Source organism: Sarcophilus harrisii, chromosome 3 (assembly GCF_902635505.1).
Source record: "Sarcophilus harrisii chromosome 3, mSarHar1.11, whole genome shotgun sequence".
In the NCBI taxonomy this organism is placed as follows: Eukaryota; Metazoa; Chordata; class Mammalia; order Dasyuromorphia; family Dasyuridae; genus Sarcophilus; species Sarcophilus harrisii.
In genome coordinates this window covers 502172749-502233148 of record NC_045428.1, presented here as the reverse complement: position 1 = coordinate 502233148, position 60400 = coordinate 502172749, and the positions used below count along the sequence as shown (strand labels likewise).

The following is a 60400-nucleotide window of genomic DNA, read 5'->3' as shown; positions in this document are numbered from 1 at the left end:
ACAAAATCAACCTTCTTAATTTTATTTATTTTTTTTTGAAAAAGTAACATATTTTGTTTTTACATTATCTACTTCCAAATACATTCCTTTTCTTCCCCTAAGCCATTCTTTGTCAAAAGAAAAGAAACTAAAAAATAAAGAGGGGGGAAAAAAAAAGCAGCATCAAAGCTAATCAAATTATCAACTATGTCTGATTCTGTTCCCTGTTCAATAAGGCTGGCAGGTATTCTCATCTCTTCTTTGGAAATAAATTTGGTCATTATCATTATACAACTTTAACATCATTTTCGTTGTTGCAGTTGTTCTATTGACCTACATTGTTGAAGTCATTATGCATATTGTCCTGTTTCTGATCACTTCATTTTGCACCAGTTCATATAAGTCTTCTCATGCTTCTTTGTCTCTTTCACTTTCATCACTTCTCTTGGAGAAAAAAACCTATCATGTTCACACATCACAATTTGTTTAACTATTCCCCATTTCATGGGAATCTGCTGTGTTTCCAGCTTTTGGCCATGGCAAAAAGTGTTGCTATGAATATTTTGGTGAATATGTGACCTTTCTGTCTTTGCCTACCAGTGGAATCTGTCTAGTTTCTGCAGGTATTTTCTCTGGCTGCCTTTCCTACTTGGAATGCTCTCCCTCCTCAGCTCTGTCTACTGATTTCCCTGGCTTCTTTAAGGCCCAAATATAATTCCATCTTCTAACATTCCATTCCTAACTCCTCTTAATTCCAGTGTCTTCTCTCTGTTTAATTATTCCCTATTTATCCTGTAGATAACTTGTTTGGATATTTTTGTTTGCATGTTGTCTCCCCCATTAAATTGTAAAATCTTTGGCATGTAGTAGGAGCTCAATAACTATTGATTGTTGAAAGTGTAATTCTCCATAATTCCAAATTCCTTTCCAGAATAATTATAATAACTCTTCCAGTTTTTTCATTTTATAGAGGGAGAAAGCAGAAGCCCAGAGAAAGGAAGGGAGTGGATACAACTAGTGCTTACAAATGATTTCTTGAACCGCTTTTGCAGGGCTGATCCTGATCAGTCCCTTAGTCAATCACTAAGCTTGGGAACAAACTGTGGGTTTGGGAAGTCATAAATAGGCAACACCTGTCTTCCAGAGTGACTGCACAAGCATAGATACAGATCGGAACAACCGCTTACACTTAACCAAACAAATAACTACAACCACATACTAGTACCCTACTACACACTTTGTTAACCCAACCCTGGCGTGCATATAAAGGAAAGATTAAAAGGAATAAAAGGAACTCGGCAAGCAGGTTTGATAGAGAGTCCAGGAGTCTTCCTGAGCATAATAAGTAGAAACATTATTCTGTGGGGATGTGATTATGTCTATGACACAGCTCTTAGGGTCTGAGTTTAATTCCTATTTCCAGTCAGGTCCCTAAAGACAAAATAATAATTGTTTCCTGGAGTGAAAATAATGGATTTGGAGTCAGTGTCCAGGCTGTTTGGATTTCTGTCCTGGATTTGCTTCTTCAGTGTGAGAAGTCCTTTTTCCTCAAAGAACTTTGGTTTTCCCATCATAAAAGGGTTTGACCTAAAGGACCTTTGAGGGCTCTTCCAGCTATAAATCACTCTAATGAAGGATAGTGTTTGAGGTGAAAAAGGTTTTGGATTTTTTTTTTTTTTTTTTTTGGCTGGGAAAGCAATGTCACTCAGGGGTCTCATGACTTAGCCTTAGCAGAAGGAGCCCTGGGCTAAAGGCCATGAGACCTGGACTCTAGAGTTGGTTCTGTCCTAATTCAATGTGTTATTGATCAGATTATTAACCATCCTGGGCCTCTGTTCTCTCATATATTAAACAAGGAGGATAATAATATTGACTCCTTCATCTTTTTCTTATTCCTTCAACTCATCTGGGAGGCAACATGGGATGGTGGAAAGAGCCATGGTCCAAGAGTCAGAAGACCTGGATTCTAGTTGCTGCTCTGCCTCTGACTCTTGGAGTAACTATGCAGTCACTATCTTTCTGTTTCCCTCTCTATCAGTAGAGGGAAGCAGGATCATGTTGGATAGTGGTTGGCCTGGATGGTCTCTGGATTCTGGAGATCACCTGGCAGGATAAGGTACCAGACGCTGAGCTCCTTTCTCAATCTAAACTGCCCAGCATTCTCCCTCTACAGCCGAGAGCCAACTCCGTTGAGCTGGCCGCATTGTTGAACGCCAAGTGTATGCTTTCCAAAAGGATTATTTTATGGAGAACTCACCCAAGGCAAGCGCTCACAAGTCAGAAAAAGCCATACAAAATACATCTCTCTTAAGAACTTTAGAATTGATTGTATAATGTGGGAGACATTGGCCCAGGAGTGCCCAGCATGGTGTGCCCTTGTCAGAGAAGGTACTGAGCCCCATGAGCAAAGCAGAAGTGAATTAGCTCGGAAGAAACATGAGATGTGAAAAAATTAGGGAAGCCACCCAAATGTTCCTAGGGCAATTTGCCTCTGACCAGTGGCAGGGCTTCCCAGCTTCTATTGGTCTGGTCAGCCACAGCCGGACACGCTGTAACTCGACTCTAACATAGTGATGTCATTTGGTCCTCTCTGAGAACAAAGGACGACAACCAACCGTTACTTGAAGGGTAAAATACAAAGCCATTGGCCTGGCATTCAAGACCCTCCATGTGCAACAAAAATCTCCCTTCCTAGGGGCAGCTGGGTGGCACAGTGGATAGAGCACTAACCCTGAAGTCAGTAGGACCTGAGTTCAAATATGGCCTCAGACACTTAACTCGTCCTACCTTGTGACCCTGGGCAAGTCACTTAAACCCAATTGCCTCAGCAAAAAAAAAAAAAATCTCCCTTCCTAGTCTTAATTCCCATATTCCCCTTCAGATACCATACTAGGAAGCTCTCTCCTCTATTTTTGTCCTACCCTCTCCCGTGGATCTTTGGATACTGGAATGAAGAGTTCCAATTCTGGAGAAAAAGCCTCTGAGCTGGAATTCCAGCTCTACTGCTTACTCTCTCTGTGACCTCAGGCAAGGCACTTAAGAGTCAGTATTCAGTATTCACCTCTCTGGGCCTTAATTGTATCATCTCTGAAATGGACTTATTTGAGGGCCTTTGAAGTCTTTTTAAGCTTTAAGACTAGGATCCTATAATCTTATGATCCTGCATTCTGTCCACTCCTCCTCCCCACCCCCATACCCTAAAGCCCTCTGTCATCTCTATCAATTGAAGATTTTCCCTACCTGGAAGGACCAGCTGAAGTGCTACTTCCTCCATAAAAACTTCCCTGATTTCCCAACAGAAAAGTGATTATCCCTCCTCAAAGGTCTTACATCATGTAGTGTTCTCTCTTGTTTATCTTTTTTTTAAACTATGTTTTGTCCTTCCTGGACTATGAGCTCTGTGAGGCAAGGTCTAAATTATCTAAATAATGCCTTTCTCCCAGATTTAATTATCTCAATGCTTCATAGTCATTTAACAAGTTTGTTATATTATATTGTATCTGTCTCCAATTGTTCCCAGACTAAGTGCAGCTCCCTGAACTGTGGTGTTAAAGATTGTTTGTTGAATGACAATGTCATTGGAACCCATGTTAGTGGGAGAGGACAGGGTAGAGGATACTTACTGGTCATTTTCCCAGAAGTTTCTGAAAGAAATTCCTCTGTCTCAGTTTTGTGGTTTCAAAGGAGTAACTCAGAAATTTCAGGCAGGGAAGGAGGGAGGGAAGGGGTGGGACCCTTCATGTCCTATGTGGATTGGCTAGCTACTTGCCTTGGGACAAAGCCAGTTCTTCTCATTGTTGACCTAAGCAATTGTTCCAAATATTCTGGTAGAGAGATGAGAGTCCTGAATGGGAATCCAAAATTTTGGGTTCCAATGTGGACAATTGTTCTGTTGATTGTTGCTCTGTTCTTCTCTAGACTTCTAGTTTTTCCAGTATATATTAAGAGAATTAGACTTGATGGTCTCCAGTGATTCATTTAGTTCCAAGGATGTATAAGCTTATTATTTAGGAGATGACAACATTGTGAAAAGGGACCTTCAAGATTATCTAAGCACATGGTGAACTGTGTCACTTCCCAATTCAGTGAACTCCCTTGTTCCTTATTGCCTTTAGAATCAAACATCCAAGCTTATTATGCATTCAGTGCTCTTCTTCATGCACTCTTTGGTCCAGCCAAATGCAAAAAATTGCATTTTTTCCTCTCCATACTTTTGGTCATGTTGTACCATATGGGTGGATGTACTTTTTTTCTTGTCTCCACCTCCTATGGGAGGTCTGTTTGGAGTTTTTTAGTCTAGTTAGTGCCTTTGGTCAAAAAAAAAAATCATCACTCTGTACTCCAATTTAATTCATCATACTGATTTTCATTTATTTCCTTCACCATATTCCTTGAATACAATTCAGGTCACCAAAAAAGGTCACCCTTCCCACTTGGTTCTGGTTTGACCAGTTGCCCATGACCCTAGCTGGAAATCTCTTAGTGATGAAATTCTAATTATGCAAAAGGAACTTGTGACCTTGTAAAGGTCTCAAGACTTAACAAACATACCAGTAGTTCCTTAAAGAACAACACATTTAACCAGAAAAAAAGGTGAGAAAAAAAATGTAAGGATTAGGTAGGTGACAAAGAGAGGAGCTCAAACTGGATAATTTAGGGCAAGATATTCAACAAACATTCATTTATTCATCCAATTAACTAATTAGCATGCATTCATTCAATCAACCAACCAATCAGTTTTCATTCATCCACTCAATAAACCAATGAGGGTTTGTTGATTCATTCATTCAGTCAACTACCATTTGTTCATTAATTCATTTAGTCAACCAACATTAATTTGATTCATTCATCAAAACAAACAAAAAAGCTATTCATTAGAATAACCAAGCATTAGTCACTTGAATGGCATTCATCCATTCCTCCATCCATCATCCATCTATCCATTCATTCAATATTTATGGAATAGCTTAGAGCAGAAAAGGACAAAAGATGATCTTATCAAAACTCAAAAACTATTCAATTCAGTCAACATTGATTAAGTATTGTAATCTCCTAAACAACATTCTTGGTATTCACTTATCCAGCCTCTATTTGAATATATCTAGTGAGAGGGAGTTCATAACCTCATAAAAGATTTGTTTGTTAAATATCTTTAACAGCTTTGCTTGGTTAAAAAGAAAAAAATTCCTTTTAAATTGATCTCCATGTAACTTTTGCCTTTTGATATCTTAGTATTTTAGCATTATGGGTTCTTTTCCTTTTCCCCTAATCATCTTTAGAAGTAGATCAAATAGTGGTATTGCTGGGTCAAAGGGTATATAGATAGTTTAATAGCTCTTTGGGCATAATTCCAGATTGCTCTCCAAAAAGTTCACAATGGCTCCAACTGTTTAGTGTCCCAATTTTTTTTGCATCCCTTCCTATGTTTGCCACTTTCCACTTCTATTATTTTAGCCAATCTGATAGATGTAAAATGATATTTAAATATTATTTTAATTTTCATGTCTCTAATCAATAATGATCCAGAATGTTTTTTTTTTCTCATGACTACAAATTGTTTTTAACTTCTTCACTGGAAAATTGCCTGTTCATATCCTTTGTCCATTTATCTGTTGAGAGAATGATTTATATTCTTATAGATTTGACAAAGTTCTTTATACATTTTAGATCTGAGACCTTAGTAAGAATAATTATCTATTAAAATTGTTTTCCAATTTTTTGCTTTCCTCCTGATCTTGGTTACATTTCTTTTATTTGTACAAAAGCATTTTAATTTAATGTAATCAGGATTATCTATTTTATACCTAATTTTGCTCTCTGCCTTTTGTTTACTTATAAATTGTTTGCCTATCTATAAATCTGATAAGTAATATGTTCTATGTTACATTTTCTTGTAAAATATCTCTTTATTTCTAGGTCATGTATCATTTTGACTTTATCTTGGTAAATGATGTAAGATATTGGTCCATGCCCAATTTCTGCCATACTGTTTTTCAGTTTTCCCCCCAATTTTTTCTTACCAAATAATGAATTCTTATCCCCAAATCTTAATTCTTTATGCTTATCAAATGCTAGGTTATTATGTTTATTTGCTGCTGTATATTGGATGTTGCCTCTTTTCCCATGATCTACTTTTCCATTTCTTAAGCAGTACCATATAACTTTGATAATTACTGCCTAATAATATGGTTTAAGATCTGATACTTTTTACTTTACATTTTTTCCTTTTTCTTTTTCTTTATTTTTTTGCTGAGACAATTGGGGTTAAGTGACTTGCCCAGGGTCACACAGCTAGGAACTGTTAAGTGTCTGAGGTCAGATTTGAACTCAGGTCCTCCTGACTTCAGGACTGGTGCACCATCTAGCTGCCCCATACTTTTTCCTTCATTATTTCCTTGTATTTGGCTCCAATTCTTATGCTTCCTTATCCACCATATCTAACAAGGGTGGTAACATATATAAGGAATTAGACACATGCAAGTCTTACTCTGCTCCTGGACAACCCATGAAATAGTGGAAAACAGCTTTTTTCCCTCCATCCTAAATCTTTCCTATTCCAGTTTAAACACAGTTCTTTCAATTGATCCTCATATGACATCTTTTCTAATCTTCTCTCTCACCATTCTGGTTGCCCACTTTTGAACATCCTCCAGTCTGTCGATATCCTCTATAAAATGGGGCCACTGAACACAGTACTCCAGCTGTTGTCTGGCTCCAGGACAGAGACTAGTGAAACTATCACTTACTTTACTCTAATCCTAAATCCTACCTTCATTGAACAAATATTGATTGAGGCCTTTCCTTCTCTAGGGAACATAATAAAAGAAGTTTTAACTACTTACCTCATGGAATTTACCATCTAGCATGGGAACAAAATCAACACAAGAAAATTAAACACCAGTTAAGGCTATATGTATTCACAGCCCTATCTATAATAATCAGGTCAATAAGGTCAGGGTTTGGAGACGTCAGTAGGAGCTAGGACAATCAGGGGCAACTTTCCAGAGGAGGCAGAACTTGAATTGGTTTCTGAAAAATAAGTAGAGTTGATAAAGTTCCCATATCCACTAGATACATGTGGTAACAATAACTGTCTTCCCCAAGCCCTTCTCCTCTTCCTCCTCCTCTTCTTCCTCTTCCTCCTCCTCCTCCTTCTTTTTGCTTAGTCAGTTGGGGTTAAGTGACTTGCCCAGGGTCACACAGCTAGGAAGTGTTAAATGTCTGAGACCAGATTAGAACTCAGGTCCTCCTGACTTCAGGGCTGGTGCTCTATCCACTGCACCACCTAGCTGCCCCCTTTTTTTTCTTTTCTTTTCTTTTCTTTTTTTTTTTTTTCCTTGCTTTCTGACTTCTTGGAGGTCACATAGGCTTACCTCTATCTATAATGAACTCTATATAAAATATTAAGAGCTTGAAAGATAATCTATTCCAACTCCCTCAGTGAGGGAGAGACAAAGAGAAAAGAGAGACAGAGACAGAGACACACACACACACACAGAGAAAGAGAGACAGAGACAGAGACAGAGAAAGAGAGAGAGACAGAGACAGAGACAGAGAGAGAGACAGAGACAGAGACAGAGAAAGAGAGACAGAGACAGAGACAGAGACAGAGACAGACAGAGAGAGAGAAAGAGAGACAGAGAAAGAGAGGAGAGAAAGAGAGAATATGGATTAAATAGTACTGAGAATCCATACATAAGCCAAACAAACAATCCCTACTGGAGATTATAGCCTTTTTTTTTTTTTTTGAGATTATATTCTAATGGGAGAAGACAACACATAAAGGAGTTAGAATGCAGGGGATGGGGAGGGAAGGATTGATTGGGTAGAAGACTGCTGATACGGAGCCAAGGGTGAAGTCATTGTGTCCTGGGTACCTCATAAAACAGTGACCTGCGCCAGGGGTTTATAAGTCAGGAAGGTAGGCTTCAGAGCGGAGGCAGAATAGGCCAGTAGTGAGAAGGCTACGGCCAGAAGATAAGCAAGTCTAGAGGAGCCAGTCAACTAAAATCCTTGGACAATATGGATATCATTGATTGTTGGGCATGTACATGAAGTGTGTATAAAAATTCAAATGATAATGTTATAATTTGGAGCACGGCATAGTTAGGGAGTTTTAGATCCAAATAATTAAAATGACCAAGGTAAACTAAATAATACAAAAAAACAACAACCAATGAACTTAAGAGTCAGAAGACATGGGTTCAAACAACAACTTGGACTTTTGCTTCATCTTTCCTTGGTTAAATAACTCAATTGCTCTTTTCAGACTTCACTTTCCTCATGTATCAAATAAGGGCTTGGACTAAGAAATCAAATGGAGAAACTAAGGTCCAGGGAAGGGAAGGGACTTGCCTGAGCTGGCAAAACTTGTTAGTACCAGGACCAAAACCCAAGACTTGATTCCTAGAACATGACCATATTAGCTATAACATATATATATATACGGGTTATGCTTGTACACACACACACATACACACACACACATATACACAGATTACATATGTATAGGTTTATATCCAAAAGCATCTGTGTGTGTGTATATATATATATATATATATATATATATATATATATACATGTATATGTGCATGATGATCACAGCGGAAGATCCTAGAGAGACCATATATCAACCTTTGATCCAGGGAAGCTCATAAATTCCCATATTTTACAACATGGAAACCATGAGCCGAGTTGGTTTCCTCTCTTATCTGATACTGGATCATAAAGATTGTCAGTATGTTGACAACATTAATATTGAGGTGACAGAAAGGGCCCCACAGATTACCTCTAAGTGAGATTTTCCTGGATTGAAGGTCAAGAAACCTTGGATCGAATCCTTTCTCTTATTTTACTCTTGATCTTGTGTAAGTTAACTTCCCCTCTCTGAGCCTCAGTTTACCTATATGTAAAATGAGGGATAAGGGTTGCAGAACCTCTAAGGCCCTGGCCCGTTCTGAAATTCTGTGTTCTAAGGGTCCCTACACCCTGAAGTTCTGTCATGGGCTCTGAAGTTCCTCCCAGTTCTGACATTCCATATTCTATGTTCTGAGAGCTCTTAGTAGGCACAAAATTTTTTTTTTGGTCTAGGGGACTGAACAGAAAATTTAATTCAACAACCACAACTATCCTTTGTTCTGTGCTAGATCCTGAAGATGGTTTGAAGATAAAATAAGAGGAGGGAGTCAGAAATACTCATGGAAGGGCGGATTGAAGCAAAGAGGAATCTTGAGGTTGAAGAACAGAAGGCCCAGGGAATATGAGGTTTTATTTGAAGAAATGTCATGTGGAAGGTGGAGTCCTTGAGGATCAAGGTCAAACTTCCTGGTTTGGCATTCAAAACCCTTCACAGCCTGGCTCCAAATTACTTTTGCAAGCTCATAACTATTGCTCCTCTCATGTACTCTGCGCTCCAGGCAAGCTGTCCTCCATGCTGTTCCCCATACAGAATGTTCCCTCTCGCCATGTCTTTGCATTGACTGTACACCATTCTTGGGAGGCTTTTCCTGCTCACCTCACCTTGAAGCTTCCTTCGAGTCTTTGCTTAAGAGATCCATCCTCTGGGAAAGCTTTTTGGCTGCTCTTGTTGCAAACAGAGCCTCCCTCTCTCTCCCAAGCTGGGCGTATAGTGGGTACTCACAGTCTGAACCTACCCCGGATTGGCAGAGGAGCTTCGACGTGTCCCAACCCAAACTGGGCTGGTGGGACTCCTTGGACAGCCTGGTGGCAAACTTCTAGGACCTGACTCCTACATGGAACTTTTTCCCCCTGTGGGCCAGATGCATTTCAGGTTCCGAACAAAACACTTTTGCAATATGATGCCTTCTAATCTGAGTATGACTTGCTACAGAAGGTGTAAACAAATAAAGCTTAAACCAAACACTTGGAGTGGAGCAGACCCTGTATCCTGCTTCAGACACAGTTTATGTGACATTAGTCTCAGTTTCTTTGACTGTAAAATAAAGAGCTTGGACTAGAAGGCCTCCGGGGTCCCTTCCAGCTCTGGATCCATGACTCTCTGGATGTTAATAATGAATCCAAGAGGGCAAGAATGAAGGGAGGAAAAACCTTGGGCTGCATGTCAGGAGTACTGGGTTCTCTTCTGTGGCTTTGTGTAAGTCCCCTCTTTTCTCTGAGCCTTGGTTTCCTTGTTTAGGAATTGCTGTAGTTGCGTCATAATAATAATAAATGTAGCCTTATGTAGGGCTTTGAAGTTTATAAAGAGCTTTATAAATATTATTTTATTTTATCCTTTTACAAGATCCTGGAGGGTAGGGTTTACTATTGTGCCCATTTTACAGGTAAGGAAACTGAGGCAGGCAGTGCTTAAATCACTTATCCCATGTGACATAACTAATAAATGCCCATACCTGAATTAGAACTCAGATGTTCCTGTCTCCTGTCAGTACTTTATGTGTTACTTAGTCGCAGGTCTAGTTTTCTTTGGATTATTATTCCCATTTTACAGAAAAAGGAAGTCAGACCTAGTCTGGGGAAAGTCTCAGAGTAGCAAGACCCTACCCTAATCCTGGGGGTCTTCGGTCTGACATTGACAGCCTTCTTACCTTCCTTTTACTCCCTTCCACATATTCCACATTTTCAGCTTTCTTGCAGAGCTAACCCCAATTCTGTTTCTTGCTGTCCTGCACCAGTGACCTGTTGTTCCCTTTGCTTCCAATGTTCTCTCTTTTCACTTCTACTTTCTGGCTTCCCCAATTTCCTTTAAGACAACTCAAACCCTACCTTTTCCTAGGTTGACTCTTTTTTATTGTAAAATGAGCCAAAGAAGGAAATGGCTCCGGTATCTTTGCCAAGAAAACCCCAAATAAAGTCAAGCAGAGTTCAGTGCGATGACATGACTGAACAACACAGCTGTCTGCGCGCTGTTATTAAGGATGTAATAATGCTCATCGACTGACTGACTGACCCAGTCCAGGGTTCTTTCCACTACATCACGGTGCCCGTGAAATCGGACCATGCTGGCCACAAGGAGGGCCAAGCCATTCCGGAGACAGGCCCCTCCCTGTCCAGACAGCCCCAGGGAGGCCCAGGTAGGCCAGCCCCAGGCCCTGCCTCTAAGCTAAACATTCGGCACAAGAGACCATTGTGGGCTCGGCGTGGCCTGCCCTTCCTGCTCTGGCAAACACCATCCTGAGTCCTGACAGGAACCGGCCTCTCCCTCTGGGAGTGAGTCACTGGCCTGGCTCTGGCCGCCAGTCTGACAGGAGGAGCCCTCTTCTGTCATCCCAGAAAGCTGGTCTGAGAGGGGACCCAAGCTTCTCACTCAATTAACTTATTTTAAAACTTTATTATCCTTTCTTGGTTTGACATCTCATTCATTTCCTGAAATTACTGCCCCCACTCCCACCCCGAAGCCCCCCTTATAGCAACAAAAAACAATTCAGCAAAACCGGCCAGCCCGGCAACAGCTTCTGAGAGTGCTCCCGACCCCTCGAACCTGTCCTCCTCCGCTTCTCTGCCTCGGGAGGGAGGGGGGCTTCATCCTCTTGTTTTTCCCATCTCCCGTTTTACAGGGGTTAAGTGGAGACCAAGAGAGAAGGAATATGCCTAAAGCCATGAGGTTGAGCCAGAATCTGAACTGGGGTCTTAAGTCTTGTCGCTAAACCCCACTGGAGGAGGGTCTTGAGGTTTTTGTCTCCAGGTCCAACAAAGGCGATAGTGCTATGGAAAAAAGGGGGAGCATGTAGGAAATGGGGGTACACATATAGCAATGTAGGTTTTAGCAATATTTCCTCCTTTGGAAAATGCCATCCCAATACAGAGAGAGTACCATGGAGACTGAATGTAAATCAACACATGTAATATATACTTTCTCCAAACCCCTCCCCCCCAGCCTTTTCTTCTTTTTTTCTCTCATTTTCCCCTTTTATTCTGATTTTTCTCTCCCAACATGAAATATATATGTAAAGAAATAGGTAAAAAAAAATAAATGTACATATATAGCCCCCCCCAAAATGTTTCTACTGGGGGATAAAAAGAAAAAATACTTCCTCCTTACCCCCAGATCTTTCCCTACAAATCACGAGAAACTATTTGGCTGGACATAAGGACATCGAGTTTTGAATATCTGCTCTGACGCATACTAGTAGTGTTCAGGATCCCCTCATCCTGATTTGAGTCACTTTTTAGTATCACCCATTTAAAGAATGTCCAAACTGAAAGATGCCTTAGAAACCTTTTAGGCCTGGAGATGTTCATCTTTTTGATATGTTATTTTCACTTTTTTTTTGGTCTGTGTTTTTTGTTTTTGTTTTTTTCTTCCTTATGGTTTTCCCCTTTTGTTCTGATGTTTCTTTTACAACATGACTAATGTGGAAATATGATTAATATGCTTGCACATGTATAGCCTATATCAGGTAGTTTGCTGTCTTGGGGAGAAGGAAAGGAGGGAGAAAAATTTGGAACTCAAAAATCCTACAATAGCGAATGCTGAAAACTATGTGTAATTGGAAGAAAATAAAGTACTATTAAGTAGGAAAAAAATCTTTTTGGTATGTGTCATGGACCTATTTAGAAAATTGGTAACTCCATGGATCTCTTTTCAGAATCATATTTTTTTAAGTTCATAAAGTAAAATACCTAGCATTACAAAGAAAGCCAATTATATTGAAATAAAGTTGTAGTATTTTCCTATTCAAGTTCACAAATATCCCTTGAAATCTATTCATGGATTCTTTGGGCAGTAAGAGTATTTCCCAAATTAGATTCTGATAAATTTATGACCTTGGTCAAATCATGATACTTCTCAGGGTCCTAATTTACTCCATTATAGACCAGAATTATGATGAGGATCGAAATGATTTCCATTTCTGTGGCATTCTTTTCACTTTTGTGAGGCAGGCAGGATCATGTGAGTATCCAGGATCTGAACTGGGTCATCTACTCCAATACCTTCATTTTTTGGCTGATAACTCATATTTGCTGGTATTTTAATGTTTACCAAGCACTTAACAAGTACCTCATTTGACCCTCCCACCGCTGCTAAGCCAGTTTTACAGATGGAAGAAACTGAAGCAGAATGGGGTTAAATGACTGGCCCAAGATCACCCTTCTGGTAAGTGTCCGAGTCCAGATTTCAACTTTGAACCTTCCTGATTCCAGGACCAGGTTCAGCTCTATCCACTAAACCATCTTGTTGTTTCTAGTTAAGGAAACTGAGGCCCAAAGGAATTATGCAATTTGATCAAGGTTTTAGAGGTAACTGTAACCGTTAGTCTTTCAGTGGTATCTTGCAAATATTATCTCCATTTTGCAGATATAGAAGCTAAGGCTTAGCTATGGCTGCGGGAAGAGCTCAGCTCTTCTGTCCTCAAGTCCAAAGTTCTTTCTCTGATGGTCTGTGCATTGCTCCTATACTTGTAAATAAGGCAATAAGAGTACTTAGAACTGGGAGGTAATCATGATAAATACTGTCATTTTTATAGCACTTTAAAGTTTGGAAAGCCCTTGATAAACATGATCTCATTTAAGCAATACTGATATAAGGTCATACTCCTGGTATGACTGTAATTTTGCATCAGAGCAAACCAACACTTAGATGATTGAAATGACTTGGGCGCAGTCACATAACTAATAAGTATTGGGATCAGGATTTGAACTCAAGTCTTCCTAACTCAAAGTCCAACATATTACTCAATAGGCCATACTGCATCACTCCATGAGAGAACGTTATTGCTAAGGAGAACTTCACTGACTGGATATTAATATGAAAGTATGTACATTTGATATTGTCCAACCTGCTTCTTTTTTATATATAAATGGAAAAACAGAGATCAATCTAGGTAAATTATCTTGCCCCAGGTCAAAGAGGCAGTTAACAACTAAGTTGAGATTTGAACCCAGAGCCTCTGGTTCCTTCTCTAAGGCTCTTCCTATTATATCATACTGACTTACTTCTGGAAAAAATTGTTAATATCAAAATATTTAATGTGTGAAGCCATTTTTTTGGCTTTTTTTTAGCATGAAAATAGTGAGCTGCATTCTCTAAAATGTCCTAAATCTTCTCTCATCTTGTGGCATTTCATACTCCCAGGCCTCAGGGACCACAGCATTTATTTATGCATTCCCTCAGTGGACTTCAAGCTCTAATGTGGTTGTAGCTGATCTAGAGATGCTGATCTGGTCCAACTCCTTTATCGTACAAAAAATGAAATTGAATCCTAGAAAATGAAAGTGATTTGGAACCATGGATTTAGAGGTAGAATTGGTCTTATTCCAATAGCCCTATTTTATAAATGACACAATGGAGACAAAGAGAAATAAAGAGACTTGCCCCAGTCACATGAATAGCAAGTGGTGCCTCTATTATTTAAACTCAGTCCCTCAGATACCAAAGCTTATTCTCTCTCTTTTTTAGAGGCAATCAAGGTTAAGTGTCAAATGTCTGAGGTTGGATTTGGACTCAGGTTCTTTTGATTCCAGGGCTCTATCTACAGTGTCACCTACCTGCCCCCAAAGCAAGTTCTTTTTACCATCCTGTCTCAAGGTCATACTACTAGCTATTCTTATTAATCTCAGGGGGTCTTTTGGGCTTTAAAGTTCCACACTATATGTTCTTTCTGGTTTTAAAGTTTTATGCTCTGTAGTGTTTGGGTGCTCTAAGTCATTGATCCTTCTCCCATGAGATTAGTCCTCTGGATCCTTCAAGTTTCACCAGTAGATGGAGCTCAGCATCTTCCAATAGCAGTACCAAGATGGCCCTCCATGACAATTGTGTCCATCTAAATAATTGTATTGGAGAAAGAAAATCCCAAATGGGGTCATGAAGAATTGTACAGGATTGAACAACAACAACAAATAATTAGATTTAGAGTTGTAAAGGCTCTTAGAGATGACCAAACCCAGGACAACTGGTTCTCCCAAAATAGGACATATTTTAAAGTTTAATTGCATGATTAACATTTTCTCTATCATTTTCTTAAGTCTAGACAATTAACAAAATAAAGCAAAAATCAAAGCCCTGATTTGTAGTGTTTGCTGATTTCCAAAGTGTCAATGCTCACACTGAAAATTAAATCAACGCCTACAAAAGTTCACAATCTGGCTCTGAATTTAAGTCCAAATTCATCATTTTGCAGATGAGGAAAATAAGAGCTAGAAAAGTTAAGTCATTTAAGCAAGAGCCATGTCCTCTGACTCTATATTCAGGACTCTTGGATGTTAAAGTTGAAAGAAACCTCAGAAACGAATTGTTCTAAACAGTATCTAAGATCTTAGAATCATAGCACTAAAGTCAGAAGCCATCTCATCCATCTTCTTCATTTAGATAAAAGTTAGTCTGAATTAATAGCATCCTTAGAAAGTGATCATCCAGTCTCTGAACTCTTAAAAGACTGGAAGCTCACTGGGTCCCAAAGCAGCGCATTGCACTTTTGTAAAACTTTCATCATTAGGAAGGTTGCCCAAGGCAGATTACTCCATTATTTCTATTGCAGATACCAGAGACAGAAACATAAATGTGAGAAAGTCCTCCCTTTAAGGAACTTCCATTTTATTGGGGGGAGACAACTTGTACACATATAATGAATGTATACAACATAAACACAAGGTAATTTTGGGCAGAGGCACTAGCAACTGGAAGGGGCATCAGGAATTTCATGCATGTCTGTCAGTCAATAAATACTTGCTATGTACCTACTATGTGCCTAGCACTGTGCTAAGAGCTGGGTATATAAAAAGAGGGAAAAGCCAGTCACTGCCCTCAAGGAGATCACAATCTAACAAGGGAGACAACATATAAACAACTACATACAAACAATCTGTATAGAATATATTGAAAATAATCGATATAGGGAAGACACTAGAATTAAGGGGGATTAGGAAAGAGTCCTATAATGTAATGTTCTGGTTGGTTTTTTGGAGGTCTCTGGACCAGCCTTTATTTCAGTTCGGTAATCACCACGAGAATAGCCAGGGATAAAGTCCAAATTTTTTATTGTCTCCTTACCTGGGGCTGGGCAGCTTATTGGAAAGCCTTTCAGACTAGCCTTGGTCTCTGAGGGAAGTGCTGGAGGCCAGCCATCATAGTGGTGTGAGATGGAGTGAATGAATCTGGCTCTGCCCCTGGCCAAGTTTGTCCCAGCTTATATGCTCTACACTGAGTATAAACCAATCATTATATCACTAGGAAACCATTATTTGTTGTAAGATTAAATCAATCATACTGAACTATTAATCACCATGCTAAACTAAAAAACTTATGCTAAACTTCAAAATCAGCCTATTATCTGAGTAGTCTCATGAAAATCACTTCTAGCTCTGACATCCTGTTTCAGAATCCCTTCTAGCTCTGATATCCTCTATTCTAGAGTTCCCTTCTAGCTCTGACATACTCTATTCTAGTCCTTTCTAGCACTGACATCCTCTGTTCTAGAGTTCCCTTCTAGCTCTGACATCCTGTTCTAGAGTCCTTTCTAGCACTGACATCCTCTGTCCTAGAGTCTCTTTTAACTCTGACATCCTCTGTTCTAGAGTTCCCTTCTAGCTCTGACATTCTGTTCTAGAATTCTTTCTAGCTCTGACATCCTCTGTTCTAGTGTCCCTTCTAGCTCTGATATCCTCTGTTTTAGAGTCCTTTCTAGCTCTGATATTCTCATCCCTAAGGCTACTTCCTCAGAAAAAATCTATGTGGTAAGTTAATTAAAAAGGTGTAAAGGGGTTGCTTGATTGCATGAGGGCTTAGTTGAGATTATATAACAAATTTTCGGTCAACCAAGTCAGCATGGTTTCATGATTTTTCCCCCAGGTTTGCTCAGTAGCAACTGAGTGAAAGTAAAGGCAGCAGATGGTGGAAGTAATCCAAGACTGAGACTTAAAAGGGCAAAATTGACAATAGGATAAGGGAGCAAAGAACTCAAGAGGAGAGCACAAAAATGAACAGGCTTACCAAGGAGTCAAGAAGAGAAAGGGAGGAGAATGTCAAGAATATAAAAGCAATGTCCTGGGGGTGAAAAACCTGAGGGGTAGAAGGATAAGACAAAGATTAAGCTTTGGGGTTACAAAGCAGAGAACAGAGTGGAATGATTGTGATGAAATAAGGGAATGTCACAGCTCATGAATTTGGAATAGAAAGTGCCATTTGTAAAGGTGATGGCAAGATCAAGGCTATGACTATTTCTATGTGTGCTGAAGTGGGGTGGAGAAGTGGTCCTAGGAAATAAGCAAATTGAAGAGGAAGTATGTCCATCAACTGAAGAATGGCTGAACAAGTTGTGGTATGTACATATCATGAAACAGTATTGCGCTATAATAAACATCCAGAAGATGGATTTCAGAAAAACTTGGACATTAATGAACTGATACAAAGTAAAAGGAGCAAAACCAGGAGAACATCATACACAGTAACAGCAACAATGTATGATGATCAATTAGGAATGACTTGGCTATTCTCAGCAGTGATCCAAAACAATCCCCAAGGACTCATGATAAAAAAAAATGCTATTCACATCCAGAGAAAGAATTGATGGAATCTGAATGTAGATTGAAGTATACTATTTTCATTTTATTGTGTGTGTATGTTTATGTGTTTTTATATGTATGTGTGTGCTTTCTTTTGGTCTGTTCTTTCTTTTACAATATGACTAATATGGAAATGTTTTACCTGAATGTTCATATATAACATATGTCAAATTGCTTACCATCTGGAGGGAAAGAGGTAAGGGAAGGAGGAAAAAAAATTGGATCTCAAAATGTGAAAAAAGTAAATGATAAAAATGGTCTTTATATGTAAGTGGAAAAAATAAAATACTAAAAAATCAGGAAGAGGAATCGAGGGATTAGTGTTTGAGAGAACATTAATATCATTTGTATTATACATACATATATATAAGTTCCCTAGTATGAAGTAAGGAGGAGGAGAGGTTAATGAGCTTTGTAGAAGTTTCCTAACAGTTTGAAAGTGACAATGGAGAGCATCTCAGTCAATGAGTTGGGGGAATGAGTGAAAGTGCAATTAGTTCTGAAAAGAGTGGCTAGGGAAGGTAGCTTATCAGGAGAGAAGGAGGTTTCAGGGAGGGCCAAAAGATGGAAGGTGTGAGAAAGAAAAACTTTAAGAGATGAAAGTAAGTTTGTTCCCTGTGGAAACACATTTTAGAGGGCACAATGAAAGGGATGACCAATTGCAATAATCTAGTTAAGAGGACCTGAGCTAGGATGAAGAGGAAGTAAAGTTAAGTGGAGAACAAGGTCAGATTTTAGAGATGTTGTCAAGGTCAAATTGACAAGATTTAACAATTGGATATGTAAGGCAAAGGAGAATGAGAAGACAAAGACAATAATGAGATTGTGAACATGGATGATGAAAAAGATGGTTCCCTTACCTTGCCAGGATAGGGACTTCCCTTTCTCCAATAGAGCCCACATTATTCTTTTATCCACCCTCCAACTCCTAGCCCACAGAATCCCCAGTTTAGTGAGACTGTAGCATCTGTTCATTCCAAAATATACCTGAACATTTTTATCTTCTACATCATCCCCCTCTAGTGGTCATTCAGTCTTTGCTTGAAGTCATGATGACTCGGGAAACCCACACTATGGTACCTATGGCAGCCATTGCCTCTCAAGGTGAAGTTCTTAATTGCTGGGAAGTTTTCCTGACATCAGCCTAGACATTTATCATCCAACAAGTGCTACTCCCCTGGAGGAAGTAGAATAAAGCTGATCCCTTCCTACACCTGACCACCCCTCCAGTTCCTTCCATTTTATTCTTCTTTATCCTAAACATTCCTGATTCTTTCTTTTTTTCTTTCTTTTTAAATTAATTTTTTTCAATGAACAAAAATCAAGTTTCTCTCTCTCCCACTTATCCCCATAATAATAATAAAAAGAATCCAAAAGCCTTGTAACAAACATGTATAGTCACTCTAAATGAATTTCTTTATTGGTCATGTCCAAAAAATTAGGGCTGTTCCTTTTCCTGGATAATTCAATTGATCCTTGTATATCCTGGATTCCAGATCTCTCAGCACCCTCAGTCTTTCCGTGTCCTTATAATTGAACATTCCACTCTATAGGAGTTCCGTTGGTCCCTTTACCTGTCAACAAGCATTCATTAGATATTGGTAGTTATCATGACTGAGTAGTGTAGAGGACAGTAGATTTTATCTCATCTTAGCTCTGACTCTTTTCATGACACCTAAGAGAACATTGACTTGTTTTGTTTGTTAGTATTGACTGTCATGTCACACTGTTGATTCATCTTTGGCTTGAAGCCCACTAAAATACTCAGATCTTTTTTTTCCTACATTGACTAATCCTACCTAAGCATACCTTCTCCCTAAAGCATCTGATTATTACTATTTAATTATTCATTATCAGTCGTTCAATTTAAGGGTCATTAGCCAGAGTTGCTAACATGATCCCCACAACAGCAGGTGCTATTATTATCACTCCCATTTTATAGATGAGGAAAACTGAGACCAAGAACACTTAAAGTGATTTACTTCCCCGGTGCACATAGTTAGGAAATGAATTAGGAAAAGTTCAAACCCAAATCCAAGTAAAACATTCTATATTTATGCCATCCAACTAGAGGCAGCTGGTAGTATAGTGGAGAGAGCACTGGTCCTAAAATCAAGAGCATCTGAGTTCATAATCCAACCTCAGATACTTACTAACTGGGTGATAATGTCACAAATCACGTAGGCTCTGTTTACCTTAGTTTCCTCAATTGTAAAATAGAGGATAACTATCTCACTCACTTCTAACTACAGGATTGTTGCAAGGATCAAACTGTAAAGTGCTTAACTTAGCACAATATCTGGTCCATAGTAGATGCCATACAAATACTTATTCCCTTCCCTCTTCCCTCCCATCATATTACTAATATTCCAATACATCTGTTTACCAATAGCTTATGTAGGTCATCCCCTAGTCGATATAATTCTTAGTTTGTTTCCAGTCTTTATGGCAAAAAGGACTGTTAAAAATATTTTGGTGTTTAAAAAGCTAGTTTAAAATAAATAAAGACATATTTTGGAGTGGATGAAGTCTTTGATCTTGTTATCGATCTCAGGGTATAATGAATATGGACATTTCATGTCATTATTTACTGGTTCACATCACAGTGATGAAGTGACCCTGGGACTTTGGAGATTCTGCTAGGGGAGGCCAAAGTCTGGACGTGGCTTCAAGAACAATTCTGTTTTCAGATTGGGTTTCTCTTATTGGAGGAGCGACCTTACTGAGTTTGTAGACGTTCATTTCCTAAGGTTTGCATAGGGTGGAAATTGACTGTAGTTCAGGAAAACTTTCTGTTGAGGATGGAGATGTGTATCAGTAAATAGATGAAACTTTATAGGAGTGAGTCAAAATTTTTACAAAGAACACTCACTTTGGAGTCAGTAGATTTCAATCTAAGTCATCCCATCTCCAGCACTTGCCAGCTACCTAGATTTCTTTCAATAAATCTTTCCCCTTTTGTAAACCTTAGTTTCATCATCTATAAAGTGAAGGGATTAAACTAGGTAGTCTCTGCTATTTTAAGATTCTATAATTTTATAATCTATTTGAGATCTTGAGACGAGTAAGTTTTCATTAAACCTCAGTTTTCTCTTCTATAATATAGGGATAATAATAATACTTATCTCACAAAGCTGTTATGAGGGAAATACTTTGTAAATTTTAGACCACTATAAAAATGGTTAATGTTATTATGGTAATTACATTGAGAGGCATCTGTCTTCTGTTAAACCAATTATTAAAGAGATCTGCAAAAATATGTCAAAACTGCCTCCACCAATTTGTTTTTTTTGTTTGTTTGTTTGTGGAAAAAAATTTTTTCATATAAACATTATATTAATATATAACATATTTACCATTGTTATTTCAAATTAATACATATTTTTAAAATTACCAGTTTCAATTTCTAATATGCTAAATATGGGCAAACATAAATTATATTAAAAAGATGTTTAGTATACTCAAGAATTTTAAAGAGTGTATAAGGAAGCCTGAGAACTGCCAGCATTAGTGCAATTTCTCAATTTCATCACACGAGGGTGCCCTTCCATAGTCCAAGATCCAGGGGAATAGTCACTGTTCTCTGTTGAAAATGACTGGTTTTCTTCATTTCTTCCCATCTCAGTATCTTTAGTCTTCCTCCACCTCCATCTTCCTCATCCCAGATCCCACCCTGCTAAAGTATCTCTCTCTCTCTCTCTCTCTCTCTCTCTCTCTCTCACACACACACACACACACACACACACACACACACACATTTTGCTGAGGCAATTGGGGTTAAATGACTTGCCCCCAAGGTCACACGGCTAGGAAGTGTTAAGTGTCTGAGGGTAGATTTGAACAGATTCCTGACTTCAGGGCTGTTGCTTTATCCACTGAGCCACCTAGCTGCCCCCAATCATAGATTCCAGATATCAAGCAAGCTCCTGATGTCTTCTAAAGTGATATATTTGCAATGGTGTTCTCAAGAAGAAAGAGAAACTCCATACTCTTTCTGGCATTTGAAACAATGTGACTCTGTCCAGTTTTCCTCTCCAGACTTTTATTCCTCTATAAATACCTTCTTTTTTCCCCTTTCACATCGTGTGTGTGTGTGTGTGTGTGTGTGTGTGTGTGTATTAAAAGGGGAAAACAATCTTTCGTATCAAATAAACAGTTTCAAACAAAATTAATCCATATAGTTATCAAATCCCAAACATACATCTCTTTCTGCACTTTGAGTCCATCACTTCTAGGTCTGGAGACAGGTAGAATGCTTCATCTCAGATCCTTTGGAGGCATTTTTGATCATTTCATTAATTAGAAATTTTAAGTCTTTCAAAGCTGTTTGTGTTTATAATGTGGCTTCCCTTCTGGTTCTGTTCTCTCCTAGTTCTGATCATTGCACTGCACCAGTTGATACTACACAGAATTCTCTGAAGTGGTCTCTTTTGTCATTTCTTACTGCACAACGATATTATGTTTTTATACCACAATTTGATTTCCAATTGTTTGAGAAGCAATCTAAGGCCTTAGATTCTAGTTCTTTGCTTTTCTTCCATGTTCTCCCTATTACAGGATCAAGAAGTTTGTTTTGCTCATGACTCTCCTCTCTTTTTAATTATTATCTGTTTATTCACTCCTCATTCTCCCTCTTGTTTCTCTTTTGAATATGATAAATTTCTATATATGTTTGTGGGAGTGTTGAATCCTCCTTTGTCCATTTCAGGTAAGAAAAAAATTCAGTTGATACAAACTTTCCCCTCTCCTTCCTCTATATTTGTATTTTCAAGCACCCCAATTATGAGAAATAGTAGGTTTCATACCACTTCTTCCTCTTTTTTACACTGGTATATTACCTTTTTTTGTTTCCTCTCTTGAAACCTTCAGAATGGAACCAAATCACTCCCCCAAAACTTTTTTTTTGTAAGTTAACTTCCTCAAGACTCTTTGAAGAGTTTGAAAGTCCTAAAAGGACCTGTTTCTTCGCTTTAAGAACGCTAACACTACATCATTAGTCAGCTCTTTACAGTTGCTTAAATAAATTTATCTTTCTGGATTTCTCTGTTTGTGCTTCAAAATTCCTGCTCAGCCAGCCCTAATCTTTTTTCTTCAGAAATGCTTCAAAGTCCTCTATTCCAGAGGTTCCTATCTATTACATTTTTTTGTGTGCTATATGGACCCCTTTGGCATCTTGGTGAAGCATATGGATCCTTTCTCAGAATATTATGTTTGAATAATTAAAGAAAATGCTTCATTTCAGTAAGAAGTTAGTGAAAATAAACATGTAATTTTTTCCCCACTCTAGTTTAATGGACGCCCTGAAATCTTTCCATAGCTACCTTGAAAGTCCATAGTCCCTGGGTTAAGAATTCCTTTTCTATTCTATTAAAGGCCTACATTTTTTTTTCTCTTCAGAATTATATTTTAGCTTTTCAGAATGAGTTATTCTCAACTGCAAACCTATCTTTTTGTCTTTTGGAATATTGTATTATAAGATATCTCATTTTGAATAAAAACTGTTAGGTCTTATATGATTCTGATTGTAGTTCCTTGACACTTAACCTTTTTATATCTTTTTATGTGAATGCAGAATTTTTTTCTTTGATATGGGAGCTCTGGATTTTGGTATTTCCTTTGGGCATTCCTTGAAGGAGATAATCAATAGCGTCAATCTTTTTTTCCCAGTGTTTGGTCAAAGAAAGACAAAACAAATGGCTTTATTCCTCCTAGGAAAGGGGACATGTATACATGGGAGAACAGTTAGAACTAAGCCCAAGATGGGCATATGCTACAGGAGTTATAAAGACAAAAGTCACAGGGTGAGGGTTATAATCACATAGTGATCTTTATCAAGCTATCTTTGTGCTGGGTTATTTTTCAGAATTGTAAATTGATATGAATCAGTCTAAGTTGGTTAACTGACATAGCAGAGGAAGTCCTGGGTTCAGTACGTCAATACTGCAAAAAACTTCTGATGAGTGATTACTGCAAGAAACTTGCCATATGCCCAGTGAGATATGCTCAGTTTTATCTGATTCCCAAGTCATTCGAGTCTCTTCTGGTTGTTAAGAGATCTTGACAAATCAAGGTGAATAGTAAAGTCATTAACTAATTCATTTTTCACAATGGATTGTTTCTAACTTGACTTTGCCTTCTGATTCTGATTGATTTAGGCAGTGTTCATTTATGATTTCTTGAAATCCTGACATCATTTTTTAATTACACATAGTCCCAAAATGCATGAATTAAGTCTCCTTGGCCTCTTTTCCAAGTAAATTTTTAAAAGAAAATCAGATATCTTACATTTTATTCTATTTTTTTCAATCTTTTGATGTCATTTTTAGGTGTCCTGTATATTTGTTGCTTTGCAGCAGAATACTCAACACAGATCATCATAACTGTCAAATAATCAGTCTGTTATGCAAAATAGTACATATAATAAAAAAAAAAAGGGAAAGACTTGATTTATAGCTCTACAAAAGGGCATTTAAACAAGATGGTCTAAGTCAGGATTTTTGAAACTTTTCTCATTCATGACCCCTTTTCACCTGAAGTACATGACCCTACCTCAAATCTGAGCTGAGTTGTTTTGGGCAGTGTTCATACACACACGGTGCAAAGCGTGCATGTTATGTGTTCAGATGCAAGAATGCAGTGAAGTTGTGCAATGCAACATATGGGCAAGTGTTGCCAGAAACACTTTGGATTCATCACATGTTTGATTTTGAATTAATTTTTGGTCATTGTATGTTCAGAAACCTTGGTTGCCAATTTTTTTGCAAGCCCCACATTCAGTTACACAACCCAACGTGGTATTGTGACCCACAGTTTAAGAAGTTTGGGTCCATGCTGATCTGCTGCCTTGGACTTACAGCAACTCTTTATTTTCTTCCAAAGCAGTACAATCAACGTTCTGAATCATCATCAATTCCATTGTGTGATCACAAAAGGAATCCCTCTTTCTATGAATTTTTCCTCTAACAAACATGCTCTACCCTGCATGAAAAGGTAACAGGAATTTCTGAAAGTCTGTGGTCCAAAATGCGAAGGACAGGTAAGTATTCTATATATTCTATATTCATTTATGCTTAGGATGTATTTAGATTACTTTCTTCAGTTTGTCATACAGGACAAGTTCCAAAGCTGCACTCATGCCTCTAAGAGCATTGGATCAAGTCTTGAAGAAAGCCTTGCCATCCTCATCCTGTACATGATGACAACCCTTTGCACCCTGACTGAATCATCATTTGCTGTCTTACTGTATCTTTTGCTACCATTCTAATGTTTCTTGCTGTCTCATGGAGTCTTAGTATTCAGGGTTCCATTTCTTCTATTAAGTTTGCCTCTTTCTCTTTTAAACTATTTTTTCTTCTAATTCTTTCCTTAAGAGCTTTTATCTAAGTTTTAAAAATCACTTGTTTTATTTTTCTGTGTATTTTTAAAATACACAGTGTTTATACGGTACTTTTGCTAGTGTTTATATGGTACTTTTAGGTTTCCAATGTGCTTTGCCTATAGTATCTCATTTGACCTTTACAATAAACTTGTGAAGTAGACTCTACTCCCAGAAGAGGAACAGGGACTAAAAGACATAAAATAATTTCCCCAGAATCATATAGCTAATGTCTGAGACAGGATTCAAATGAAGCTCCTAACTCTAAGCCTAGCATTCATTACAGAATCTCTCCTTCCTTCTTTGGGGGAATTCTGGATTTGAAATAACTACTTAAACAGTGTTTTCTTTGATTTATTTAATGTCTTTAGCTTTAGTTTCTGAACCGGAGCCTTATATTAGGGTAAGACTCTGATGCACTTTTGGGTGGGGTGGCCAGCCCTTCTTGGTCTAACTGTGGGTTCCCAGGATTCTTGTACTGACTTCATCCTCCCTGAAGTGAGGACCCCCTTTATCTTTAAGGTTCTGGGCTCTCTCTGGCATTGCATGATAGAGTATTAGGGAACTCAGGGAGGGCTCAGACTGAATATTGTTGTACTATTCTAGTCTCTGGTCACTACCCACTACCACTCCTCCCCAGAGCTCCCATGGTCCCCAGTCTAGGGCTTTCTGGCCATTCTGGGGGCTTTCTTTGGGGAACCTTCAGCTCTTGTTGCCTCTAGGTACAAAACCTTGCAGGACAACCTGTCTTAGTCTCACTGGGAAGCTATTCTGTATTCACCTGACTTTCCTAGAAGATCCCTTTTCCTATTGTCCATGGGTTTCTGACTGCCTTTTTTGAGAAGTCCTGAAATAGAAACACTTACTATAGTTTCTCATAGGACATTTTGATCATTATTATATTACTACATTATATTTAATATTAATTATATTAAACACTAACTTTCCTCGTTGTCCATGGGTTTCTAGCTGCCTTTTTTGTGAAGTCCTGAAAGAGAAACCATCATTTTCTATAGTTTCTCAGAGGATTTTTGATCATTATCATATTATTACATTATATATAATATTGATCATATGAAATATTATATTATTTTGATCATTATTAATCACTAAGGAAGGCAGCTAAGCAATGCAGCAGATAGATCACCAGCCCTGGAGTCAGGAGTTCAAAGCTATCCTCACACTCTTGACACTTACTAACTTTGTGACCTTAAACAAACCACTTGAACCTGATTGCCTCATCAAAAAAAAATCCTTAAGGGCTAAAGAAATTACATGGATACATTCAGCTGCCTTAGCATCCCTTAAATGCCTTCCACTCTTCTTCTCTAATCAAACTGGAGGATTTTAAGTCCCAGCAACAAATGTTGACCTTTTTTCTTGCCAATCTCTTCATTTTAATGATCATTCTTTGACTCCTACCAAGGCTTGTCCAAATCCTCCTTAAGGAGAATAGAACTCTTCTTTAAAGCCTAGGTCAAGTTCCACCTTCCCCCAGAGGTCTTTGCTGATTCCCCAGCCCACAGGCTAGAGTTCCCATGGCTTGGCAAGTGTCTCTACCTCCTACCTTGCCTGGTTTTTGTAGTTGCTTAACTCCACATCTCATTTCTCTTCACTCCAGGGAATAGGGATTTCCCCCTCCCCAATGTGTAGCACAGGGTTAGCCATATCCTTCTTTTCTTCTTCCATCTCATAGTATTTTCCCCTTCCATTTCTATTTTCTCTTAGCTCTGTGAGAGAGACTCTACAACAGCTATTATCCCTATATTACAGATGGAGAAACTGAATCTCCAAGAAGCTAAAATGACTTACTCAAGATCACATTGCTAATAAATGGCAGAGTCAGGGTTTAATTCAAATCTTCTAACTTGAAATGCTGGACTGGACATACTGGGTAAGTCTTGTTCATTGAAGGGGACTCATCCAAGGTGCTAGAAGCCTTCCTTGCTTTCTCCCGACATTGCCAGGTTACCAGTAGGGCACTATGACTGTCCCCACTATCCATCTGTCACCTTGAGTCCTTGCCAGTTTGACCAGCCCATTTTGTCTTCCTATGGTACATTTCTTCAATCAGAACTTTTAATCCTTTTCTTTGTGAAGTTTCTCACTGGTTGTATGTTGTAGTATATACATACCTTTTAAACACCCCTCTTTCTGGTAAAATGTTTTTAATTCTTTGGAGAATGTTCTATTTGTCATATAGTAGCACAAATAATCTGCCAGTATTAAAAGTAACCATAGGAAATCTGGGATCATTAAAAGATCATTATACTTTCCCAAAGCTTAATATATATTTGTACAATTCACCGGGCATTTATTAAGTGGCTCCGATATGCAATGTCTTATGATAGATAGGAGAGAGGGGAATGGAGATGGGAAGATGAAAGAAGAAATTGTCTTATCTAGGAGCTCACAGTCTAGTAGGCAGTGAGAAGCAGATGTGTGCATGAATAACTATAAGTCAGGGACTGCAGTAAATCTATACAAGTCAAACTGGAAGGGAGGAGATTCTTGGAGAGAGATTGAGAGATTGGATGATCAGGGCAGGTTTTAGGCAGAAGCCTTGAAGGCAGAGGACTGCAGCAGCTCGAAATGAGACAGAGCAGTCCATTCCTGCTGTGAGGGCCTTCACGAGCAAACATATGGCAGGGGGAGGGATCAGGACAAGAATGGGGAAGAGGAAACCATTGTCTGTTTCTGTACAGAATATAGAATGTATAAAGGGAAGAATTGTGAAATAAGGCTTGATAAGCAGTTAGAATGCAATGGACCTTGAATGTCAGGCTGAGTGGTTTGGAATTTATGTTGTAATCAATGGGGAAGTTACTGAGAGGTTTTGAGCAGGGAAAACATGCTAGAGTTGCATAGCTAGAGTCATCCATTAAAATATTCTTATCTAAAATTGGGTAAAGAATGGTTTGGGGAATAGGGAGGCAGAAGTCTCTCAGGGATCAGAAAAAAGGTTATTATAATAGTCTAGGTGAGAATGAGGGGGAAGTGACCTTGAGAATAGAGAAGGGAACTGATGAGAGCTGTTTTGGAGGTAGAATCAATAGGATTTGGGACCTGATTGGTCATTGAGGATGAGGAGAAGGAGAGAAAATGACACAAAGGTTTTGAATTTCAAGAATAGGGAGGATGCTTAGACATTAACAAAATATGGAAGATGGGAGGAAATAGAAACAACTTGGGGTTCAGGAAGCATTCTGTGAAGATCTCTGTTTTCCCCATGAGTCTTCTGGGGGTGGTGACTGTTGTAGCACTGTGGCAACACTCAGGAGAGTGATTGGGGGATGCTGGTCCTATCCAGTATCCTCCAAATTAAAATAGCTTCCATTTCCCTAGGGGTTCAAATTTCACAAAGTCCTTTTTTTCCATATCAGACTTGTGAGGTTGAAAATGTAAATGTCATATCCATTTTACAAGATGAGACCCTGAGGCTTTGAAAGACAAAGCAGAACACTCACAAATCCAACAGCAAGGGTGGGGTGGGCACTTGCTTCCCTTTTGTACTGGGTCAGCTTTTTGGGGGGCCCTGCTCAATCTGCTGTCATTGCCAGTTTCCTGTACTGCCTACCTCAGGAAAGACTCTGCCCCTAGAGGGTACTGCCCTGGGCCTGGGAAGCTGACACTTCTTCAGCATCATTTGTGAATGAGTCAGAAACATGGAGAAAGATTGCCTAATTCAGCCCCACCTACCCTCTCTGAGGACTGGAGGTGGGCAGAGCCACGGCCTTGGGCTAATGTCTTGGTTTTTTCCTAAAACTCTGTCCCTCTACGGACTTTTTTTGAGGGGAAGAGGAGGATGGAGGGGTCAGACTGAAAATACTGAATCTTTATCAGGCAGGAATGATGCGGTCCCACATAACCAACCAATCACAAACCTTTGAACAGAAACTGTCAGAACTAAAAGGAACCATAGAGATCTTCTCACTCAACCTGGTCATTTTATAGATAGGGAAAATTGAGACTTGGAGAGATTAGTTGCCAAGGCCACGCAGCCATTCAGGGACAGAGAATGAATCAGATCTTCCACATCAAGTCCTGGACCCTTCTTGTGATCACTATATAGTATCAGAGTGTTCTCCTTTTTCAATGAGCCCTTTCTTTGGAACTACTTGTTAAAATACAGATTTTCCTTTGAGAGAAAGGGACCGTACTGACCAAGAACTAGAATAAAGAGATTAGGAAGGTTGCATCCAGGTTCTAGACCATTCATTGTGTCATCATAAGCAGGTCCCTGTCCCTCTTGCTAGCCTGTTTCCTCTTCTGTAAAAAAAAAAAAAAAGGGGGGGGGGTAATAATCTTTGACCTGCTCCCCTCATGGAGCTATGAAAATGAAATAAGAGAAGGGGTGGGAGAGTACTACACACACATGAATTTGCACATGTACCAAATAACCTTCCTAAAGTACAACTATGATCATGATTCTCCCTTGCTCCTGGATCCTCAGAGGCTCCCTAATGCTTCTTGGATAATAAAGGAATTCCTTAACTTAACATTCAGATGACTTCATAACTTTTCTCTCAGCCACTTTTCCAGTTTTATTTCACACAGCTCCCTTTGTATACTCCACATTTCAGCTAAACTGACCTATTTCCTGTTCCTTACATTCAATATTTCATATACCACCTCTGGGCCTTTGCTGTCTACTGTATCTGGAAAGTGTTCTTTCTCATTTGTACCTGCCTTACCTGCCTCCTGGACCCCCTAGCTGAGATCCTTCTCTACCACCTCCTTCCTAGTCCTTGTCTTCTCTCTTCCCACCTCGAAAATTACTTAGTTCAAATTCAGTTGTCTGTGTACCTGTTGAATCAATGTACTAAAATACTACATACTTTTTTGAAGGCAACGAAGACAGATTGTGTTTCATTTATCCTTGTATCCTCAGAACTTAGTGTGATGCCTGATAAGCAGTTCAATTCAGTCATTTTTAAGTTTTATCCCACTTTTTGGGACCTCATTAGGGATTTTCTTGGCAAAGATTCGGGAGGGATTTGCCATTTCCCCATCTTTTACAGAAACCTAGGGTCACACATTTAGCCAGTTTTGAACTCCGGAAGATGAATCTTCCAGACTCCAGGCTCAATGGTGGCATCCAGTGAATGCTTGTTGGATTTAAGAGAATGAACATAGTACAGACTTGGATGTATTATTTTATCATACGCACACAAATTTAAGAAGAAACTATTAGCTCGTAAGTGTTTTTATGTGCATGGGCTCACACACATATGAGCACTTATACGCACCCCCACCTATACAAGGACATTCAGGGCAGTCAGCAAGTCTGTCCTCAGTCCCTCGTGTGTGGGACTACTAATCTTTTTGGAGAGGAGGGGAAAATCTGCCCTTGGTGAACTATGGCCTGGGTAGGACTAATGCCTCCCACCAGGGGCCTATCAGACAACAGAAAAGCAGAGGATAGAATTTAGTGTGAATTTGAAGGACTCCAAAGACTGGGGAGGCTCCTGGAAAAAATTCCCTGCAGGCTGGACCAATCAGGGAGGATTTCTTGGAGGAGTAAGGTTTTGCCCTGTGGCCAGCCCTTGTTTTCCTGATTCTCAGGAGGGGCTAATTTTAGGGCTGCTCTCTGGCTGTCTTTGACAGCTGTCTCAGCCCCTGCTTGGGGCCCTTCCCAGACTACTCAAGCTCTGGGGACAGCCCAGGTCACTGGGCAGTGGGCCCCAGGCCAGTCTTCCACTCCAGGGGTGTAAATAACAAGACAGAAATACCCTCTTCATGGGCCCCAGGACTGGAAAGCAACGCCCTTCGCTATCCAGGCCTTTATTATACTCCTCAGTCACACCTTGGAGATAAACAGAGACCCAAAGACTTAAGGAGGCAGCTTGAAATGTCCTTTTGTCCGTATGATCCATACTGGCCATGTGTTTACCAAACAGCCCTGATGTGAGGAGCAAGGGAAGACTGGAGGTGCGAGAAAGAGCTGAAAATTTGGTATCAGAAGCCCTGGATTCAAATTCCAGCCCTGCTGTCCACCCAATTATGGACAAATCACTTACTATTTAGATATGCACTGGTTGAGTAAGGGTGTGGGACTAAATGGTCTCTCAAGTTTCTTGCAACAGTAATTCTAAATCCTATTAGAAGAGGAATGGAGCCTCCTTAAAGTGAGAAGCTAAACTAAAAATAACAAGACTCAGTTACTTAGGTAATATTTTTGAGTAGCTCAAAATAACTTACATTGAACCGCCGAATCTGTGGCTAATTGGCTAAATAGTTTGAATACATTTCTTTTTTTTTTTTTCTTTTTTTCTTTCTTATTTAATAGCCTTTTATTTACAGGTTATATGTATGGGTAACGTTACAGCATTGACAATTGCCAAACCTCTTGTTCCAATTTTTCCCCTCTTCCCCCCCCCCGAGATGGCAAGATGACCAGTAGATGTTAAATATATTAAAATATAAATTAGATACACAATAAGTATATATGACCAAACCGTTATTTTGCTGTACAAAAAGAATCAGACTCTGAAATATTGTACAATTAGCTTGTGAAGGAAATCAAAAATGCAGGTGGGCAAAAATATGGGGATTGGGAATTCAATGTAATGGTTTTTAGTCATCTCCCAGAGTTCTTTCTCTGGGCATAGCTGGCTCAGTTCATTACTGCTCCATTGGAAATGATTTGGTTGCTCTCATTGCTGAGGATGGCCAGGTCCATCAGAACTGGTCATATAGTATTGTTGTTGAAGTATATAATGATCTCCTGGTCCTGCTCATTTCAGTCAGCATCAGTTCATGTAAGTCTCTCCAGGCCTTTCTGAAATCATCCTGTTGGTCATTTTTTACAGAACAGTAATATTCCATAATATTCATGTACCACAATTTATTCAGCCATTCTCCAACTAATGGGCATCCACTCATTTTCCAGTTTCTAGCCACTACAAAGAGGGCTGCCACAAACATTCGTGCACATACAGGTCCCTTTCCCTTCTTTATGATCTCTTTGGGATATAAGCCCAGTAGTAACACTGCTGGATCAAAGGGTATGCACAGTTTGATAACTTTTTGAGCATAGTTCCAAACTGCTCTCCAGAATGGTTGGATTCGTTCACAACTCCAACAACAATGCATCAATGTCCCAGTTTTCCCACATCCCCTCCAACATTCCGCATTATTTTTTCCTGTCATCTTAGACAATCTGACAGGTGTGTAGTGGTATCTTAGAGTTGTCTTAATTTGCATTTCTCTGATTAATAATGACTTGGAGCATCTTTTCATGTGACTAGAAATAGTTTCATTTTCTTCATCTGAGAATTGTCTGTTCATATCCTTTGACCATTTATCAATTGGAGAATGGCTTGATTTTTTATAAATTAGAGTTAATTTTCTATATATTTTGGAAATGAAGACTTTATCAGAACCTTTGACTGTAAAAATATTTTCCCAGTTTATTGCTTCCCTTCTAATCTTGTCTGCATTAAGTTTGTTTGTACAAAAACTTTTCAGTTTGATATAGTCAAAATTTTCTATTTTGTGATCAGTAATGATCTCTAGTTCTTCTTTGGTCATAAATTCCTTCCTCTTCCACAGGTCTGAGAGGTAAACTATCCTGTGTTCCTCTAATTTATTAATAATTTCATTCTTTATGCCTAGGTCATGAACCCATTTTGACCTTATCTTGGTGTACGGTGTTAGGTGTGGGTCAATGCCTAGTTTCTGCCATATTAGTTTCCAATTTTCCCAGCAATTTTTGTCAAACAGTAAGTTCTTATCCCAAAAGCTGGGGTCTTTGGGTTTGTCAAAGACTAGGTTGCTATAGTTGTTGATTGTTTTGTCCCTTGAACCTAACCTATTCCACTGATCAACTAATCTATTCCTTAGCCATGAATACATTTCTTTTTTTTTTTTTTTTAAATTTAATAGCCTTTTATTTACAGGTTATATGCATGGATAACTTTACAGCGTTAACAATTGCCAAACCTCTTGTTCCAATTTTTCACCTCTTACCCCCACCCCTCCCCTAGATGGCAGGATGACCAGTAGATGTTAAATACATTAAAATATAAATTAGATACACAATAAGTATACATGACCAAAACATTATTTTTTATAAAAAGAATCGAACTCTGGAAATATTGTACAATTAGCTTGTGAAGGAAATCAAAAATGCAGGTGGGCATAAATATAGGGATTGGGAATTCAATGTAATAGTTTAGTCATCTCCCAGAGTTCTTTCTCTGGGCGTAGCTGGCTCAGTTCATTACTGCTCCATTGGAAATTCTTTGGTTGATCTCATTGCTGAGGATGGCCAGGTCCATCAGAACTGGTCATCATATAGTATTGTTGTTGAAGTATATAATGATCTCCTGGTCCTGCTCATTTCACTCAGCATCAGTTATGTAATTCTCAGCCTTTCTGAAATCATCCTGTTGTATTTTTTACAGAACAATATTCCATAATATTCATGTACCACAATTTATTCAGCCATTCTCCAACTAATGGGCATCCCACTATTTTCCAGTTTCTAGCCACTACAAAGAGGGCTCCACAAACATTCGTGCAATACCAGGTCCTTTTCCTTCTTTATGATCTCTTTGGGATATAAGCCCAGTAGTAACACTGCTGGATCAAAGGGTATGACAGTTTGATAACTTTTGAGCATAGTTCCAAACTGCTCTCAGAATGGTTGGATTAGTTCACAACTCCAACAACAATGCATCAATGTCCCAGTTTTCCCACATCCCCTCCAACATTCCGATTTTTCCTGTCATCTTAGACAATTGACAGGTGTGTAGTAGTATCTTAGAGTTGTCTTAATTTGCATTTCTCTGATTAATAATGACTTGGAGCATCTTTCATGTGACTAAAAAGTTTCAATTTCTTCATCTGAAATTTCTGTTCATATCCTTTGACCATTTATCAATTGGAGAATGGCGATTTTTATAAATTAGAGTTAATTTTCTATATATTTTGGAAATGAAGACTTTATCAGAACCTTTGACTGTAAAAATATTTTCCCAGTTTATTGCTTCCCTTCTAATCTTGTCTGCATTAAGTTTGTTTGTACAAAAACTTTTCAGTTTGGTATAATCGAAATTTTCTATTTTGTGATCAGTAATGATCTCTAGTTCTGCTTTGGTCATAAAGTCCTTCCCCTTCCACAGGTCTGAGAGGTAAACCATCCTGTGTTCCTCTAATTTATTAATAATTTCATTCTTTATGCCTAGGTCATGAACCCATTTTGACCTTATCTTGGTGTACGGTGTTAGGTGTGGGTCAATGCCTAGTTTCTGCCATATTAATTTCCAATTTTCACAGCAATTTTGTCAAACAGTAAGTTCTTATCCCAAAAGCTGGGGTCTTTGGGTTTGTCAAAGACTAGGTTGCTATAGTTGTTGATTGTTTTGTCCCTTGAACCTAACCTATTCCACTGATCAACTAATCTATTCCTTAGCCATGAATACATTTTCTTAATAGAACATTATTTGTATTAAGTGCAAACCTCCTAACCACAGAATCATTCCCCTTTTCTCTAACCCATCAGTCTTCTTGCCAACTTTGATGATTAGATGGATAGATGGATGGATGGATGAAGAACTGTATGAAAAAGCAACTATTTAAAACTAACTATATCCCAAGTACTGTGCTAAGTATTAGAGTTACAAAAGCAAAATACAGATGGTCTTTGCCTTCAAGGAGCTTATATCTAATATGAGGAGCATATGAAAGAGTGATGACCTAAGAGGAATATTTTGGTTTGGAATGTCATAGGGACATAGCATTGGCAGTATTTATTTGATTATGGCTTGTTGCTCAGTCATGTCTGACTCTTTGTAACCCCATTTGGAATTTTCTTGGCAAAGATACTATAGTGGTTTGCTATTTTCTACTCTGGCTCATTTGACAGATGAGGAAACTGAGGCAAACAGGATGAAGTGACTTGACCAGGATTCCACAGCTAGTAAGGTTCTAAAGCCAAACTTGAACTCCGGAAGATGAATCTTCTTGACTTCAGACATGAGTTCTATCCATTATGGAGTCACTTAGCTACTCTTCTTGATTGTGGTTACAAGTCAGCTAAATGGTGCAGTGAATAACAGCACTAGCCCTGGAGTTAGGAGGATTTGAATTCAAATTTGGTTTCAGACACTTAGCACTTCCAGCTGTGTGGCTCTGGGCAAGTCACTTAATCCCAATTGCTTTACACACACAGATTATGACTACAGAACAGGAAAGGGGTGGAGAAAAAGGGTTGTGAGGTGTGTGGAAGGTAGAAGATGGCCAGAAAGTAAGTAAAAACATATCTGGAACCACAAATATATATAACCACATGTAGCAGTCAGCAGAATTTTATATATAACATATATTTATACATAAAACCATATGTAGTACTCACATGGATTTTAATATATTTACATGACCACATTTGGCATTCACCAGGATTAAATATATAGATATAGATATAGATGACCCTCCAGGATTAAATCAGAGAATGCAGCAGATGGGTGGCTAGAGAGAAGATATGGATCCTAAAGGTGAATCTGGGGAAAGATTGTAGATAGCTCTGACCAGCCTATCTCTGATTAGGTACGTTGCTTTCCCAGTTGCATCAAGTTTCCAATCCTTTTTCTATCTTACATGTTTTCTATGTTCCAGATAGGTTTGGCTCTTCTCCTTCTCCCTCCCATGTTAGACTCATTTCATTCTCTGCACTTTTGCTCAATCTATTCCTAAACCGATAATATTTTCCTACTCCTCTCCTCTGCAAATATTTCCCAGTTCTTCAAGACACCTCCTCCAGACAGCCTTCCCTGACCACCCAAATCCAACCTCATCTTTCCCCTTATGGGAATTTTCTGTTACTTTTTTCCTAGCATTTCATTCAGTCTAATTCTGTCTTGCTCTCTGATTATTTCCAATTTCAGCTTTGTCTCCCTAACCAGGCTATGAATTTGGTAAAGGCTGATCCTGTAAGTCCTCTTCCTTCAGAGTTGAGAATTACCCAGCATCATTCCAGGTAACTCAGGACAGACTGGTTAGTTTTGAGTTCTAGTGGAAGATCCCTAGAATTAAGGACAGGAGAACTGGGTTCTAGCCTGGCCTTTACTACTGAGTCATCACCTGACTTTAGGAAATCCCCTTCCCTCTTCCAGATCTTGGTTTTCTCATTTGTACATTAAGAATGGTAATGTCTATACTACAGGTATGTTGTGAGCATTCAATAAGAAAATAAATGGAAAGACAATTATAGATGAGAAGGGATGGAGGTTATGATTAAGTCAGGTAGGACCAGGGACTAAAGAAAGGGACAAATACTTTCTTGCATGCGAATTAGTGGCTTTACTCCCCCTTCCTCTTTCTGCTTTCTGTTTTTAGATTTCAGTAGCATAAAATTATCTATTTTTCCCTCAAGTCATTTCATGGAGGGACCCCAGATTTTGCCAAAGGGTCCAGGCAGATTGAGTGGGAAAATATCTCAGGGATTGGAGCTAAAGGCTTTGGAGGGTGGGTGGTGGTACTGATAATGCCAGAATCAAAAAAAAAAAAAAAAAAAAAAAGGTTGGTATCCATTCTTCTGCCTTCTGATCTAATGCTGGTGATGATGATGATGCTCATGGTAAGGAGACTGATCCTGGTAGTGATCAGTCTCCCATTATTGAGATGAGGGAAGATGCCATTCCATCCAGTTTCTAGCCTGGTTTTCTGTTCTCAAGAGAAGGAGAATATTACTACTCCCTTGGCTTCAAGTTCTTGCTTCCTTGTCTAAACTGCCCAAGATTATGAAAGGATTTCCCCAAAATTCACAATACTATTAATTTTGAAAATCTCTCTAAATATTTGTCTTAATAATTGATAAATCCCCCTTTGTCATACTCTACACATCCCAGTAATTCATAACTTTAATGGGTCATCATTCAAATGCCATTCCCCACCCTCTGCCAAATTCCTTATCCTTTTCCCCCCTCAATCCTCCCCAAAGTCCCAACTAAAACCTCTTCCATTTTGCCCTTGGTGATACCTGCTCCACAGACCATAAATGTACTTTCAGTTTAAAACTTTTCCTTTTGAATTTGTGTCCAAAGAAGAACTAGAGCTCATAATTGAACATCAGAGAGATAATTTTGATTATGTTAAGTTAAAAAGTTTTTATACAAACAAAACGAATGCAGACAAGATCAGAAGGGAAGCAATACATTGGGAAATCATTTTTACATTTAAGGGTTCTAATAAAGGCCTCATTTCTAAAATATATAGAGAATTGACTTAAATTTATAATCATCCAAGCCATTCTCCAATTGATAAATAGTCAAAAGATAAGAACAGACAATTTTCAGATGAAGAAATTAAAATATTTCTAATCATATGAGAAAGTGCTCTAAATCACCATTAATCAGAGAAATGCAAATTAAGACAACTCTGAGATACCATTACACATCTCTCAGATTGGCTAAGACGACAGGAAAAGATAATGACGAATGTTGGAAGGGATGTGGGAAAACTGGAATGCTGATACATTGTTGGTGGAGTTGTGAATGCATTCAACCATTCTGGAGATCAATTTGGAGCTATGCTCAAAAAGTTATCAAACTGTGCATATCCTTGGTCCCAGCAGTGTTACTCCTGGGCTTATATCCCAAAGAGATCTTAAAGAAGGGAAAGGGACCTGTATGTGCACGAATGTTTGCCCTTTTTATAGTAGCAAGGAACTGGAAACTGAGTGGATGCCCAACAGTTGGGGAGTGGCTGAATAAATTATATTTGAATGTAATGGAATATTATTGCCCTGTAAGAATCGATCAGGATAATCTTAGAGAGGCCTGGAAAGACTTACATGAATTGATCAATGTTGTTGATGTTAACCAATGTTGTCAAATTATCCGTGCATATGTTTTGAAAATAAAAGGCTTTATTAAAAAAATAATAAAAAAATAAATTGTGTGGCTCAGATATGATTTAATAAAAAACTGGAGAGATCTCTAGAAGCAAAGCAAAGTTTATTATACATTCTTGGGAGAATCGGATGTCCCACTCATCCAGCAGACAATTGAAGGGAGAAGGCACTGTAGGGGGCAGGGCCAACACTTTTAATCCCTAACACAAATACTCCCTCCCACCACTGACTCTCATCCTTATTGGCCGAGGATCTTACATTCTAAACAAGGGAACTGCCCAAGAAATTAAACTTGACCAATAAGTACATAGTTGCCCATATTTGACTGAAATAGGGAGGATAACAAGGAGACTCAAGTATGCCCTTAGGAGGATAACAGGGAGGGGGCTCAAGTATGCCCTTAACTTTTTTTTTTTTAATAGCTTTTTATTTACAGGTTATATGCATGGGTAACTTTACAGCATTAACAATTGCCAAACCTCTTGTTCCAATTTTTCACCTTTTACCCCCCCACCCCCTTCCCCAGATGGCAGGATGACCAGTAGATGTTAAATATATTAATATATAAATTAGATACACAATAAGTATATATGACCAAACTGTTATTTTGCTGTACAAAAAGAATTAGACTCTGAAATATTGTACAATTAATTAGCTTGTGAAGGAAATCAAAAATGCAGGTGGGTAAAAATATAGGGATTGGGAGTTCAATGTAATGGTTTTTAGTCATCTCCCAGAGTTCTTTCTCTGGGCGTAGCTGGCTCAGTTCATTACTGCTCCATTGGAAATGATTTGGTTGATCTCCTTGCTGAGGATGGCCAGGTCCATCAGAACTGGTCATCATATAGTATTGTTGCTGAAGTATATGATGATCTCCTGGTCCTGCTTGTTTCACTCAGCATCAGTTCGTGTAAGTCTCTCCAGGCCTTTCTGAAATCATCCTGTTGGTCATTTCTTACAGAACAATAATATTCTAATATTCATAAGTATGCCCTTAACTTAATGCTTAAAGTCCTTCATGCCTACTCAAACTGTGAAATAAATGAAGCCTTACTCAATTTTCACAACTGTCTTGAAATATCTCACCTCATCTCGTTCAAAATCTTTTCATTTCCCAATTCCTTCCATCTTCTAGCAATCATTGAAACTTGATTTTCCATTGATGACACAGCCTCTTCAGTCTCCCATTCCAGTATTGGTTGCACTCATTCCCCTAGACTCACTTGTTGGGATAGGAGTGTGGGAACACTTTTTATTCCCTATTGTCAATTCTCCCCCTACCTCTATCACTCAGTAACCTCTTCTTTGAGATTCACACAGGACATCCATCCACTGTCTAAACAAATCTACCATCTAATCAAAATCTTGGTGGCTGTGGTTTACAGATCTCCAGGTCACTCCCTTCCTTCCTTAATGAATTTTGTACCTGACTCACAATCTTTGTCTTGGCCCCAGTTCCTGTCCTTGTACTAGGGGACTTAAAATATACATGTTGATATTCCTTCTAAAATCTTTAGTTTCTCAGCTTACTCATCTCCTGTAAGCTAACCCTCCACCCCATTTCAGCCACACCCAAAGATGGTCTTACGAGATGGGATCCAACAAGTCATGAAGATGGGAAGTCGGCCAGAATGAATGAACCATCTTCCAAGTCAAGGAGCAAAACTTTATTATAATGCCATAAAGCAGGCAAAGTTCCTAACAAATTTGCAATTAACAAGGGGAGAGTGGGGAAAAGAACACAAAGTATGGTGCACCAACTATGCTAATTGTAGTGTCAATGGTGGTCATGGTCATCCTGTTTATACAAAATAGCCTTGGGAGGTGATAGCTATACCTTAAATTCTCCAAATTGAATTCATTAATTCCCCCCTCACACCCAAACCTTCCCACTTTCCTATTAATCTTGAGGACCCAACCACCCTCCCAGCCCTCAGCTCACAATTCCATACTCTTTCTCACCCCCATAGCCAATCTATTATAAATTTCTTTCAATATTATCTTCAAAACATCTCTCATGTGCCCCCTTTTAGAGAAATGATTATTAAATAACTAATTATTAATATTGAGGATTTAGCCTTTTCTGAAATAGTGTATACTAGGCCAAGCCAGCATCTGTAACATTATTTCTGACAATGAGATTGGATTGACTTTCTCCTCAGTCTAGTTCAGACTCCACTCAGGTAAGGAAATCCAAAGAAGCCCAAATCTACGGTACATTTGGGTAGGATAAATTCTTTGATTAGATTGCCCTAAGCTGAGGTGGTTGAAAGTAAATGACCTGATCAAAATCAATAGAATAGGTCCACCTCTCATTATAAAAATCATTTTCTTCCTTTACTTGTTAATCAGAATTGATTACCACCCCCAGGAATATCCATTTTTCCTGAAAGAAAATGTGACCACCCCTGCCTTTTGGACTTTTTAAAAGTTTTATTTGCATTTGCATATCAAATTCCCTGTATATTTTTTCTCCAGATTAATATAATAATAATAATAAAAATTTATGTATATATATACATACACACACACACATACACACACACACATATACTTCCTCCCCAGTAGAAGCCCTAATGAGCCTACAGAGATCTATGCTTCTACTCAGTAATAGAATTTAGAACTGACCCATTCAGATACCACTTGTCAACAACAGAGACTCAAGGGACATGTCTATACATAAATAAATGAGAAATAGAGACTTATTACCAGAGATGCATTCATCTTCCCTGGAATGTACATTTGATTTTATTTTGCAAAAAAGATAAGCAAACAAAAAGTTTGGAGCTCCAGTTCATGTAGAAAAAAAAATAGATCCTGTCCATCAGTATTTGAGAGGTCTCTGCATTAGATTCACACTCTGATAGGCACTAACCCCTACAGGTTTTGTTTTGCTCCGTTTTTATTTTTATCTACAAGTGCTTTCTGTCTTCAATGTGCTAGTTGTCTCATCTATGTCTCTTTAAGGTGCTAAGAAAATGATGAAGAAAATAAAGGAAATTTTAAAAGATTGTAACAAAATTCATACTTTATACAATTTTTGATACCATGATCAGAAGTGAAAGACATGCCCACCCACAGGTGTATTCAGGCCTGCACACTCAGGTAAGTACAATTGCAAGTGAATGGGATGAACTGAGTGAAAACCTCACATAAAAAGGTGGCCTCGACCTATGTCCTAATTGTGACTTGAGACTTTGCACTGGCAAGTTGAGCTGTAGCTAAATGCTTCAGGCATTCACTTATCTTGGATGAACAAACATTTCCCTCCAATCTCTCTTACCCCCACCCCCACCCCATACATACCTTTTCATTAGCATTTAAGTGCCTCATAAGGGAAAGGATGTCCTGGGGTAGATATTTAAGTCTCTGGGTAAATTCAAATTTGCCAGTCAATGGGAGAAAGGGTCATAAATTGAGGGTGGGGGCTTCTGGGTTAGGGTCTTAAAATCCTATTTTTGCACCCTGTACTTTGCACTCCTCTACTGACACCTTGTCTATTGGGAGTTGCCCTTTCTTGTGAGATCATCATAAATCCTTTTTTGCTTTTTACCTTGAGAGTAACATCTGTGGAAATGATCATTGTCTTTGTTTGTACATCATATGGATAATTCAATCATTTCATACTTTAAACTATTGAGAAAACTAATTGTGATTTTTTTAGTCTTGCAAAACTGTATGTATCACAAAACTATGTGATGATACCTTAATATCTATCTAATAAATATGTATTCATAAAAAATAAATACGTATTCAAACAAAACCTTTTTTTTTTAAAGGAATACCCACTTTTCTAAGGGCATACAAGTGCTGAGTGGGTTCCATTAAGGATCTTTGGAATTTGAGAGTGACACTTTTAGTTAATATGTGCTAGTATGATTAATAAAAATAATTAATTATCCAGAAATGATCTCTTGAACTTTTTATGTCATGACTTCTCTCCTATGACACTGCCACCAACTTGTAATAGGTTCTGATCACCTCATATCTGGAATGTTTTTTTTTTTTTTTAATTAAAGCTTTTTATTTACAAAACATATGCATTTCAACATTGATCCTCGCAAAATCTTGTGTTCCAAATTTTCTCCTCCTTCTCTCTAACCCTTCCCCTAGATGATAATCCAAAACATGTTAAGTATGTTAAAATATCATATCTGGAATGTTGCAGTAGGATGGTGAGAATGCCTGTCTTTCCCCATTCTAATCCATTCTTCACTCAGTTGCCAAAATAATTTTCTAAAGTTTAGATTTAGTCACCTCATTATTCCCCAGCTCAATGAGCTCAAGTGGCTCCTTATCCCTCTTGGATCAAATACAAAATTCCCTTTTAACATATGCCCCTCACCCTCTCACCCTATATCCAAAACCTCTAGTATCCTTGCTGTTCCTCAAAAAAGACCCTCTAGTGACATGAAAAGATAATGATAAGAGTTGGAAGGGATGGGAAAACTGGGACACAAATACATTGTTGGTGGAGTTGTAGACTGATCCAGCCATTCTGGAGATCAATTTGGAACTATGTCCAAAGGGCCATCAAACTGTGGGTACCCTTTGATCCAGCAGTGTTTCTACTGGGTCTGTATCCCAAAGAGATCATTAAAAAAAGGGAAAGGACCCACATGTGCAAAAATGTCTATAACAGCACTTTTTATAGGGACAAGGAACTAGAAATTTAGTGAATGCCCATCATTTGGGGAATGGCTGAATAAGTTATGATATATAATTGTAATAGAATATTATTCTACAAAAATGATCAGCAGAATGATTTCAGAAAGGCTTGAAGAGACTTATATGAACTGATGCTGAGTGAAGTGAGTAGAAGCAAGAGAACTTGAACACAGCAACAAGATTATGGGATGATCAACTGTGATGGACATGGTTCTATTCAACAATAAGGTGATTCAGGCCAATTCCAATAGATTTGTGATGAAGAAAGCCATCTGCATCCAGAAAGAGGACTAGAGGGACTGAATGTGGATCACAACATAGTATTTTCACCTTTTTTTGTTGCTGCTGTTGTTTGTTTGCTTTCTCTTTTCAATCTTATTTTTCATGTGCAGCATGATAATTGTGGAACTATGTTTAGAATAATTGCACATGTTTAACCTAAATTAGATCGCTTGCTAGCTAGGGGAATGGAGGGAGAAAAATTTGGAATACAAGGTTTTGCAAGGATGAATGTTAAACACTATCTTTGCATGTATTTTGAAAAATAAAAAGCCATTATTACTAATTTTTTAAAAGACACTCCAAGTTTCAGTTCTGGGAATTTTTCTTAGCTGTTCCTTAGGCCTGAAGATGCTTTTCCTCTTCATTTTTGTCTTCTGGCTTCCCTGACCTTCTATAAGTCCCAGCTAACATCCCTTCTCTAGTAAGCCTTTCCTTGTCTCTATTGATTCTACTGTTTTCCTTCTGGTGATTATATGTTTATCCTAAATATCTTATTTGTCCATAGTTGTTTGTATGTTGTCTTTTCCATTATACTTACTATGAGCTCCTTGAGGGCAAGAATTGCCTTTTACCTTCTCTGTATCCCCAGTGCTTAGCTCACTTTTATTCAGCTACCATAATAAATCAGTGTTTGGTTGATTGGTTACTATTTGTTCTCAAAGGAGACTAAAAGGACAACACTATATTGGGGTCAAGATACGTTGTATCTGACTGTGGCTGATCAGATTAATACAAGCTCAGAAGGCTCTACCATAGGTCAGGCACAAAAAAATCTATAAGAATGTTTGGAATGAAGATGTCTCTCATTTTTTGCATAATATATTTCTTTTGAGCTACTGCAAATTAATAAATATTTTTTGACTGATGGTGATGAAGCTGATGTTAATGATACTGGCAACTGGTAACGATGGTGGTGAGAGTAGGGACAGTGATGCTGATTATCATGATGAAAATGAAGATGATGATAGGGTCAGCAATGGTGATGGTAATGTTGGGGACGGATCTGCTGTCTCCTGATGTCTATCTTGCATGATGGAAAGTGATCAAGACATGTGCCATCCTTCCTTCCACCTAATAGGCTAGAGAAGGCACTGGACTTAAAGTCAGAAAACTAGCTCAAGTCACACATTCCCAACTAACCGCTGTGTAACCTTGTGGGTTTTTTTATGAATATTAAAATCAAATTGTTTCGATTGTTTAAGGAAGTGGAGTCTGCTCTGGTCCTACAAGTGAATCGGGAGAACTGTTTGCATTTACCCTGTTTTCCCTTGGTTGGGGGAGGGAATATTACAAAGCCTGTGATGAGAAAGGAATGTGGGCAGTGCACCCACAGACTGCTCTGAGATAAGAAAGCTTCCTGATTGGCTGAGAGTAGCTTGAAATTTGGGAAGGGATCAATGAACTTGGCTGTGTACCCAAGTGGGAGAATCCCAAACCTGCAGGGTGTGTCCGAACTCAGAGAGGCCATTCTCATCTTTGGGGCCAGGAGGGAACCAGATGCTCAAACCTAGAAGAGAATCAGGTTGGGCCAGACCAGACCTAGAAAACTGCAGTATGTCCTTATAATTTCACCTTAATAAAAGTTAAGCAATCTAGATATTTGGATTAGTTCTACAAAGCCAAGATATTCAGAAGGCTATATAATATAGATCATCTCTCCTAAGCATTCTGTGCCATTTGGATGAGAGCCCCAATGTCATGTTCTCACCTTGGTTTAAAGATTGATTCCTCATAGCACTTATCTTCATACCCACTGACCTTTGTCTGGTGTGGTATCCGTCATGTTCTCACCTTGGTTTAAAGATTGATTCCTCGTAGCACTTATCTTCATACCCACTGACCTTTGTCTGGTGTGGTATCCTGAAGTATCTGGAGAAAGTAGCAGAAGGATGACAAAAAAGAAGGGGATTATGGAAGAGGGGAGAACAGCTCCCTGAGCCCAGAGAATCAAGCAGTGTTAGTGTCTGGGAAGATCCACAGGGCTTGGGGACTTCAGGCTGGCAGTAAGGGATCAGGAAATTTGAAAATTTAATAAAAGAAAGCTTTGGGACAGACGACATAACTATAGCATTAGCCAAAGAGGAGTAGTTGGTACCTTGGAAGGGGATCAGTAAGTTTTGAGACTCAGGATAACTGCTTCGGATTTCTTCACATCATATTCCACAGGAAGCCACTCACTCTTTTAAAAAACAAAACATCTTTGTGGTTATTGTTCATTTTAATAATATGTCTCTTCCTTCCTGAAAATAACCATCTTCTAGTCAGAGAGCCATCTTTTTGTAATTAAAAATAAAAAAGAGGCAGAATAAAAACAATTCAGTAAACTTAATCAACACATTAACAGTGTGAAAGCAGAAGGTTCCATTGTCCCTCAACTCTGTAAAGAAGGGAAGGAAATAAAAACACATTCTCTCATTTTTCCTCTGAGACCAAGCTTGTTCCCTAAAATTACAGAGCCTTCAGTTTGGAAGCTTTTGTTCTTTTAATTTACATTATTGTAGTCGCTGGGCATATTGTTTTCCTGGTTCTGCATACATCATGACATAAGTTTTCCTGCGTTTCTCTAAACTCTTCTCAATGAACATGTTTTCCATTTATGATATGGTAATATTTCATTTTATGCCTGTACCACAACTTGTTCAGTTATTCTTTTGACAATTGGCATTGGCCGTTTGCACATTTTTGCTGTCATAACATTGCATAAGGTATGCAATAACCTATTTTTTTCTGTCCTGTCTGTGAAATGTGATCCTGTGAGTAGACCTTCTCTTTTCTTACTGTGTAAGGCCCACAGTGGACTTGCAATGAATTAATGTTTGGCAAATCAAAGGAAAAAAGAATGAGAGAAAGAAAGAAAGAAAGAAAGAAAGAAAGAAAGAAAGAAAGAAAGAAAGAAAGAAAGAAAGAAAGAAGAAAGAAAGAAAGAAAGAAAGAAAGAAGAAAGAAAGGAAAAAGGGAGAGGAGCAGAAGGAACTGAGCGAGAAGAATTCAGAATCACAGCATCTAAGAGAAAGAAGAGGTATCAAAGATCATCTAGTCCAATCCATCACCTGAACTGGAGTTCCCTTTCCAATATCATCAATAAGATATCTAGACTTTAAGACCCACAGTGATGGAGAATTTATTACCTTATAAAGTAATTTATTCCATTTTGGCATGGCTAAAATTGCATATTCTGCACTGATCATGCTGCATGTTGGGATGCTTCAGTCTGTTTGTAGCTTTAACATCTGCACACATTAGGTGTTTAATAAATGCTTGTTGGTGACTAATATGGAAATATGTTTTGTGCATGCATAACATATAAAATTGTTTACTGTCTTAGGAAGGAGAGGGAGGGAAAGAATTTGGAACTCAAAATTTTAAAAAAGAAATGTTTTAAAATTTTTACATGAAATTGGGAAAAAAATAATTTTTTTTTAAGGTAGGTAGGATTGAGGGAGTAAAGATTGGGAATGGAAAATATGATTTATATATTTGATACCAGGGTTCAGGGTGTCAGGGGTGAGGCAAGTACAATGCAGTGTGTTAACTATTGAGCAATGAGTCCAGGTAGAGTTATCAGTGATCAAGCCATTCATATTATATGCATAAAACTACTTAGAATGTTGTAACTGCAAGTACCAACTTTCTTCATCCCTTGGAATGTATATCAATTGATACTTCTGTCTAGAAAGTAAATACATGTACAGATTGTGTGGTTCAGACAACATTTAATAAAAAAGCTGGAGAGAGATCTAGAAGCAAAGCAAAGTTTATTATACATTCTCGAGAATCGGGCATCCTACCTGTGGAGCAGACAATTGAAGGGAGGAAGTGCCATAGTGGGCAGGGTCAACACTTTTTATCCCTAACACAAATACCCCCTCCCACTACTGACCCTCATCCTTATTGGCTGAGGATCTTACATTCTAAACTGGAGAACTACCCAAGAAATTGAACTTGACCAATAAGTACATAGTTGCCCATATTTGACTTAAACAGAAAGATACTGATGTCATAGGAGGATAACAAGGGGACTTAAGTATGCCTTTAGGGAATAGCAGGGAGGGGACTTAAGTATGCCCTTGACTTGATGCTTTAAGTCCTTCAGGCCTACTTAAACTTTGAAATAGATGAAGCCTTACTTTTCACAACTTTCTTGAAAGATCTCACATCATCTCGTTCAGTCCCCCCTCTTATTTGTACACTGAGATCTCTTCAAATTCTGGTAGCCTAACTTCACATTCCCTATAGAATTCAATGCTAATACAGTGATTTCTTGAAAGCTGCGGTAGCTATTTTAATGCATTTTATATATTTTTAGAAACCAAAATAAATGCAGATAACTATTTAGTATAATATGCTAAACTAGTAGAGCTATAATGGCAATAAAATATATACACGTTATAAATATATCAAAATATATGAATAGGGAAAGGGAAAAGATTTTAAAATAGGTTTACAACCAAACATGCTATCCATCTGAAATATTTATTGTAAGGTGCTGCTTTACACAGAAAATGCCATGTTCACTAATACAGGAAAACAGCTTTTTCGTGCTGCTTTGTTAAATATAAATCACAGTTCTGTCCTGTTTGGTCCTCTTGGACCATTGGCTCCTTTTAACACCATCAATCTAACAGACCCTTCAGCTTTCTCTTCTAACCTAATCATTCTAGATAATGAGTTTTGGACTATTCTGGTTATCAATTGGACCAAACAAGGTATGTACCACTGAGAGCTATAAGGCCAAACCAAAGGAGCTGCTCCCACTAGCTTTCCCCAAGCCAGGACCACTAGGAAGTATTTAACAGTGAGGTCCAGGTCCGTACAGGAACATGAGCAAGTTTCCTAATGTTCTTAGTGACTTCTTTTACTAGATTTCCATTGTCATCAATCTTTATACAACAAATATACACATTTAGTTTCACACAAACTCCCCTTTACTCGACCAACAAATAATCCAGCACAACTCTATGTTGTAAAACAACCTCTCTGATTTGAATAGCTTGGTCAGCCAAAAAATCTAGTGCCTCAGCCATAATCTCTACAACTGCTTGAAGCTTAATTATTCTGTTCAACATATATATTGGGGTTCTATATCCCCAACTTCCATCTTGAGCCCAGGTGGCTGGCCCATACTCTTAACTATTCTCTCTGGAGGCCAGGCATCATCCCACCATTTACATCTCCAGTCTGAGTAATAGAGGTATCTAAACCCCATTTCTCTCTTCCCAAATCATGGTACACAACTGAATCCCTAAATATTGGTTTGCCTATTCAGGAAGAAAGAAAAATTTTGGCCTTATTAGTCCAATATAGCAAATCCCTGTTCCATTAAGAGGTAGGTGAGTAATCAGCAGTTAGTCCACAGATCTAATAATGACCCATTAGAACAGGTTGTTCCTTCGAAAATATGTCTAATATTGCTGGTCTCCCATCCCTAGGGGACCTTCCCCTACAAAGGTGACATTGACATTTCCATAAACCCAGCTCCTTTCTCCAACTACAATTGGCAACTGACCATTGACCCATTAGGTTAGAGGTTCTCCAAAATGTGGGAAACAGAGTCCCATGTTTCCCAGGTGTCCCTGGGGTGACATTGTACCAACCCCATTGATGTCTAGACAGATAAAAACTTAAGTTTTCCAAATCCTTGCAGCCTCCCTCGTATCTCCTAGAGATAGAACAGACAAAAAGCAAGCCTTTTGTCAATCCGCAGCAATTCCCTAAGGAACTGTGCCAGAGCTCCCAAGAGCTCCAAACAACGATTGCAGTGCCCACTTGACAACTGCAGTGTCCACTACAAGATAAGGAAAGAAAGTCTTTTATCTTGTCCAGAGTTAAGTCCACTCAGATACACTATTTCCCAGCTTCAAACTTTGACGTGTTTAACAAAATCTATCTTCTGTCAATGGCCACTAATGTTTCTCTTCTAAGTTCCAGAAGTCAGTCCCATCATGAATTTGGGATCAGTTACTAAGGATCCAGGCTGGGCTTAAGGGGACAGGTACCCACAGCCATTGGCTCAACTGTTGGGATCCACCACAGACCCAACAATTTGATAAGTTAAAAGTTCTCCCTATATTCTGCATGAGCAGGAGGAGCTGGTTCTATTCTCTGGAAGATAAAGGTCTGGTTTCTATGGCTATCATGAGGAAACAGGCAAACCCAAGGCTCAGGGAAAGCCCCATGAGGGTTTCCCAAAGTAATTCCCAAAGTAATTAATGTAAATAAAGTCATACAGTTACAATGCACTGGATTCAGAGTGTGTGTTCCCATTCAGTGGAGGTCCCCTCCTCAAATGCAATTTGAGGTCTCCCCATTTTCAACTGTCCACTCAGATTAAGATGGCGCCACAGGTCCTTTTGTTCTGGTGTGATGTGTCCAGTCTCGTTCCTGGATGCGAATTGCAGTGTCCGAGGTCAGTATCACCTGGTAGGGTCCGTCCCAGCACAGAGTCAGCTTCTCAGTCCTAGCAATGACTTAACATATCTCTTAAGAAATAAATCCTTTGTCTCTAAGATAGGGTCCCAGTTTCCCATAGGACAAGCCTGAAGAGGATGACCGTACAATAATTCATAAGGCAAAAGCCCTCTATGTGGCTTGGTTCTGATTTTGACCACAGCAAGAGGAAGACATCTAGTCCAAAGTAGTGAGGGTCTCTAAAGATAATTTAGTCAGTTGCCGTTTTATTTCTTGATTCATCCTTTCTACTTTCCCAGAAGAGGGAGGATGCCAAGGGGTGTGGAGATCCCAAGTGATTTCTAAGGCCCCAATCAGATTCTGCAATACTTGGGCAGAAAAATGTGTTCCCTGATCCGAGTCTATCCTCTCCACCACTCCATATCTAAGAATAATTTGTTCTAATAAGACCTTACTGTCGAGGCAGTTGCTCGAGCTGAGAGGAATGCCTCCACCCATGATGTCAGATGGTCCACTATGACCAGTAAGTATTTGAGGTGACCCACTAGTGGCAGCTCAGTGAAGCCCACACCTGGATGCTTTAGAATGTTCTGATTCCCAGAGCTCATTCCCCTTTTGGGATCTGGTGTTGAGCAGTCTTGTTAGTCCTTTGACAAATGAGACAGCTGTCCACCAGTTGTCGGGCCATAGTATATAGACCAGGGGAAGCATACCTTGTCAGCACAACATCACACAGGTTTTGGACATCCCAGTGACTGCCCTGGTGCAGTTGCTGAAGGACCTGCCTCATACTGCTTTGGTCAGTACCTCTCTGCCATCAGGTAAGAGCCATCGTCTTTCCGAGTTCCCAACTGCTCCGAGAGTTAAAACTGCGTGAGGGTAGACTAGGGGGAAGTACAGGTATCAAATCTCCTGGTCTCCAGCTCCCTTGCCTTCTCATTTGCTAATCTATTTCCCCTTGCCTCAAAAGAATTTCCCATCTACCACTCTAGAAGATCCATCTATAAACCAATTTAGTCCCCCAGGCATTGGGGATTCTTGTGAATCCTCTTATTTTCATTTGAAAATCAATCAGCAATGCAACTGGGCAGCTGATCCTATAAGCCTCCTTCCCTTCACCTGGAGTGAATTCCCCTTCATTTCATTTTCTCCCTGTATTTAATGGGGAATTGTTTGGGTGTCCAAAATTCTCTTTCAATAATAGCCCCCACACACAACATGATCATGCAAAACATGAAAAATGCATCTAAAGACAATATAGATCTTTGATAAGTAAGTCAGGGGCCTAGGACTGGGGTTCCAGAGATAGCCCTGTCTTCTATCAACATACAGAGTAAAAGGCTCTAGACCTAAACCTTAGCCTAATCAGGGCATGATGAGATTCCCGGTTTTTTTCAAAAGGCAAGGCGGGAGTGGACCCAAGTACTTGGGCAAAGTAAACCTTTAGATAAAGAAACTCTAGCCCCAGGAAGTAAAAAGGTAAAGCAGCAACCAAAGTTTGGCCGCAAATTAAAATATCTATTTAAGGCAGTTTTACTTCAGGTAACTGTCCTTAAGTTTTCACAATTCCACCTTATGACCTATGCAGTCACACATGAATTCAAAATTCCCAGCAAATATTAGCTGCAGTCCCAAAGGATTTTATCTCCTACAGCAATTATCATTAATCAAGGCTTTAAATGAATCTAGTTCTCAGGAATCACAGTAAAGGGTTCATCCTAGAAAGTTCACAGTTTATACAGCTTAGATAGTTCTAAGTTTAACATTACACAGATCATTTTGCCTTAAAAATACTCAAATACAAAGAAAAAAATTCTAAATCGCATATTGTCCATCCCGTTTCCACATAAAAGAAACTTTTAGATCTTTTAGATTTAACATTAATACTCTCTTCATTCAATTTTTAGAAATAACACTATCAAATTATCAGATCAGACTAAAATCCTGCTCTTAGATTTTTTTTAATCATCTTCCTTAAACAAAGAGTCTGTCACGCACATAAATAAGCATTAAATAATTTGCTTTAGACAGATGGGATCTTAGTAGAAATAAATCACTTTCAAATAACTTACAGTTCCAACAACCTTCTTAGAGCAGCTATAGACTTGAAAAATAAAAATAAAACATTTAGTTATTAACACCATGTAAATGTAGGCTGTTCCTTTAAACAGTAGAAGCAATTGATATCCGAACCAGCAAGGTATGGCAGCCACCATACTTAAGGGGAAGGGGGATTAGATCACCTGACAAGGTCCCTCTCCACGTGGCCACCCTTCCCCCACTCCACCATGCTTCCTGACCCTAACTTATCACAGCTAACTTTTTAGGGTGCCATTTCCCCAGGATCTAATCTGCCAGCTCAAGACAGGCCCCAACCTCATGGGATATATCTCCTTTTCCCATGGCAAATGGCAGATTCACTAGGTAATTGTGCCTTTTTCTTCCTCATTTCTGGAGAGCTATTTTCTTCTTTTTCTCTCACATCTCTTCCTGTTCCATCTCTCTCCTTCCAAAGCTTACTTGCTTAAACCTTCTCCAACATATGTTCAACACTCCCAAACCAATGCTAGATGCTCCATTTAAACTATTAATTGCTTTTGCAAATCAATCTTTCTTGTCCCTCATCTTCAAGTCAAAAAAAAAAAATTTTTTAAACTTTAAACTTCAAGGTTCGCAAACTGAACCAAATGTCATAAAACTTATACATGCCCAACAGAGATGACAAATTTTTAAGGCATAACCCAGTTACAAATTACCCAATACCTCTAGAAAACAACATATCACCTAAGTAGGGAGATACAACCCCAACCTCCCCTAAGGTAAACTACCAGCATTTTGTTCTAACTTAAAATCCCAAACACGGCTTTAAATTCCCAATAATATAAAGCCACTTTTGCCATCATATTTAAAATAATGAATTTCACCAAATAGCAGTTTCTTTCCCTTGGTCTCAAGTGGCCCTACTGCAGGTCAGGACATGTGGGAGGGAATGTAAAGAAGCCACCATCTTCACTCACTCGATCCCACATACTTTCCCGATGTATAGGGTGATTGTGCTCCCAATTGGGATCTGCTAAAGATATTTCTGGTGAAACTTCCATCATAATAACTTATAAAACCAAAACTTCCTTACTTTCTCTCTCTAGAAAAAGAATTATAAACTGTCACTCATTCAGTTATTGTCAAGCAAAATGCATACTGTAAAAAAAAAAGATATTTCTGGTGAGCTGAAACTACTCCTGCAGCTGGAGGGTTTCTCCTGTTCCACTCCTTCATAGCTGCACCTCTAATTAGTCCCCTCTCTAGTGAGAAGAGAGAATTCAAAATAGACATAAGTTCTCCTCCTGACCCTGAGAGCCCTTGGAGGGGCTGATGGATTAAATCCTTTCCTTTTGTTTCAGGTACAAATTCAGTCTTTGGCACACCCAGTCTGCAATAGTGCCTCCAGAGTTTAGGACTCAAGGGTCTCACAGGGGGTTTACCTCTGGGTTGTTGTGCAACAAATTACTTGACTGATACCTGTCCTCCACCGACCAGTTGGGATTTTACCGCGGAGTTTCTCCTTTTGCTTTGCTCCGAGTTTCTCCACTTCGGGCCCACTTTACCTTCGGGAGTAAGGAGAAGCCCTGGAAGCTGGCAGGCTGCCTAAATCAGGACAGGGCGCAACCCCTCCAGCACCCCAGGGGTTCACCTACTCACCACAAGTAGTGTGATCCCAGATGAGCCCCCAAAACTGCGGTTCAGACAGCATTTAATAAAAAAGCTGGAGAGAGATCTAGAAGCAAAGCAAAGTTTATTATACGTTCTCGAGAATCGGGCATCCTACCTGTGGAGCAGACAATTGAAGGGAGGAAGCGCCATAGGGGGCAGGGTCAACACTTTTTATCCCTAACGCAAATACCCCCTCCCACCACTGACCCTCATCCTTATTGGCTGAGGATCTTACATTCTAAACTGGAGAACTACCCAAGAAATTGAACTTGACCAATAAGTACATAGTTGCCCATATCTGACCTAAACAGAAAGACACTGATGTCATAGGAGGATAACAAGGGGACTTAAGTATGCCTTTAGGGGATAGTAGGGAGGGGACTTAAGTATGCCCTTGACTTGATGCTTAAAGTCCTTGGGCCTACTTAAACTTTGAAATAGATGAAGCCTTACTGATTTTCACAACTGTCTTGAAAGATCTCACCTCATCTTGTTCTAGATCATGCTGCAGAAAAAAATTGAGAAAATGAAATATTATTTTAAAAATAAATCCTAGTTGATTTTGAGTATTGTATTCAGATGTGGGTTGTCACATTTTAGGAAGAACATTGAAAAGCAAGAGGAGGGGAAAAGAGAAGAGAGTAGAGGATAGAATAATAATCCAGAGTGAATAATCCAGATTGATGAGCAGGCTGGAGACCAGAACAATTGAAGATCAGTTGACAAAGCTAGGGATGTCCAGCCAGGACCTGCAAAGATGCTGGGATTAAGGGGGGAAGGTAGAGCATGAGTAGCACCTTCAAGTATTTGAAAGAAGAAAGTTTTAAAGAAAAGTATTTGAAAGAAAGAGTTAAACTCTCCAAAGACCAGCACAAGGATCAGAGAAACTAAGTATGTGAGATTTAATCAGATTTATGCCAAAGTGATAAGGACAGCTTCTAGAGGTGGCGAGTCTCTCATTGTTGGAGGTATTGAAATTATTTCCACTTATTGGAGATGTAGTCAAGGATTTTCTTGTTCTGTCTGGAATAATCCAGATGTCCTCTGGAGTCCCTTCCAGTCTGAGATACCATGACCCTGAAATTCCTTTCAGTTGAATGTCCTGAGAAGATAGAGGGACAGGCTCTGAGAGTTTCCTGATCAGATACTCCAAGCCACAGGTACTTAGGCCTCAAGGTAAATGAGTTGTGCTGGAACTTCAAGGATACTGGGAAGTTTTAGAGTGTGAAGGTTTTCTGGAGGCAGCCTTAGTCTCAGTTGAAATAAATAATTACTCCAAAATTGCAGCCAGCTGATAAAAGTGCAAACGTTTATTTCTCCTTCCAAAATAGCCTGGTTAGTTGAGACCTATCTCTCTGCCTGGCTCCAAGAGATCTTGTAGCTTTGTCCTTGGCTTTTGCCTCTGCTTTCTTCAGCCTCCAGCCAGCACCGACTCGTGGCTTCTCAATCGCCAACTGAGGCGAGTACCCTCCTGTATCTCCCAGAGTGCTCTATTTATGCTACTTCTTCCAGAGTGGGATTGTGGGATATCTCCCAGCATGCTCTCTGGCCCTAAGGAAGGTATGAATTCAGATATCTCTTTCTAGATCCTGAATCTCCCAAACTGTGAACTCCATTGAGTACTTAGATACTTATGAGCTCTCTAGAGGTGTGAACACAAGCATTGTTCTATCAGTTCCACTTAGTACCTTGTTTCAAGTTTTGGCCCCAAATAATTCTTTCTAAGATTAAATCAACTCCAATGGCTTAACACTTTGCATAGATTCCAACATTAGAGGAGTCTTGGAACTTAACTCTGGGTCCCTTTCCTAGAAGCAGATGGTTTCTGAGAATGTCCAAAAGGGCCTCAGGGTTGGATGTTGGGAGATTCCACCTCTTGTTGTCCTCTTCTCACTTAAAGGAAGGACCTTTTGGAGAAGCCACTGACTTCCCATCCAAATAGTGCTGCCAAGGACCCAAGAGCCACAAAGAAACTAGCTATCTTCCTGGGCATTCAGCCAGGGCTCCAGGTATGCTAGGGTGGTGCATTGGAAAAACCCAGACCTAAGAATGAGGAAACCTATATTCCTGTACCAACTCTACCACTGACTCACAGTGTTATCTTGGACAAATCCTGTTCCCTTTATGGGACTCACTTTACTTCTCTATAAAGCAGGGGATCTTACACTTGCTGCTTTGCTCATTATTATGGGTTTTGGGGTAATTTCTTTACCATCTCTGGTCCTGGGAAGGATATATTTGGTATTTTGTCACATATGGGCTTGCAGCATATCTAATCTTATTATTCAGACAGTCTCCATGTATGGATTTTGTCCCCTTGGGACACTGAGTCTGGCCACCTGGGAATTTGCCCAGACTGCCTAGTGGAAGGATCCATCCATCTTTAAGGAGAAAGGGGTGCAGCTCACCCAAGAAGGTCTCAAAGATCCTGGGAAAAAAAGTCATTGCAGGAGTCCTATGTTGTGCTATTGATATTGGGACACAGGGAGGAAATGATGCCTAACTCCAAGTATTTGAAGGATTGTCATGTGGAAAATGGATTAGACTTGGTGGCTGGAGGACAGAATTAGCAGCAATGGATGAAAACAGGTTTTGGCTCAATATGTGGAAAAACTCCCAAACAATTGTTCATGAGGAAATGGGCTCACAATTACCAGAGATCTTTGAGCAGAAGTTGGATCAGGGATTTTAAAAGGGGGGGGGGGGAGGATATAGTAAGTGCTTAATAAATATTCTGTCTATAAATCTATCTATCAATCACCTATCCATCAGTATCAAGAGAAATTTTATGTCCTGGACTATGCTTGGAGATGCCTGAGATTTTAGGCACAGAATTCCCTGAAAGGGTTAGGCAAAGATGACTCTATGTCAGAGATCAGAGATTATGTCCTTCATTCCTCTTCCTTATTCTCTTGGATGGACCTGAATCAGAGGTTGCAAGATCATGAGATGTATGTACATTCATTTGTTCAGTGAATCTACACTAAGTTCCCTGGATCCCCAGCACCTGTGTTTGGCTGTACTATGAGAGAGAAAAAAGGAGAAGGATGAAGAAAGGAGAAGGGAGAAGAGGGGGATGAAGAAAAGGAGGAACAGCAAAAAGAAGAGGAAGAGGAGAAAGAGAAAGAGGAAGGGGAGGAGGAGGAGGAGAAAGAAAAAAGGGAGGAGGAGAAAGAGAACTAGTTCCCTATCCTCATCCCTGCCTCTTGCAAAGAGTTTGCAATTTCAAAGGAGGAAATTGGACTTGCACCCAGGAAACTAGTAAATGAACTCAGACAATATGTGAATGAAAGCCAAAATTAATCTTAGTGCACAGTAAAGTAATAACAATAAGCCTAATTCCAAACTTAAGATTCTCAAAGTGCTCATGATAAAAACTGACATCTCTATCCTAGATCTACAATTGTATGGCAACTTAGAGGCCATCTAGTTCAAAGTCTAGATGACACATTAAAGAAGCAGGAGTCTAGAGAGGTTAGACCATTTTCCCAGGGTTGCAAAGGAGGCAGCATTTGAACACAGGTTTTTAAATTCAAATGCAGATCCCTCAAAATGTAGAAAGTACATGCACTTTTAGTCACCTTCATTTTACAGACGAGGAAAGAGAGTCTAAAGAGTTTTCATTGATCAGTATTATGTTGCTTAAGTCCTATGATATCCACATCAGGCATTCTTTGCAAAGAGAATCTCATCTGTGTTTAGAATGTAGATGAGCTTATGTAGAGTGAGGTGACCTGACTGTGGAGAGCTGTCCTTGGTGCTAGGAAGACTAGGGTTCAAGTTGCTTTCTGACTAGCACTTGCTGTGGAATGCTGGGACCTGCCATTAAGTGCTCTGTGTAACTCCCTAAAACTATATGTTGCAGGAAAGGTGCAAACCTGTAATGGTAGAGAGAGTTTCCTATAATATTGAAATTAAAATTACATTACTTAATTACATTGAAATCACTAACCCCCTCAGAATGCACACCCTTTGATCCAGCAGTGTCTCTATTGGATCTGTGTCCCAAAGAGATCATAAAAAAAGAAAAAGGATCCACATGTGCAAAAATGTTTGTGGTAGCCCTTTTTGTAGTGGCAGGGAACTCGAAACTGAGTGGATGCCCATGAGCTGGAAATGGCTGAATAAGTTATGCTATATGAATGTTATAGAATATTATTGTTCTATGAAAAATGATGAGCAGGATGATTTCACAAAAACTTGGAGAGACTTATATGAAATGATGCTAAGTGAAGTGAGTAGAACCAAGAGAACATTGTATACAGCACAACAAGATTATGTGATGATCAGCTGTGATAGACTTGACTTTTTTCAATAATGAGGTGATTTAGATTAATTCCAATAGATTTGTGATGGAGGGAGCCATCTGCATCCAGAAAGAAAACTATGGGAACTGAATATGGATCCCAACATAATATTTTGCCTTTTTGGTTGTTGTTTGCTTGCTTTTTTTTTTTTCTTTTTGATCTGATTTTTCTTGTGCAGCATGATAAATGTGGAAATATGTTTAGAAGAACTGCACATGCTTAATCTATATTGGATTACTTGATATTTAGGAGATGAGGGAGATAGGGAGGGAGGAAGAAAAATACGGAACACAAGGTTTGCAAAGATGAATGTTGGAAACTATTTTTATGTGAATTTTGAAATATAAAAAGCTATTATTTTTTTAAAATTACTAAACTTTATCCTAGATGAAATCTGATTTCTGTTTTTATCATTGCTTTATATTAATGTCTGCTTTTTGGTATTTAGCAACCTGACCACAGGCCCCACCTTTGTGTATGCTCCTTTATAAATCACGATGATCATACATGAAAAGGCCAAACCTTTTTGCCTGGAGGGCCCCAGACTTGACACTCCCCAATCCCAGGCCATTCCTAAAATGCTTTACCAAAGCCTAACCTCTCAGTTTCCAGATTCTCTGGGGCACCTTTTCTGTGCTTTCATGTCCACTCCTCAATCTCATCACCATAGCTCTCTTAAACTCTCTCATCCAAACATGTGCTGGACGAAACCCCAGAAATACTGACCCAACACCTATTCTCAGGCTGCCACCACAGTCCCTTCTTCCTCTTTCCAGATCTCACAACACCTAGGCTAACTTCCAAGCATCCCAACAAAGCATTCACCAGCCCTAAGTCCACTTTCAGATATCCCTGAATATTTCCCAGGACATTGTATCCACTTCTACCACCTAAGAGCCTTTCTCCATTAGCAGTGGCTAATTAGCAGCACCTGTGTGGATCTGGCTTCTTCCCCTCCGCCCTACAGAAGCTTGGATGTCCTGACATTAGGCCTCTAATAAAGATCATACAGACATGTAATAAGGATTTAAGGAACTAGTAATCGCCAGCATGTCTTTGATAGTAGGTACCACAGCAGATAACAGTGTATGGGGCACCCTAATGACTGAAGCTGAGACAAAGAGCTCATCCTGTGAAAGGCACAACTCTTGCCCTGAAGCTGTGCTGTGGAGCCCAAATATCCTTCTCTGTTGGACTCTATCTATTTTTTCTGGGTAAGTTTTTCTTATTTGTAAAGCACTACATATATTTTGCCTTTTGGAATATCACTTTCCATTCTCTCCATTTCTTTCTAATGGTATCTGCTAAATTTTGAGGATCCTAACTGTGGGTCTTCAGCACTTGAACTCCTTCTTTGTGGATGCTTGCAGTATTTTTTCTTCAAACTGGTAGATTTTGGCCAAGATATTCCTGGAAGAAGACTGCTGATATTCTAAATAAAAGTGAAGGAGGCAGCAAATCTTTTTTGTGAATAGCAACAAGCCCTACTTATTTCTTGGTATAGCTGACTGTCTTTTAAGTTGAGCAGTTTCCAGGGGTCACAAGTGGAAAAAGTTTGAGAAACCCTGCTCTAGGGGAAAGGATTCATAGAAAGATGTGAGTAGTTCTTTGAATTTGTATGGGGAAAAAATACAACATTATTTCAATGTAATTGGTTTCCTTTGTAATCCTATGGATTTCATTTTGTATTTTTAAACACATTATTATGAGGAGTCCATAGATTTTACCCAATGCCAAAGACATGCATGATGCAAAACCAGTAAAGAAACCCTACTCTACTATCTGGCTTGAGTGGGTGATTTTCTTTTTCCTTTTTAGTATAAATTCTTCTTGATCAGGTTTTGAATCTATATTCATTTCAGTGGTCTTTGTTATGTACTCTTCATCCTTGACCAATAATAGCCCATTCTTATAATTTAAGACTTGGTTCAGCAATCCAAATTTGTTTTCAGACACTATCTTCTCTACCAGTTGACTTCTCAAATATGCTTTTCTCATATAATCATGATGAAAATATATTTTAGCCAATGAGTCTTAATTTGGGCTCTATATAGACAGTTTTTTTTAAAAATATATATTTCATGATAATTAGTTTCCTTTGTAGTAATTTGAATTAAAAATAAAATAAAATAGAGCATTGTTGAAAGGAAAAAATATGCTTTTCTCTTTTTAAATTTTTTAAAAATTTATTTATTTTTATTACACATTGCTTTATGAATTTTGTTGGGAGAGAAAAATCAGAACAAAAGGGAAAAACTGTAGGAGAGAAAAAGAAACAGAACAAAGAAGAGAACATAGCATGTATTGATTTACATTCAATCTCCATAGTTCTTTTTTTTTGGATGCAGATGGCATTTTCTGTCCAAAATCTATTGGAATTGCTTTGGATCACTGAACCACTAAGAAGGACCAAGTCTTTCATAGTTGATCTTCTCACATTCTTGCTGTTATTGTGTACAATGTATTCCTGGTTCTGCTTGTTTTTGCTCAGTATTAGTTCATGAAAATCTTTCTAGTATTCTTTTCTCTTCTGAAGTGTCAGGATCCTACCACTAGGGGCAGCCAGGGGTCTTACCATTACATGTCTTCAGAGTACTTCAGGACAGGGCAGTCCCCAACTTCAATTGGAAACAGTGATAAGAAACTTAGAATTCATGATCATTACCAATGTTTGGTAGCCATAGATTACCAAATTGCTTGCCTTTTCAGTGGCTGCAGTGGTGGGAGGTAAGGAAGGGAAAAGAGAATTTGGAACTCAAAAATTTAAAAGTAAATGTTAAAAATTGTTTTTACATATAATTGGAGGGAAATAAAATACAAATATAACAATAATAAAATACAATAAAAAACAAAACCCCAAAGTGATGAGGTCCTAAATGGTGGATGTGGTGGGCAGAACAAAACTGAAGAATTGATAAAAATTATTCCCTGGAGCAGGCAAGAAGAAGGCTCTGATAATTGAGATCAATTTAGTTCCTTGGTCCCACCCTGACTGGAGATAATCCAGTCAGAAATCCAAGTTATGTCAAGTCCCTGAGGCTATATTTTCCCTATAAGACAATTTATAGCCCATGCTACAGTTACTGCCCTACTTTGGGTCAGTCCACAAAAGCACTGTGCCTAGTAGTGTCTTTCCCCTTCCCCTTTCCCCATGCCTTGTGGTATCTCCCCTATCTCCACTATGCTTCCCAACTCCACTTCTCCTTACAGCTAACTTTTTTAGGGTGCTAAGTCCCTTTCAGGATTTAGCCTGCCAGCTAAGGGCATGCCCTAACCTCATAGGGTACTTCCTTTTTACTGAATAATTGAATAATTTGGAGTCTGCCTCAGGGACTT

General features: G+C 38.9%; 2 long non-coding RNA genes across 2 annotated transcripts; one reads left to right on the top strand and one right to left on the bottom strand.

Annotated features, from left to right (window-relative positions):
- Nucleotides 1-16542: 16542 nt before the first annotated feature.
- LOC116422615 lies at nucleotides 16543-41696 on the top strand. The gene is made up of 5 exons (XR_004233253.1): nucleotides 16543-16629; nucleotides 16745-17213; nucleotides 24337-24493; nucleotides 40656-40793; nucleotides 41468-41696. It is a non-coding gene; the product is annotated as an uncharacterized LOC116422615 (long non-coding RNA).
- Nucleotides 41697-43209: 1513 nt separating this feature from the next.
- Nucleotides 43210-45186, bottom strand: LOC116422103. The gene is made up of 2 exons (XR_004232687.1): nucleotides 44734-45186; nucleotides 43210-44507 (listed from the first exon to the last, which is right to left on the bottom strand). It is a non-coding gene; the product is annotated as an uncharacterized LOC116422103 (long non-coding RNA).
- Nucleotides 45187-60400: the final 15214 nt, after the last annotated feature.